Raw genomic sequence first — 72,089 nt, 5'->3', positions numbered from 1 at the left:
GAAATTGATTCACAATACCAAATATGAGTAAATATCCGCAATTAACACAATCTTTGTCAGGGATAGAAGGGGAAATTACTAATAAAATTAATAACAAAATATACCCTATCAATTCCCCCCACACCTGAATCATGCTTGCCCTCAAGCATAAGAAAAGTGGGCAGACCCCAAAAAAATTGACAGTGGTCATCACTCTAATCTACCACATTGCCGAGAGATTCAAAAGAAAATCATATATCGGGCACTAGTAGTTAAAATCCGAGAAACATCCCCCCAGTTAGCCTCTATCGCAAAACTCCTTCAATTTCCAAATTAACTAGTCTAAGGAAAAGGAATGACACACAGCATTTATCAGCTGATGGTCCAAAAATTCACACAAGTCCCCGTATTGAGTCCACAAACCAGCAAGCTTCCCTATTATGTATTCTATCTTTTTTTTTTTTAATAATAAACATAATAGCCGCCGGAGCCTTTTGACGCGAACTCCGACATTTTTAGATGAAGGAGCCCGGTTACTCGGCTCCTACCGCTGTACAACCACGTACTCATATAAAGTGCCACCTTTTGACGCGAGAATCGACACTTTTAGGTGCAAATTCCCGGTTACTCGGTAGTAGCCAATAGAGGAGTACAGTCAAGCTTATTCACAGCTAATCAAAGCAGAAACGGAAAATAACAGCGCTAACAACTAAACAAAGGGCAGCTCGCCTCATTATTGCCAAACATGGAGAACTGGAGTCAATATTGGACCAGTTCACATTAAAATGCCAGCAGTCATTCCCAATGCCTAGAAAAGTTAACACAGAAATCAAAAGAACCAAGCAGGCCGATATTCACCAAGGAGACATCTCGAATCCAACCACACTTAACCCGATACATTATATTTAAGAAGAACTTGGCAAAAGTAGAACTAGAGTCAATTAAAAAAAAAATTTTTTTGTTTTTTTTTTTTTGTAATAGTCACATAAGATTAAAACCACGAATTAAAACTAGAATTAATAGTCACAAAGAAAGAAAAATAAACAACTAGAAGTAAAACTAAAAACTAATAAAACTAGAAACTATTAAAAACTAAAAACTACTAAAAACTAAGAACTAAAAACTACTAAAAACGGAAAACACACTAGCACCACTGTAAAACACACTAGCACCACTGTAGACCCATTCCCCCCACACCTATAGGACACATTGTCCTCAATGGGACAAATAAAAACAAAAGTGAGAGGGAAATTGACCAAACTTCCCTGAAACCGGGTCATAGCAGAGGGCGAGGTGGGAATGGAGGTGCAAAGCCTGTATGCATCAGGAACTGTGCCAAATTCTGTGCTATGCCGGCGACATTGGCGTCGACGTTGGTCATCCAGGCCTGCAAATCCTGAACCTGCTCTCGGAGTTGCTGCCATTCAGAAGTCCCATGCGGTGGAGGTGGCGCAGAAGAAGATGGCCCAGCTGTGTCCTCAGCTGATCCAGGAAAGGAGGAGGGACCTGCCCGGGACGAATGATGCGCACCCGGAGCTCTAGGTGGTCCAGGAGGGATGAACTGGTAGGAACCATCAGGCAGGCGCTCGATGACTCCCATCCTCTCCAAGCAGTCTGCGTCCAAGAGCTCCATCTCGCACGCCAAATGTAGGTCGTGGTCCTCCAGGTCAAGAACCCCCAACTGTATCGCCAAGTGAGTGATGTATGACCCAAGGATGAGGGGTTTGTTCTTCTTGACCAAGACGGTCTTGAACTGTGCGGCCAACCAACACCCCAAGTTCACCTTGACATTGTTCTTCATACTCCAGAGGAAGAAGAATTCAGGGCGAGAGAGTATGCCAGAGCTGTCCTTGCGCCCCGAGTAGCTGTAGGCTAAGAACCGCTGAACATAGCGGGCACTAGGGTCCTTAAGAAAGGAGCTCCTAGATCGGGAAGGATCGTAACGCTGCTGGTCGACGGACATTTCTTCCCACACGTCATGGTAGTGGGAGAGGAACGGCTCTATATAGTCACAGGCACTCTCGGCAAACTCCCTACTCCCAGCATACTCTCTAGTGGCAAACCCAAATGCCCGATTGAATTGGGTAATGGAAAAATTGAACTCTCGACCCATGAGCCGGAAATGAATGACCTGTGGTGTGTCAACGGTGTATCTCGTAGGTAACTCGAACTCAAAGGTGGAGTAAAACTCCCGAGTCAGCTCGACAAAGGCGGGGCATAAGACATCTAGATATGAGCGCCACCCGATGGCTGTAAACATTTGCTCGACTTCCTCTCGTATGCCTAGACCAATGACGGTTAATTTTTCCCAAGTCTTACTTGGTGTAATACGCCGCTCGCAGACCTTAGCATACCTCTGCTGATCGGCGGGTCTAGTGAAGGTTAGGTGCCCCCCAAAGTGAGTAGGGGTATCTACCTGAGCACCCCGACCCCTACCCAAACGGGTTCGCACATTAGAAGAAGAGGGGAGGTTGGTAGGTAAGTTGACTGGAATAGAGGCCTGTGGAAGGGGCTGAGAACGAGAAGGCCTAGACCTAGAGGATGATTTTGGTCTCACCATGTCCCCCAACAGTGAACTCAGACCAACAAGAAGCTTTAACAGGTATAGAAACCAGCAAATGTAACTAGCAAAGGAGATTCAGCAAAACAAAGCAAGAATGCCCAGTAGTAACCCAATCAAAAAAAGAAGTTTTTCAGCAATTAAAGATGCCCAGTCAAGGCCTTCCCACTTCAAAAGTTGAAGCAATCAGTCAGAGGTCCCCCCCCCAACAATGAAATTGTGCAAGACGAACCCCACAACGTAAGTCAACTGGCACAGGATCTGAGCTCAATATGCAATAGCAAAATTAACGCAAGCAAAGCCCCCGTAAAACCCCACTAATCCCTCCAGCATACAAGCAAACTAGACCTCAACACATTGACTCACGACAGCAATATGTCAGCTCACCCCAACCAATTGCACAAGTTCACCCAATTCCAAAATTAAAATAGCAATGCCAAGCAAGAATAATCCAACCAGTACCACTGGCGGAAATCAACAATTGAGAAAATAAACTCCAACCGTCACCAATACCAATTGTGGAAAATCCGAAACAGCACCAATCAATATTAGAAATTGGGGAATAAAGCCCAAATACCTCCACCTTGGACGATAACCAAACGACATGAGGCAGCAGCAGGCGGCGTGTGGCGACTGTGGAGACGAGCTGGAGCCGAAAGTGAACTGAGCAGAGAGGCGGCGCGCGGTCTGGTCGAGGCAAAAGGTGGCGCGCGGTGGAGTTGGAGATGGCAGTGGGTACGGGCAGCGTTCGCGTCGGCGTGCGCAGCGGCAACGGCGCGCGAGGATGGGCTTCTTCCTGTGGAGGCTGCGTGCGGGCTTGGGAGGAAGACGCGGCGCGCGCTAGGGAGATGGGCTGGCGGATGTGGCTCGCGGCGCTGGAGCGGTTGAACGATGGACTACAGCAGCGGCGGCGGCGAGCAGCGGCAGTTTGGGCGGCGGAGTGCGAAGGAGAGCCACGGTCTGGCGTGCGGCGATGGGGTCTCGCGCGACGTGAGCAGATCTGGTGGTGGGGTCGGCAAGCTCGATGCGGGCGGCAAGTGAGTACGGGCGGCGGACAGAGCAAAACAGAGGAGAAGAAAGAAAGAAAAGAAAAAGGAAAGAAAGAAAGAAAGAAGAAAGAAAGAAAGAAAGAAAAGAAAGAAAAAGAAAAGGATTTTTTTTTCCTTCTCTTTTTTTTTTTTTTTTTTGGAAAAGAAATTGCTACGGTTTTAGGGGAAAGATTTTTCTTCTTCTTGTTTTTTTTTATTTTATTGTATTTATTATTATTTTTTTTAATTTTTAATTTTTATTTTTTTTTATTATTCGAATAAATGAAATGATAACAATTTTTCTACATTTTTTTTTTCATTTTATTTCTTTCTCTTTATTTGAATCCTTATCTTTCCCGCGAACGTGACGCGGGCACGTCATGATGCCAAGAGAGCTCCCAGAAGTTTCAGAATTTCTGATCGTGAGCGTCCTGCACATCACCACGCGGGCACGTCATGAAGGCAGGTTGCCTACAAATCAGCAAGAACGAAAATTAACACCCAAAATCAGTCAAATTCAAGAAAAACAGATTTAAACAATGACACGAAACCAATCAAACAATTAAAAGAAACAATTGGGTTGCCTCCCAATGAGCGCCTTTCTTTAATGTCTTTGGTTAGACACTGTCCAAAAATTTGCTTAAACTAAGCAAGTAGGATCCTCCAAGTGCATCACCTCCACCCGTTCAGTTGGAACCCCTTCATAATACGGTTTGAGACGATGACCATTCACTACAAATTTCTTCTCAGCTTTCAAACTTTGGATCTCGACTGCACCATAATGGAAGACATTAGTCACAACAAAAGGGCCAATCCAACGAGAACGTAGTTTACCTGGAAATAACTGCAATTTGGAGTGGTACAACAGAACTTTTTGCCCACACTCGAATGTCTTCCTTGAGATCTGTTGGTCATGAAAAATTTTATTTTTCTCCTTATAAATTACCACATTCTCATAAGCTTCATTGCGGATCTCCTCCAACTCCTGTAATTGTAACTTCCTTTGGATTCCGCCCTCCTCCATATCCATATTGCATTGCTTAACCGCCCAAAATGCTTTATGCTCGAACTCTACTGGAAGATGACACGGCTTACCAAATACTAACCTATAAGGAGACATCCCTATAGGTGTCTTGTATGCCGTCCGATAGGCCCATAGTGCATCTTCCAACCGTTGACTCCAATCTTTTCTATCGGGGCGCACCATTTTCTCCAAGATGGACTTTATCTCCCGATTCGACACCTCCGCTTGACCATTGGTCTGGGGGTGATACGACGTCGAGACTCTGTGGAGTACACCATACTTGCGAAATAACGCAGCTATGGTTTTGTTGCAAAAGTGCGTTCCCCTGTCACTGACAATAGCTCTTGGCATTCCAAATCGCACAAAAATATTAGACCTGATAAAATCTGCAACCACTTTCGAGTCATTAGTTCGAGTGGCCTTAGCCTCCACCCATTTAGACACATAATCAACTGCCAGCAAAATATACAGAAAACCAAATGAAGTAGGAAAAGGCCCCATGAAATCTATACCCCAGACATCAAAAATTTCTACAAAAATCATCGGGACTTGGGGCATATGATCTTTACGGGCTATATTACCTACCCTTTGACAGCGATCACATGACTTACAAAACACATAGGCATCCTTAAACAATGAAGGCCAATAAAATCCACTTTCTAAAACCTTATGAGCAGTTTTCTTGGGTCCAAAATGACCTCCACAGGCAAAAGTATGACAAAAAGTTAAAACCGATTGAAATTCCATTTCACTTACACATCTCCTCATCACCTGATCTGCACATCTCTTCCATAAGTACGGGTCATCCCAGATAAAATACTTGGCGTCGCTCTTCAATTTATCCCTCTTCGATTTTTGCCAACCTGCAGGAAAATTACCAGTTACCAAATAATTGACTAAATCAGCATACCAAGGCAACTGAGAATTTAAAGAAAATAAGTGCTCTTTAGGGAATGCATCCCTCAACGGTTCATTATCCTCTCCAACGGGTATACGACTCAGATGGTCAGCTACTAAATTCTCTGAGCCTCTTTTATCCCTTATTTCCAGGTCAAATTCCTGTAGTAGCAATATCCACCTGATGAGCCTCGGTTTTGCATCTTTCTTGGTCATTAGGTACCTTAATGCTGCATGATCATAAAATACAATTACTTTAGCACCTAACAAATATGACCTGAATTTTTCTAAAGCAAAAATAACCGCCAGAAGCTCCTTCTCAGTGGTGGAGTAATTCAACTGGGCTCCATTCAAGGCCCAGGATGCGTAATAGATGACATGAGCCGCCTTTCCTACTCTTTGCCCCAGTACAGCCCCAACAGCATGATCACTGGCATCGCACATGATCTCAAATGGCAAATTCCAATCGGGGGGTTGGATGATTGGGGGTGAAGTCAACAATTCCTTCAGCTTGTCAAAGGCTCCCTCACACTTGTCATCAAACTCGAAGGCTACATCCTTTTGCAAGAGTTGGAACAACGGGGCCCCAACTTTTGAGAAGTCCCTGATGAACCTTCGGTAAAAACCTGCATGCCCAAGAAAAGAGCGCACCTCCCGCACACTCGCGGGGTAAGGTAATGCAGAAATAATGTCTATTTTAGCCTTGTCAACTTCTATGCCCTTAGACGATACAATATGACCCAGAACTATCCCGTGCTCAACCATAAAATGACATTTTTCCCAATTAAGCACAAGATTAGTCTCTATACACCTTATCAGGATTAATTTTAGGTTATCTAAACACGTATCAAAACTATCACCATACACATTGAAATCATCCATGAAAACTTCGATTATTTTCTCAACATACTCAGAAAAGATGCTCACCATACATCTTTGGAAAGTCGCGGGTGCATTGCACAACCCAAATGGCATTCGTCTGTAGGCAAAGGTCCCGAACGGGCACGTGAAGGTTGTCTTCTCTTGATCCTCCGGGGCAATCGCTATCTGAAAGTATCCTGAAAATCCATCCAAAAAGCAATAATAAGCCCTACCAGCTAAACGTTCAACCATTTGGTCAATGAAAGGGAGAGGGAAATGATCCTTTTTAGTGACGGCGTTCAGCCTACGGTAGTCTATACACTGCCTCCATCCCGTGGGTTTGCGCACTGGCACGAGCTCACCCGTTTGGTTGGCTTCTACCGTTACTCCTGCCTTCTTCGGGACTACCTGGACCGGACTCACCCAAGAGCTATCAGATATTGCAAAGATGATCCCCACATCTAGCAATTTTAGAATCTCTTTCTTTACAACTTCCATCATGAGGGGATTGAGCCTTCTTTGAGCCTGCCTAACAGGTTTGGCATCGTCTTCTAGTCTAATCCGGTGCATACAGATGGTCGGGCTGATCCCCTTAATGTCTGCGATTGTCCAACCTATCGCCTCTTTATGCTCCCGAAGGACCCGGATCAATTTCTCTTCCTGAATTTTTGATAGTGCCGATGAGATAATCACCGGAAGTGTCTCGTTTTCACCCAGATATGCATATTTCAGGTGCTCTGGTAGAGGTTTCAACTCCAGTACGGGTGCCTGCACCACAGATGGCAATACCCTCTGGTGAGGCTCGGGAGTAAAAATAGGTAAGACTTCATACCTTTTCGTGGTGGTCTGCAATGAGTGTAATGCACCTATTGTGCATTTTAAATACTCACTCCACTCCACCTGAGGAGTTGTCTCCAACTCGAGGTGCTTGGTTAAAGCCACCTCCAGCTCATCCCTGCCATCAGTTTCAAACACTTCCTGCACTACAGGGTCAATAGCACTCACAGAAAAAACTGAGTTAAAGTTGGAGTTCGAGGGGTACTTCATAGTATCAAAAATATTGAAATGCACAATTTCCCCATCAAACTCCATGGACAGAGTACCCTTATTAACATCAATTTTCGTCTGTGCTGTGCTCATAAAAGGTCTACCCAATAACAGAGGTGAGGGATCGGGGGATTGATCATCATCCATATCAAGTACATAAAAATCAGCTGGAAACACCAAATCATTAACTTTTACCAACACATCTTCAACCAACCCGTCAGGATATGCATTAGTTCGGTCAGCTAATTGAATGATTATTCCAGTTTCTTTTAATGGACCTAATTTTAGAGAAGCATAGATAGACTTAGGCATGACATTTATTGATGCTCCCAGATCCAACATGGCCCTTCTGATCACAGTATTACCTATCTTACAGGGAATAGTAAATATACCTGGGTCCCCGCACTTTGGTGGGAGCTTCCTCTGCAGGACCGCAGACACATTTTCCCCAACTATGACCCGTTCATCTCCCCTCAATCGCCTTCGGTTGACACACAAGTCCCTTAGGAACTTGGCATATTTTGGTACTTGTTTGATGGCGTCTAAGAGAGGGATATTTATCTCAATCTTGCGAAAAACCTCCAAGATCTCCTTCTCCTTATCCTGTTTCTTTGATTTTTCCAACCTGCTAGGAAAAGGAGGCGGGTTAGTTTTAACTATAATTATTGGGTCAGGAAGTACCTTTGGATCTGCACCATTGCTGTCCTCCCTTTCGAGCTCATTTTCGATCTTCTCTTCATCCTTGTCCTTGGGAATCACAGGTTCAGGCCCCTGAATTTCTTTCCCACTCCTTAGGATCATTGCGCTCACGTTCTTCGGATTCAACTCCGGTTGAGATGGCAGCTTCCCTTGGTTCTGGGCCTCCAAATGGTTCATTCTGGTGGCCAATTGACCTATCTGATTCCTTATGTCCTGCATTTCGGAGTCCGTCTTTTGCTGATTTTGCATAATAGCTGCCTCCGTCCTTTGCTGATTCTGCGCCATGGTTGTCATCATTTGTTTCAGCATCTCATCCGTAGATGAACCAGATTGAGGGGGCGGAGGTGGTCGGGGTTGGTATTGCTGCTGGTACCCCGGTGGCTTATTCGGCACAAAGTTAGACTGCCTGTTCGGCGTGAAGTTGGATTGCCTATTCCCTCCATAACTGAGGTTGGGATGATCTCTCCACCCGGGGTTGTAGGTGCTTGAGTAAGGGTCGTACTGCTTCCTTGGCGCGGGCGCGTGGTCAGCCATGTTCACCTGTTCCGCAGTTTCTTCCTGAATCATTGGGCACATGTCTGCAGAGTGACCTATACCAGTGCAAATCCCGCATACCCTGGCTTGTGATGCATTTCTCACAGCCTGTTGCCTAACAAACGCAGTCAACTCATTTAGCTGCTGCTGCACAGAGGGTGTCTCTATCTCATTCACCCTACGTATTGGGGCATCCTCTCTTATACTGAATTGCTGTGAATTCTCTGCCATCCCCTCTATTAGCTCCCGTGCTTCCTGAGGGGTTTTGTTCACCAGTGCCCCTCCACTTGCAGCATCAATGATGCTCCTGTCTCTAAAAATGAGCCCCTCATAGAAATATTGTATGATCAACTGCTCACTTATTTGGTGATGGGGGCACCTGCGCAACAAGCTCTTATACCGTTCCCAATACTCGTAAAGTGACTCCCCGGGATGCTGCTTGATCCCACAAATTTCCTTCCTTAGACTTGCAGCCCTGGACGCAGGAAAATATTTATCCAGAAATTTTTTCTTCAATTGGCCCCACGTGGTGATGCTACCTGGTGACAGGTAGTAAAGCCAATCCTTCGCAGAATCTTTCAAGGAGAAGGGGAATGCCCTCATTTTTATCTGCTCCTCTGTGATTCCCGGGGGTTTCATACTATTGCACACGACATCAAACTCCTGCAGATGCTTATACGGCTCTTCACCTGGTAAACCATGAAAAGAGGGTAAAAGCTGAATCAGACCAGATTTTAGTTCAAATGGAATGTTGTCATTTAAAGCGGGGAAAGTAATGCATAAAGGCTGCTGAGTTAAATCAGGAGCAGCCAACTCCCTTAATGTTTGTGCATTAGCCATGGTGCCTTCCTCCTGGTCAGAGTCACTTGAAGTGTCAGCAAACGAATCTGTTGGATCAACTCCTGGCTCGGGTCTTTGAGATGTAGCCCTGGAGTGCTCTTCTCTGAGCTGTCTGGTTTCCTTTCTCGTTCTACGCGCGGTCTTCTCTATCTCGTGGTCAAAAATCAAATCACCTGTACGAGAAGATCGAGGCATACACTAGAAGAAAACTAGCAAATTAGGACACAAAATGAATTTAAAAAGAAACAAATAATAACGCCAGTCCCCGGCAACGGCGCCAAAAATTGACAGGTCATCAGCCTGTGCAATAATAGTAATAAATATAGAACCTAACTACCACTAAAAGCAGTCAATAATTAATCCTAGGTACTGGAGCAGGGACTCTAGGTGTGCAATGGGTTACTTGATTCACCCTGTTCCCGAAGAGTTTGCTTAATCCGATATACCAATATTAATTAATTGACAAAAATTACTGAATAGTAGACAATGGCAAGTAGGGTCGTCTCCTCAGGGACTGGAGATATTTGTCTCTTTTTAAAGTCCAATTGATAAGGGGGGATTTTACCGGAATGAAACTAAAAATAATTAGACAATTTAATTAAAAATGAATAAATCACTAGCACAAATATAGCAGGAATTTAGTCAGGAATAAATAAATTCTAGCCAAGGATGCAACTACTCAGGCACAGTCCATTTATCCGATCATTGATGCAGGAGAGGTTCACTTAATTTATTAATAGGCTAGTTATAGTCTGATGACCAATTTTTCCTTAAATTATTGATAACCAAGGTACGACCGTTGATTACCCCTAATCAGCAAATACTCCTAGGTACGACCATAGGAATTAATTTCCCAATTGCATTAATATTAGAAAAACCTAGCCCTAACCAATAACACGCTACGAGGGTTATTTAAATTAGATTGCACGTTCCCCTAATGTGTAAACACACCAGTTGCCACTAATATTAATCAATCAAACAATTACGGATTTAATTGACTAAATTGGCACGAGATTAATAAATCACATTGAACATCGGGCCCTTGACATCCAATTAATAAAATAATCCCATGAAAATACAAGCAGGTAACGTGCAAATATGAATAAATTAAGGAACGCGTGAAAACTAATTAGATCTCACAGACTTTCGGGACTGCGCCGTCGAGTTGACCCTTGACTAGATGGAAGATTTAGCCACGCCGCATAATTAAATCACCACACGAATTAATAAATTGCGAAGGTATTGTTTTTGACTAAAAAGTAAGGAATAAAGGATGTTTTCCCCGTTGGGGAATATTGTCGAACACCTGGCGTGTGTCACAGGCCAGTCAGGAGGGAAGGAGAGCTAAAACTAAAACTAAAAAACTGAAACTAGAGATGTCTCCGAGATAAAACTGAAGCCCCCTCCTTCTGTACGTTGTTGCCCCTTTTAAAAGTCAAAAGAAAGTGACACCAATCTGCGGTCCCCACCCTTTGGCACAAGCCTGCCGAAATTCTACTTGTTTTGGGCCTCTGCGCGGTCCCCACAAATTAGCCACAAGCCTGCTGAATTACTTCTCGTTCCTAAGGCTTTGTACGTTGCCTTTACTAGCTCTTGTAGCTCTTGTGGTCCCCGCCAATTAAGGCTTTCTGCTGGAGTCTCCCAAATTTGCATCCAAAAGTCCCTCTTTTTGTAGTTAACTGCTCCACTCCTGAAATTGATTCACAATACCAAATATGAGTAAATATCCGCAATTAACACAATCTTTGTCAGGGATAGAAGGGGAAATTACTAATAAAATTAATAACAAAATATACCCTATCAAAACGTCAAGGCTAAATTTTCATAGGAAAAAGCAAAAGGAAATTAAGTCTGAGATACTTAAAGGAGTCATTGATGGTATGTGTCGCGCCCCATTTTTTGATAAATAAATAAAATGGTTTAAAAAAAATATATTTTTTATTGGAATTTGTGATTGAAAAATGAATTGTGATTTAAAAGAAAAATGGGTCTAAATGGGGGTTTGAGAATGCGACGATTTGACCCAAAATTATAGTTTAAAAAGGGTTTTTGAAATAAAAAAACGGAGTCGCCACTTGGTAATGAGTTAAGGTGTACCAAGTCACCTAAAAATGAATTTTTTAAAGAAAAAATGGAAAAGAGTAGTAAGAAACCCCTTTTAAACGACTCCTAGTCCACGTAAACCAACGAAAAGGGTTCGGGAGTCACATTTGACGAAGGGGAAGGCAAGGATAAAAATCCAAGGCACCCCTTCGACCTAGCCAAGGCTAGTTGCGTGATTTAATCAAAGTTTTTCTTATTTTAACCAAAGAATTTATTACATTTGGATGCACTACATAAATGCAAAAGAAAGGAAAAATGCAAACCTAAATTCTAAAATGTCTCTTGTAAGGTTTTTGGTCCCAACCACATGAATTGTGGCGGCCAATAAAGGAAAACCTTATAGAGGTCGATTAATGCAAATGATGGCTAAAGTGCAAGTGTGCAAGTGTATAAAAAGGTGCACGTGTGAAATTGTATGAAAAAATCCAAGTGTTTGTGTGCAAGTGTATGAAAAGGTGCATGTGTGAAATTGTATGAAAAATCCAAGTATTTGTGTGCCAGTGTATGAAAAGGTGCATGTGTGCAAGTGAGACAAAAGTGTTCGTGTGTAAGTGAAGGGATAAAAAGGTGCATGTGTGAAAATGAGAGGAAAAATGAAAGGGTAATGAGGGTATAAAATGATAGAGTGGATTTAAAATGCATGCGCCTAGGGAATGTATGCATATTGGGCACGGGGAGACCTAAATCGTGACTCAATTTACCCTTTTATAGACGGAATACAAGCGTGCTAAGGCTTAGAAAAAGCCACACTCGTCTATATCCCATATTTAAGGGGACTCTCAAGCAAATGAACCCTAATCCCCACAGTAACTTCAAAAGCCGGCAACTTTTGAAGTCCTGTGAGGGACTTATCTACCCAAACCCTTTCCCTCCCAATACCGATGTGGGATAGAAAACCCCAATAATTGCAAGGTACTGTATTGAAAGATATGCTTTTTCCATGGGACCATGATCCTGAGAACTAAAAACAATAACTCTTTAATTTTCTTTTTGTGTCGATGCACTTCACCCATTTAAAATGATAAGAGATCAAATTAATTTTTCATGAAAGTATTTTTCCATACTACTCATTCGCAGCATCTACGTATAATGGGTTTGCTTCATCTTTTTTCTTGTTGATTTAATCCCCATTAAAAAGCATACACCATTGATTCAATCCCCATTAAAAAGTCTTCCAAATTAATAAGTTATTAATTTGGTCTCAAAGCATACATTATTGATTCAATCCCCATTAAAAGGCTTCTTTTCCTTTTTTTTTTGTTTCCCTCAATAGCAAAGTATACCAGTAAAACTGATAAGGAGAACAGATTTGCACAGAAAGCAAAAAAGTAGGAAAGAATAGATGAAAAATTGGGACATATGAGAAAAACACATAAAGAGGCTTCAAGGGGCGGGGGAAATGGGGCCGAGGATGGGAACCGCTGTAATTCTGGACAGAAGAGTACCCTTTGTTGGATATAAAATGCTGAACACACTACTTACCTCCTAACGTGAAATTGATTGACCAAAGAATCCTTTCATACCCATTTAAAAATAACACTTTAATTGATGATCTGTTGAAGAAGTAAAATTGATCAAACGCTGCAGATGAAGCCTTGCACAACCCTACTACCACTTAGCAGCCGCCGCACCGCACCGTTAGAAATTTGAACATGAAATTCAACCAATGTCATAAGACAAAAAAGCCAAGCTAACCATTCCTGACTAATCACTCACTGAAGGGCAAAATTGGCATTGAAGGACATAATGGCCAAAACAGAAGCCAATGACAAATTCCAGTTAGAGATGTCAATCACAATCCAATTATGTTGATCCGTTCAAGTTCGCCCACCAATAACCCATCGAAACCGCTCATTAATTTTGAATGAGTCTAAAATGTACCTAATTAAACCAATTTAATTGGTTGATAGTGAATTGACTCGACACATCCATTTATACCCATTTAAAAATAATTATATATTTAAACTCAGCTTTTAGTGAGTGTTAAGCAAATAAATTTGAATTTCTTACTAATCTAATAACAATTAATACTGTTATTTCTTGTCAAACAGCATGTAAAAAAAATAGAAAAAAAATAAATAGAATTTTAAGTGACTCATAAATTGGTAATTGGATATACTCATACCCATTTATTAAATGGATATAACCCATTTCTACGCATTTATTTAAATATGTATAAGTGGGTTAACTCATCTATACCTGTTACTTAATTATGATCCACCCAAAATTGTTTGAATCACCCATTTTAATATCTCTAATTTCAGCCATACTCCAACGGCACCAATCAAACAATTGAAAATCGCTGACAGATTACGAGAAAACCCACGCACTAAAGGTGCCAACGAGGGACCGCGATTCAGTGTTACTAAGCCCACTCGTACATTTAAATTGCCAGGGTAGGATTTGGCGCAACTGCTAGTGATCATAAAACTAACGGCATGTCTGGTTGCAGCCACTCCAGGGCCTTGCCCAATTCTCAAGCAGTCCAAACGTCATGTCATGTTGCAGCCCAATATATTTAAGGGGTCGAGACAAGGCCCAGTGTCTAGATTCCCAAACCAACAGGATCCATCAGTTTTGCCTTGGGTAGTTCTTGTTAAGCGATCTGGTTTTTGTCTTCCTCACAGAAAAGTTTCACACAATGACAAAATTACAAAATCTTCTCAATGAGAAAGACAAGAAGGAAAGTGGTCAAGTCCTTTTTCGTAGAATGAACTTCATGCAACTTCCTCTCACAATTATCAGAACATCTTATGCTGAATTCTCTGTTAAAAAAAAAAGGAAATCGATCTCTAGAGAGAAATTCAACCTCAATCTTTATGTTTGCACTTTATTGGACAGGGCGTGTTAGAATAAGCACAGATGATATGATTAATTGCTGATTCATATCCTTTTCTTTCGGAAATGACAAGCTTCTAAAGTGCGACGATGCCTTCACACCAGTGTTCCAGATCAAGTCTGCCGAAAGCCGATGGTCACTTCTTGGAGTGAGAGTTTCTGAAGTAATCAGATTCCCAGTTAACCATGCACTTTGTTTGCAACCTTTTTTTTCATTTGGATTCCTTTGCGCCTGAGATATTTTGCATTTGTTCCATTTCCGGTATCAAAACTACCGGTTAAGGAAGACCTTTCAAAGTTCTCTGCGCCGTCAGATTCAAGATTTGAATTTTGGACCTAATAGTTGAGGATAAGAAAGATATGAAAGGGGTGGAAGCGGAAAATATATATATATACTAGGAGGAAAAGCCCACGCGACGCGTGGGAGTTTAGTGCTTATAATTAAAGATGGTTAATAATTATTATTTGGTATTTTATAGTATAAGAATTGAAGTATGACAATTTTAATATATGATATTAAATAGAAAAATCATAAGTTATATATTGAGTTAAAAAATATACTAATATGCAATGAAACAAAATTATAAGATACGATCAACTATTTTGCATCTAACCTAATAAAATAAAAGACCTATTTATATCTGCTCATGCGCTTTATGGATATTAAAATCTATTGTTTAGTTTGAATTTGATCTTAATATAAGAGCAATCCACCACATTATCTTGTCATATAAGTGAGATTTGAACAATTAGCATATTTGAAGAAAATCATTGCTAGTGGAATTTCGGTTCTTGCAAGCCAAATTCTTGAATTTATGTTGATTCCAAGGACATATCATTATGAAATATCCACATTCATGAATCCATCAATTATGATTTATTGTATGATTTAGAACATATAGTAAAGCATCTCCTTCTGGATAGGGATTACAATCACTAAACATCCGTTTTTGATCTAGTTGCAAAGATATACAATGATTAAAATGCTAATTTAGAGAGATAACCACGTCAAATAAAGTACTAAAACATCTTAGACCACTCAATTCAAAAAAACAATTAAAAATAATGAAGTACATACTTTAGATTTGCAGCCAAATAGTTTTAAGTAGATAGTTAAACCTATTGGCAAATCAAATGAAGTGAAAATTTTGCCTAAATGGAATCATCAATAAAATAACAAACAATTTGCAAATTATCATAACTAATAGTTAAAACAGCAAAAGTAGATGCAATCTGCATATGGGAAAATTTATAATGATAAACTTACTTTAAACCATAAATAATAATTAACAAATGTGATCTCCTCCCTATCATGCCTATCTAATATGGACAATTGAATTAAAATACTAAAAAATTATCACACATACAACCTTCAAGATTACAGATTTCTTACAACCAAAAAGTAGATTGGTTAAAGAAAACATACCTATTGAGATTTCTTACAACCAAAAAGTAGATTGGCTAAAGAAAATATACTTATTGAGAAAGGTGTTGCAAAATGGGGAAGAGGAGTAGCTAATATAGCAATATCCAAATTTAATAGGTTACATGATCGTGGTGGAAGAAAGTTGTAAGTAAATGAAATGAATATGAACAGATAGGGGTAACAGCCAAGAAAGCAAACTTCTCTACTAATTGGCATTAATTGTGTCTTAATATCTATATATCATAAGTTTGCAGATAACTGATGAGAAATGCTTTAGGAAATTAAGAGACTTGGATGTTAATACAATTAAATGATTAGAAGGGCTTTTATATTATTTTACTAAAACACAAGTTGAATTTAGTTATATCCAATGTTCAATCGGATATCTGTCACCCCTAGCTTTAAATGTCTAAAAGAACATCTAAGTAATTACAACAAAACTAAGTTAGCTATAATGACTTATATTCAATACTCCAATTGCACTTCAAACTCTTATATTCTCAAAATAGCCCTACTCTTACGGTTGAAATCTAAAGAACATCCTTACCCTAAACTCATTCTTATATAGTATAAGGATATATCCTTATACTATATAAGAACGAGTTTAGGACTAGATTTCAACTGCAAGGGTGAGCCTATTTTGGGAATGTGAGAGTGTTTGAAGAGTATTTGGAACATTGAGTACAAGTCATTATAGTTTTAATTTCACTATAATTACTTATATAACCTTTCAGACATTTAAGGTTAGGGGCAGGTTTGGTATGTTACAATGTTTGGTGCCAAATTGAGTATCAAGTACAACTGAATAAAGCTTGTGTTTTCATAGAATTACATAAAAGTCCTTTTAATCATTTATTATACTAACATCCAAGCCTTCCAATTTCCTGAAACCTTTCTCATTCGTTAAGAAATTAATTGGATGTTTACATAATTGGATTTTAATTACAATTAATTAACTTAATTATTATCTAAACAATCATTATCATATTTATGTCCCCATGTTTAGCCGATACCCTTTCTTCTTTTTCGGTTTCACCTCTTTGATTTTATTATGGCTATTAAATTTTTGGTGGAATGCATAGATTTTCCTTTAAATTGAGGTGAGTTCTTTGGGTTTGTCTTCTTCGATTGTAATTTTTTTTTTCTGATGATTGGTTTATTCAAGAACTCCATATAGTTTGCCTTTTAATATTTCTAATTCCAAAAACTGATGAATTGTATTGTTTTCCTTAGTAGATCTCAGAGATTCTGTCTGTGAGAACTCGAACATTTTCTTATTTTCTAGGCATTTATTTTAGTCTTTTGTGCCTAAATTCCATATTTTCTTGAATATTTTGGGAATTGTTATGAGAACATATAATTTTTAAATTATTTTTCCCATATAAGTTATTTTCTGTGTTAAGGGTGGTGTAAAGTGGATGTGGGACCCGCTAGTGCGATAAGTGCGGTAACTATGGTTAATTGGGAGAAATTGTATACAAGGATTATATTACATGGTATTGTGAGCTAATTAGAGGTTAGCTAGTTAATTAAGTATTGCAAGACAAAGAGTTGAAATAAGCTTAAAAAGGCCACATGTTGCATTTTCATTGGATGGTGGACTTTTGACTAGTCTTCTTCACCTTTAGTAAAATAATTTTTGACCAAAAATCATCTTTATTTCCTCCCTCTTAGCCGTGCACCTTGGAGACAAGAAGAGAGAAAAGCTTCTTCAATTTTCCTTCCTTTCTGGCTTGAATCTTGCAAACCTACCGTTTAAATTTCAAATTCCTCCACAAAAGTGAGTTGATAAGTTAGTTTAAGGCCTTTGGTGGAGTCATTTGTGAAGAACAAGCTCTAGCTATCTTGTTTCTTGGAGTTGCAAAGGTAAGTTGTCAAGAAAATTCTCTTTTGTCCTTACTAATGTGGAATTAGAGGCTTATAGAGGTTGAATATGTTAGTTTGTGGATTATTTCATGACTTATGGTTGAGTTGTGCAAATTTTTCTATTTATTGAGGAATTTTCTGTTTTATATAGTATCTTGTGGTTGGCTATGGATTGATAGTCTTATATGAAGTAATTTGGAGCCTCTATGTGATTATTGTGGTTTATTGTGAAAATTTCCAGATTTTAGAGGGATTTTCGGTTTTAGGGTTTCCACTGACCCTGTTCTGCCCGGTTCATTTTAGCCATGATGGAGGAATTAGCTTTAGGTTAAAACATGAAAGTTATAGGAAATGATGTTTTATAGTTTCCTATAAAATTTCAGTTCAATCCAAGCTCTGTAGCCTATAAAAAGACCGAAATACCCCTGACTGCCATAGGTAGAGTTCGGTGGACAGGGTTGGCATTTCACTTCATCTGACCGTGTTTGTTCGCCCTGATGCGTACTGATTTAGCCTTTGTTCAAAACATGGAAGTTGTAGTGTTATGTCTTAGCTTTCCAACGGCCCTGAAAACGCCTCAATTGGACTTCGGTAGCCTGAGTTGTTTTCATTTAACCATCACATGGTTAACTAATCTGATTGTGAGGCTTTGGTTTGGTAATTTGAAATTTTGACCTGGATACATTAGGAACTGGGTTAAGAGGTCTTCATCAAAGTTGTAGCGCCCTGTCTTAGCTTCGAAACGGTATAAGTTTCACCCCCAATCCGGTAACTATAGCTTCAGTTGTATCTGATACGCTAAATGATGTCAAAACTGTCTTTTGGTTTTAGGGCATAAACTTCATTTCCGGACTCTTCCTAGCTTGATTATGCACTTATACGTTCTATTGGGCCTTATTTTTGGTAGTGTGTGGATTTGATTTGACTCGTGTTTGAGTCTTAATTGTGATATTCTTGTTGTATAGGTCGTGTCGGTGATCCGACGCCTACGCCTGAAGGTAACTTGTGAATTTGCTTACTTACCTTGGTAAGTGTACCATTATATGGTCTAATGCTTAGATGGTTATGTATACTTGTTATGTGAACTTGAATGGCTTGAATGAGACGAGAATGTACTTTATCGCTCTCGGTCTCTTATCTGTATTACTGTTACTGTCAAAGGTGAAATTGTATACATGTGTGATTTGACATGGCTTGGGGCTTTGCCCGACAACTTAACTGTGCTATCTGAACTCATACCCCATTGGTCTTTAATCGAGTCAAGCCGGCAAAGGCTTGGGCGAATCGATAACGGACCTTGGGTTCACTGCAGTCAAGCGGAGTGTTAACTCCTCAATCTTATGGTATACTCAAGTACTACCCTCTCTGTTACTGTGAGGTGTTCGGACCCAGTAAGGGGGTGACCGATGGAAGGGATATGGAGTAAAGTGGGGATCTACAGGATGTTTGTCTCTTTAAAGGTTGACGGAGTGTCAACGGGTTGGAGATCAAGTGCGGCAAGTGGAAAGTGGCTCTTGAGAGCCAATTGTATCCTTTTTATTGACTTGTTTTGTTTATGAGTTTTGGGATCCTTATGTGATAAAAGGTGTTTACTGGTGTGTCTTGTTGGTACCTCACGAGCATAAACTCACCCTCGTTACTTTGTTTTCCTTACAGGGATCGTTTTGGAACCGTATTAAAGAAATGGGTTGAGCTAGTTAGGCATTTTGTTCTTTTGCATAGCTCCTCGTTTTTGGAGAAATCTTAACTGTAACCAATCATACATTCTCTTTTGATTTGTACTTGTAATCCTATACCTTTGAGAAGGTGTTTTGTTATGTTATATAATGTATAGTTTACATGATATGTTCCTACACTTTGAGTGATGATAAGCTCTGTGTATGTTGGTTGGACTTTCGTACAAATACGAAGTTGCAAAAGAGGAAAACACTTGGCCCAGTGCTGTTCATCCGTGCGAATTTTGTTTCTTCGTTTCCATGTCCAGTTCCACGTTCGAAGGCTGTAGTCTCCTTCATGATGATATCCCTAGTGTGTGAATGATTTATTAAGCTTCAATAATTCGTTTTCTTGGATTTCTCTTGCGAGTTAAATTACTAGTGCATGTTTCGTCTCCGTAGTCCTGGTGAGAGTTGGGCAGGCGGTCCGCCGAACCCTTTGGTTCGCCTTAGGGTAAGGTGGGGCCGTCACACTATCTCTAGTCAAAATACAATTTGAGATAATGTTATTACTTTCTAAAATAATCAGAAAGCAATTTTATCATCTTCTCCTCCTCGGCCAAGGTATTATCTCTTTATTTAAGTCAAATAACCTTATTTCTCATGAACTTTCTCCTATTGTTCTTGACTCCAGGGATCTGTTGACTACATTCTAGCAGTTATGGTTCAAGTAGTTATTTTTTCATGTAATATGATTTGGAATCCAACTTGTGTTTATTTTAATTGGAAATTTTATGATTGTAAAATTTATTAACTTAGAATTTTGTACTTCATTGAAACTAAAAAAAAAAATTAATCATGCTACATAGTACTAAGACGTCATTTGCACTCTATTTGCTTTCCATGTTATGATCTCGTTCTTGTATTATACTGTTTATATATTTTCAAATACAAAAAATTTGCTTTTTTATGCTACCTAAAAGAATTTGTAGTGAATCTTGATGAGTTTAAATGCTTTAACTACAGCACCATTTTGATTGTGTATTAATTCATTTACTCATAATTGTATGTTGTACAATGATAAATAATGTTTCTTGATTTGATTGAAGCAACTATTATCCATAGTTCAAACGAGTCAATTAAGTAGAGATGTTATATTGGATACTTATACAAGTAAACATTGAAAAATATCATTAAGCAGTTTCTACCTATAGTTTGCAATTCGAATTCATATGAGGAATTTCTTCTGATTTTAGTTACCATTTTCTACAATTTCAAATTTAGAAAATATTATTTGCACCAATTTTTTATAATCAAGATAGTTTCAATTCAGATCTTTAACAATTATGCAGATTTGAACTTATTTACGAGATTATAAAGAAATGTCCCTAGCAAAAAACACCAAATTTGAATAGTTTCTACAAAATTTTGAAAAAGGCCACTTAAATTTCTTATCTATCTATCATTTTTTGGCATTATTATCTTTGTAAGAAACATATGATTAAGTCGTATTATGCCCACCAGATTATATAAATAGTTAGTCAAAAATAAAATTATTTTAGATTAGATTGGATGCAAAGTGATTGATGGATAAACTTGACTTGATAATTCAGGTTGAGCTTAAGTCGAGGGATAAATCAGAAGCATTGCTTGAGGGATCTTTCACGAACATATATAGATTCGAGAGATGAAGGGTCCAATTGATACTTTAAAATGTTTTATCATCTTGGATAAGTTTTAGAAGAGACCTTTGGATACTTTTCAATTGCACTTCAAACATTTTTACATTTTCAAACTATCCTTATCTTTGCAGTTGAAATTCAAATATAACCTTTGATCACAACGGATTCTTATATAGTATAACGATAAGGATGTCTCATTGCACATTATTTTTATTGACTCACTATGTAACTTCTTATGATTTTTCTATTAAAATCACATGATAAAATCATCATACTTCAGTTCTTATACTACAAAATATTAAACAATAATTATTAATTATCTTGAATCACAAGCACCAAATTCCCGCGCATCGCGCGGGTTGTCCCTCCCTAGTGTGTGTGTGTGTATATATATATATATATATATCGAAGAGAAGTCGTTTGTGACTAAGGGTCCGTTTGGCAGGGAGTAAAATATTTTCTTCGGAAAAAGTCTTCCACTTAAAATCTTTGATAGGAAAATAGTTTCTTTTCTCTATTATTTTCTAGTGTTTGGATACTTATTTACAAAAACACCCAAGCCCGTCGTAATGATTGAGCCCATGTTACTGTGATTAACTTATTCCTCTTTTAGCATCCTTGTCAGCTTTTCTTCTATCATCATCGTCATCTATTTTCCCACATTTACATATGTTGAAGAAACCAAAATCACGCATAGACATACTGATTATCATCACCAGCCTTCACCCAAATATAGACAACTTGAACAGTCCTTTGGATCTAGATTAGTTAATCTCCAGAGATTTGAGTTTGTCAAAATTTTTTGCCTTAGCATATATCTGTGTGTGCCAGAGACAAATAGAGGACAACGAAGAAGGTGCATGCGCAGGAGGAGGAGGAGGAAGCGTGGCGACGTGATCACTTGACGTCGCTGTTTCCATTTCTTTAAGATAGGGAAAATAACTTCAGTCTCTTTTTTGCGGAAGTTATTTTATGCCATCGAGCGTAAAATCTTTTCCAAAAGATAATATTTTCCTATGTTATAATTAAACCAAACACTTGAAAATTAGGAAACATTTTCCAGAAAATGTTTTCAGTCCTAACAAACAAACCCTAAATTAATAAGAAATTACATAAGTAAATTGATTTAAAACCAATTAAATGGTTATGATTGACCACCCGCAGGACATATAAAATCTCTAATTAAGGGGAAGGGTTGTTGTAATTTTGTTTCATGCTTTCTCAATAGGAGGTAGAATTTGTTCCTTGGGATAATTGTCACGTAAGAATTTGGCATGGGAATAAATAAGACATCTTGATGGCTGCAAATAGTGAGTGTATGGCAGCGGACAATTCTTGTTAGAACTGTGCTTAAATAGGAGAAAGATAACAAGCACAAAAGCAAAGAAGAAAACAAGAAAGGGCTTCGAATCTTCTGTCCCTAAATTAGTCTCTATCCCGTCTGTCTTTTCTTTGTACAGCTGTCACGTGTCTCTAATTTTTTGATAACTCAAATTCAAACAAACTGATAATAATCAATTAACAAGTTTACTCAAATCCAATTAAACCAATTCTTCTTTGTGTAGTAGTATTTTTTTTATTAGGGTATTATATTTTGTCCTGCCCAAATGCTTAACCAGAATAATCATATAATCATAGGAAATCATACATATGATGATAGGAAATCAAATTTTGGAATGAACTTGAAAATAACTAGATATAGTCTTCATATTTTGCTGTTTGTTTTCTGTTGTAAAAGTGTGAAATTTCAGGTTGTTTCTTGATATAATGCAAATTTGATGTCCTTTCTGTGGTTTTGAAATTTCTAAGGAGTAGGTTATTCAAATCACTTAGAACTTTACCAATAAGTTTAGAATAGATAGCTAGACATTATCTTAGGCCTTACAAAAAAATAAAAATAAATACAAAGGACTTACTTGGAGAAAGACATCTTTTATTTAGCAGGACTCTGGCATCAATGGTGTTTTAGGAAACTAGAGAAATAAAAAAGAAAAAAAAAGGAACCTCAATTATAAGTGAGAATATATTAGGAAAAAAGAGATACACGATTTTATTATATAGTAACATATGTATATCTATATGTATTTTAAACAATTTGTGTACTTTTTGTATTATGATCTACACAGTTAGAAGCTAGAGTAGAATATGATGCTATTTCTGTAACCTGCACCATAGATCACCAGCAAAAACAACTAGCAGCAAGAATGACGTGATTATTGATTTTCATAATCATTTCTTCATGGAAAATCTTTTAAATAGCATCAAACTAGAGTCCATACATTAAAATTCAAAGTGAAGAGAAAATGGGAACTCCTGGGAGAGAATATCCAGCATCCACAATGAAATGATTGCCCGATACATAGCTTGAGGAGTCATGAATTAAGAACCGAACAAGTGATGTCAAAGCTGGGTCTGATGTGCCAAAGGTTCTTAATGGAACTGTTCTCTCTGCCACATTATTAATCCAGGGCTTTTTTACAAGCCCTTCGGTCAATTCAGAACTGAAAAGTCCCGGGCTTATTGAGTTCACCCTGATTTTGTACTCTCCCAATTCCAAGGCCATTATCTGTAATTTCGTTGTATCACCATTAAATATATAAGTGATATGAAGCGGGGAAAAAAATGGCGACTTGAAGAATGAAGAGATAGAAAATGGACATGATATTGGTATATAACCTCAAATTTATTAGTGGTAAATCCTTACAATCTTTTAATCATATGAAAGATAGATATACCCCTATATTTCGTTCCAATCAAATTATAGGAGTATTTAGGACGGTTGGAAGTGTATTTATGTATTTTCACATGATTAAAAATACCAAGGGGAATTCCATCAACAGATAGGGGATTCCAATAATAACTAAAACAAACTGGCCCTGAAAGAAAAATAAAAACTTTTAAATAAAGAAAGCCATTCTTTTGGCAACGGATCTTCTGTCCTATATTCTACACTACTCTCTGTTTCACTTTTTATTATATTAATATTTCTCTTTTATAAAAAATCATATTTTAGTTTTTTTTTTTGTTTCCTTAAGTTCTAATAACTATTAATTGAGTAAAAAATAAATACAAAAATTTCAAAAGAGTGATATATAATAGAAAATTAAAAAAATACAGTAGAAAATTCATAAAAAATCTCATTTTTTATTCATTTGATTTTTTGAGTTTGTTTAATTTTGTGTATTACCTAGTTAATAGTTACTGAATTTAAGGAAATAAAAAAGAATTAAAACATAATGTTTATAAAGGAGAAATAACAATAGAATAAAAAATATGACAGAGAGTGATATAAAAAGTAGGACAGAAGATCAGTTGCGCATTCTTTTAGTCGAAAGAGTTCGAATTATGACAAAGTGAAATGATAGACTTAAAGCTGCAAACCCCAACTATATTGGGGGTGCAGACATCCGAAAGCCATATTGGAGCTGAACAAAAAAGTGGTTGTTAGCTACAAATGCAAAATGATACGTGTTCAACACAAATTTAAGAGTTAGCATCAACTTGAAAATACTTGTAGTTCTTGAAATCTTACCTCTACTCAGTGACAATAATACAATCACATGTACTGATAATGATATAAGTGTCATATAGTACCTAAGTCGTAAACTATTAAAACAAAAAAAAAAAAAAGAACGACTAGATTATGATTAGAAAACAAGAGTGAATTGATGCCCTATATACCCAAAAATAAGCATGTACACATCTTTTTTATCTTTATCAAACATTTAAAAAAAAATTAAAGAACCTATTGGAACATATTGCAAAGATGATGATAGTATAGAACAACTACAATTATACATAAAGCAAAACCTCTTCAATCTGCACGTCTTAATAAGACAAAAGTTTTTGGCAACAAAATCAGTTTTTCATGCTTAACTCATTGATGCAATTAATTAAATCATATTAATCATACCCTTGTCATGGAGTCCATGCCGGCTTTTGAAGAACTATAGGCAACAGCACCGCGCAATTGCGCTCGGTTCAGCCCAGAAACTGATGAAACATTAACAATACAGCCACATCTGCATGCCTCACGCATATGCCTACCAACATACTTGGACACTAGCCAAGCTCCAGTCAGGTTTGTTCTCACAGTAGAATTCCATTCATTTTCAGTAAGATCCAGAGATGAACTTATGGAACCTGTTATAGACAAGGAAGCATCAAAATTAGAAAGATTACCAGTCTATATGAGGATTTAGAGAGCCAGCTACTTAATTAAAACCTGTCTGTTTCTTATTCAACTTAGGTAGAAGAAGATGTGTTCTGCAATTCTGTTAAACTAGTTTTTTGTTTTTTTCTAATAAATAAAAATGCAGTCATTTGATTGATTTAAAAATCTACACTAATAACAGCAGATACATGCATTAGATGTTCCAAATTGAATGGATCTCTTTCCAATGCATCAGTTACAGCAAATGGAATGGACCTCTTTCTAGACTGAAAAAATTTAAAAAGTAGAACTCTTGAAAGAATAAAGGTCTTAGATTCTAAACCACTTTTTCCTCTCTGTTTATTAAATTTCACCCCTTTCCTGCTAGAAAATTTTTTTTTTTTTTAAAAAAAGTTGATAACTAGCATAGTTATTAAAACCAACCCATACATCAATCCAGCAGGAGGACTGGGTTGGCAGGTTAGTGACTTGACCGGTGGGTCACTGGTTGAACCTTTGAGTCACACTATATAATAAAAAATACATATTATAATTAAATAAATATATAAATTATAATATAAGTTTAAAAATTTTTAAATGTTAACAACTCATAACCTATTCAGATTTCATAGTTCATACACACAAGCCATGCCTATATGTGTTTCTTAGTTCATGAATAATATTAATATTATACACAAATATAAATGATAAATGTAAGTGTCAAAGAAAGAAAGAAACTCTAATTTCCAAATCCTTTTTCAATCTTTCTCATCTAATTGTCGAGAAGATGACAATGCCCATAGTGGTATGACCGGTCAAACTAAAAAATTGGGTTAAAAGGTAATTTTTTAAAAAAATTCCAAAATCCGTTGAATTCATCAAAAACCGCCGAGTTTAGCAAGTCACCGATTCGACCGTTCAATTCAAACGGTAATCATCTACAATTTCGATCCAATTGCTAAACCGGTTCGGTTCCATTACAAGTCCACCAATTTAACCAATTCAACTATTGGATTGGGTCGGGTTTAATAACTATGATAACTTGGATAAATTTGACTTAATATTCGTGTGTCCTTTTTTAGTGATTTTGGAATTTTCTGTTGCATTATAGATGGCATCACCTTTACCTAGTGACTGTCGTGCATGGCATGGCCATAATTCAAATAGTATATAACATAACTTGCATACCTCTTACACCAGCATTGTTAACCAAAGCATCAATATGTCCAAATGCATTCCAAGCCCTTTGTACCGAAGTTTCAATGGTGGAGGCATCAGCTGTGACATCAAGTTCAACCGCCACAGCTCGAGTAGAATTAGGATCCAACTCAACCGGAGATGACCTGCTTGGAGAGGGAAATAGCTGGTTGATTTCGTCACAGAGAGACTTAAGCCGCTCAAGTCTACGGGCAGCCGCCACTACCTTGCAACCGGCCTTGGCGAGGTCTAGGCAAAATTCTTTGCCAAGCCCAGAAGATGCACCTGTGACAAAAACAATTTTGCCATCCAAGTGACTCCATGGTTCAAACTGGACGCGGTCTCCCATTGTTGCTTGATGCTTGTCTTGTTAAATTCCTGGTGGTCCATTATATAGAATGTGTGAACGTAGTTTCTTGGTACTAGCAAGACTTCGACACGTTTCTCATACTTGCAGCACATGCATCATATGTTTGGGTTTTTTTCGTTTCTGAGTCACATTAGAAATAAGTGTCTGGATTGGGTAAAGATCAGGAATTCAATCACTACTTGACTTGGTATCTTTAGTTAGACATCAATGACAATAGATGCACTCACCACAAGTTTGAAACCACACCTGTGAGAGTAGAAGCGATGGATTGGATGGCACAAGTAGTGTAGGTGAGAAATCCATATTCAAAACTTTTCACTTACGCTTGAAAAAAAAAAATCACCTGTGACTTTGGAGCTGTTGCTGGATAACTATAAGGGATAATTTCAGAAACCTCCCCTGAGGTTTCTGACAGTCTCACTCACCTCACCAGAATTTTGCAAAATATCAGATACCTCCCCTGAACTTATAGTTGGAGTAACAAGATCAGCCCATGTCAGAAAAATGAGCATTAAAAAAAATATTTTGAGGAGATGATATTTGTGTTCCACATATGCCCTTTTTGCTTATCCACAACTTGAGCTAAAGCAAAAGCAAAAAAAAAAAAAAAAAAAAAAAAAAAAAGTACTAAGTTGAACCAAATAGAGACAAATGCAGATGGCTTCTTCAAGCAATGTTACAATGCTATTTATATTTTTTTTTGTTTTAGCTATAAGACATTAATTTAGCTAATATGATCATTCAATTAATTGAAACATACTTCTGGTGATATAAAAAAAAGTATAGTTTTATAATTTGAGTGATTAAAAGTATGAATTTTTATTATTTAAGTCATAAAAAAATATTATTTGAGTGATTAAAAGTATAAATTTTTAGTGATTAAAAGTATAAATTTTTATTATTTAAGTCATAAAAAATATTATTTGAGTGATTAAAAGTATAAATTTTTACTAGTTAAGTCACAAAAAAATTTTCACTATTTGGTTAATTGAGTGAATGGCAATTGCAGTTAAATAAATAGTGTAACAATCAAATAACCAAATTCTCAATAGTTTAATAACTCTTTTTGCGATTTTCTCTATGGAAAATGAAATGAAGTAGCAAGATACTTCATTTCATTTAGTGCTAGATAATTTAGTTGAGATTTTTTTTTTAAAAAAATAATTCACACTGTAATTAGTTGAATTTATTCAACAAGCTTCATTTGAATACCAGAATTTGGGTAGATCTGATTTTCAAAAAATTCAATAACCCAAATTGTGTCGCATCACTTTTATGAGATGATGTAATATATAATTTACGTCATTGAATTTTTGAAAACCAAATTTACCCAAATATAAGTAATGAGTTACACTACATAATTGTCTTACAAAAAAAAAAAAAAAACATGATCCCCATGACTTCAGAGAAAGGTAACACTAGTGCTAAACTCTTCATTGATGATTGTACTACGAATAAAAAGTATAAAGTGGAATAGAAGGTATATCATAAGTTATATCAAAAGTTATATCTCTATTACTCATTTAACTAATTCTGTCAAAATAGCTTCAAAATATATCATAAGTGATGAGGGTATATCTGTCAATTCATCATCAATGATATCACAAATAGGGCCCAATAATCTGACAAGGGAGGTATCTGATATTTTGCAAAATTCAGGGGAAGTGAGTGAGACTATCAGAAACCTCCAGGGGAGGTTTCTGAAATTATCCCTAACTATAAAGGAGAAATAGCTCTATCAAAAATAGTTGTTGCAAGCAATGAAGATGATCGAATAATTGAGACATTTTTCCTTATTTCATTTCAATTTCAATAAAAAAAATCATGCTTCTTTTCTTTTATTTAATATGTTTAGGAACATTCAACAATGTGACTTTCTTTCATAAAATTTGTATAGCTTTTTGTTTTCCTTGTTGATAATAATAAAATAAAAATCTTATTTTCTATATTTATTTTATTTTTTTCGTTATTCTAAATCCATTGCCATATCACTTTAGCATAAATTTTTTAACTATATAACTAAAAGGAAAACAGAACCGGAATCATAAAGATTCTTAACCTTAACCAGGAGGAGCCAAAACCAAACACGGAAAGGTAAGACGAGAAATTTACACATAGTACTAGTACGAGAAATTTAGTGGAATTTATGGAACGCTGGTCAATTAGTCACTATATTTGAGAGGCTGATATGGACCAAGGGCTTGATAGCTACTGATAACGTACTCAAAAAGGCAAGACGACACCGTTTGATCATGAAGGTGGACCTAGACCTAAAGGTTGGGAGTTGGGACTTGGATTTTTGCTCCACAGACATTCGCATGTGATGATAATCAACTTACCAAAAGTAGACAGCCTATCACCGCAGATCTAAATAGTGCTTTTACATTGGAGTTTTTGGGAGAAAAAGTTTTCAAAAGCTGCAATGCAATTCAAACAGGTTCTTGCAATTTTTTAGAATTTTTATATTAAAATATACCATAGTGATGTGTTGTATGTAAAATAAGAAATATAATTAAAAAATATTTAAAAGAAATATCTTCAAAATTTTTTTGCCTAACAAGTGGCAATCTAGATGCGAATTTGTGATGTGATGTATATGTGATAAAAAAAGTAATTAAAATGTGTCAAAAGAATATTTAAAAATATTTTGTAAAATATTTGCTATCCAAATGGGATGTAACATGTAACAAATAGATATAATAAGACAATAACATACGAAAAATATTATAAAAATAATCAGACTTAATACATACTATCAACTGTATGATAAATTGACAAAGAATCCCAATTAGCCCAAATATACTATCTGTTTCTAATTATTGAGACAATCAAGTGATAAAATTATCATACTTCTTCTCATCCTCATGACTATCTCGCCATGTATCATTATTTCTAAAACTCCACATGTAATGAAAAACTCGCAACCATCAGAGTCTTCTGGAAGTAGATTCCTTTGTTTCTTTGGAACACATACCACACTACCTAAAAAACATAATTTGAATCTAACAACCATTTGGGATGAAATATCAACCGTTGGAGTTGTGAGAATATCTCCATTGGTTCATGTCTAAAATTGACATTGGGCTCTACCATTTTCATGACCCTTGAATCATTTGTCTAGATTCACCGTCAAGTATCTCTATACTTTTTAGTTTCTCATATTCTACCTTTAATGCTTCTTGTCAAGGAAAAGTCTGAAGTAACGAGCGTTATGGTAACGAAACTGTTTTTACCTGATATAACAGGTAAAAATATTTTTAGCGACCATTTGATTACCTGTTGTACTGGTCATCTAAATAAAATAGTACCTAAAAATATGGTTAGTAAGTTTTACATTAAAAATAGTAAGTTTACTCAAGAAATTAGTAACTTTTATGTCTCAAAAAGTAAATTTGAATAAACATGGAACTTACTTTTTTTTTTGAAATAAATAACTACTCTATATCTGAAACTTACTTTTCGGAGAGTAAGTTTAGTTCAAATAATAGTAAGTTTTTATAGATTAATAGTAAATCTTGTTGATAGAATAGTAAATATGGTTAATCATCAAAACTTACTAGTTTGTGGCATAAATTTACTATATTACTTAAAGAAACTTATATGAAACAAGTATTAGGAAGTTTATTTGAAATAATGCTAAGATTTTTTATTAATAATTGAAGCTTAGTATTATAGTTAGTAATTACTCGTAATGTAAATGTATGATACACAATTGTACGTATCATTTATAAATATTATATGTTTTAAGCATTTTAAATATACTATGAAAACTTGTTTTTTTGCATATGACCTTATAAAATATGTAAGAATAATTTGTCATATTATAAATTTTGAATTATTTTTGAATTTGTGAAAGGTTAGAAAATTTGGATGACAGTAACAACAAATCTTTCGAGTTATATATAGAATTGCACTTATCTATACATCACAATTTCCATATATGGACACCTATGAATATAATAAAATGGTACGCAATTTTCATATATTAATGCCTATGAATTTAATAAAATGGTAAAATCTTAATAAATTTATTTTCTGGGTCACAAGTATAAAAATTAAAGTTGTATTAACGTAGCATAATCTTTGAAAATTATAGTAAAATTACCCATATGTTAAGTTATGTGACTTTCAAACATACGTTGTATCATTTACATTATGGATTTGTATCCATATGTTTTCTATCAAACTCTTTTTTTATTGGCAAATGGTAAGTAAATTATTATAAAAGGTCATTTTATAATAATCATAAGTTTTTATAGATGAATTTTATGTAAACTGTTAAAATTATGAATTCACAAATGACTAAATCTGACTACTTTATGGCATATATTTGTCTAAATGACTAAAAAATTACTGTAATCATGTGCACGTTGATTGTTGAGTTGAAATTTCCTTTATTACTAGTACAAGTTCTTCTAATTAAAGCAAAATAAAATCAAATATCTTTTCCTTTTGTATGCAGTAGTTATGCTTAATAGAAAATTATTAAACCAATTTTACAATACATAATTTCTCCTAAAATTAGTAACATTTTCCATGACCTCTAACCTTGTCAATAATACTAACCACCGACATGTAGATAATCTTAAAAGCAAAAGCCATCAATATGACAAAAAAAAGAACGTTTTCATGCTGAACGAAAAAAATTGCAATTCTATATAGAATCGAAGAAATTCATCATGAATGAAAATGAATTGCAAAGTTATCACATTTCTAATTTCATATGCATCCAGAATTAGTTTAGAAGAACTTTCCTTTTTCACACTAAAGAACCAATCACAGTCTCTACGTCTCTTTTATTTTTTGTTTAACCATTAAATGGGGGGGTCAAAGTTGTTAGTAGTAAAATACTAAATAAATTTAATTCCATTTCAAACTCTAGTTAATTCTATACTAATATTTTACACCACAATCAATTGAACACCAATTTCCTTTTTTTTAAGTAGCTATTATTTATTTTATTACTTAGGTTAAATATTTAGATATAAAATAATAGCAATAAAATGCCCATCCTCGGATCAATGGAACCGCAATGATTGCTAATAAAACTAATATTGCATTGATAAAAATTAGTCTACAGAATGAAAAGTCAATGGCAACAATTGCTAAAATATAGCAATTTTTAATTATGGGAAAATAAACAACTAAGTTCCCAAAATATTTCACTTTTATTGTTTAAAAAATCTAAACTTGTTGACTAAATTCAAAATAGTTCTATTGTCAAAAATATTTTTTCTCAAATTAACTTTCATGATTAGATGTGAGATACAAATATGGTAAAATATCCCTCATACATATGTCATGGATATTTCAGACTTTTAGTAAAAAAAAAAATTGTTGTTAAAATAACATTGTATCATAGTGTACTAATTATTTTAGGACCATTTTATACATGAACTAAATTTAATTTAAATTATACAATAGATTATATATGCATGTGATTTTCATTTATAATTATTGGATCCTATTCTTATGAACAATTTCCCAAGGAAAAAAATCCAGATCATACCGATTTTCTTATATTAAATGTTATACTAATTTTATCATTTTTATTATTATATTATTTCTCATTTCGTTTAGGCTTTTACTCTTATTATTTCTTGTGACTCAGACGTAAATTTATTACAACTTTATCATCTTATTATATTCATAGGTGTTCATTTATAAAAATTTTGATATATAAACAAGTAATATTCTATATATAACTAGGAAGATTTGTTGTTATTGTTATCCAAACTTTCAAACTTTTCAAAAATTGAAAATGATTAAAAACTTAATACGACAAAATTTTATTACATATTTTACGAGATTATGTGAAAAGTCAAACTATTTTTCATAGTATTTTAAAATATGTAAACAAATTGTTTTTAAATGATAACTATAATCATGTATTATACAGGTATATTATGAGTACTTACTAACTAAGGTACTAAGAATTAATCATTAATAAAACATTTTATCATTATTTCAAATAAATTCCCTAATACTAGTTTGAAATATGTTTTAAGTAATATAGTGCATGTGTCTCATAAATCAGTAAGTTTTGATTATTAATCAATTTTACCATGTTATCAGTAAGAATTACTATTTATGTATAAAAACTTACTATTACTTGAATTAAACTTACACTCTAAAAAGTAAGTTTGTGATATAAAGTAGTAATTTATTTATTTAAAAAGTAAGTTTAATATTTATTCCAATTTACATTTTGAAGTATAAAATTTACTAATTTATTACTGTTAACTTACTATTTTAGATGGGAAACTTACTTTCTTATCTTTAAGTGTTATCCTATTTAGGTGGATAGGCCTATCAAATAGTCAAATGGCCGCTAAAAGTAAATCGAAAATGGTCATATAAGTGTTATCCTATTTATGTCTCAAAAAGTAAATCGAAATAAAAATGAAAGCTACTTTTTTTTAACAATAAATTATTACTCTATATTCGAAACTTAGTTTTTAGAGAGTAAGTTTAGTTCAAATAATAGTAAGTTTTTATAGATTAATAGTAAATCTTGTTGATAGAATAGTAAATTTGGTTAATCATCAAAACTTACTAGTTTGTGGGATAAATTTACTATTTTACTTAAAGAAACTTATATGAAACAAGAATTAGGAAGTTTATTTAAACTAGTACTACGATTTTTTTATTAATGATTGAAACTTAATATTATAGTTAGTAGTTGTTGATAACGTAAATGTATAATACATGATTGTATGTTTCATTCATAAATGTTTTGTGTTTTAAGCATTCTAATAAATGTATGTATCATTTATAAATATTATGTGTTTTAATAAATTTGTTTTCTAGGTCACAAGTATAAAAGGTAAAGTTGTACTAATGTCACGTAATCTTTTAAAATTATAGTAAATTTACCCATATATTAAGTTTCATGAGTTTCAAATATATTTTGTATCATCCACAATATGGATTTATATGCACATTTTTTTATCAAACTTACTTTTAATTGGCAAATAGTATGTAAATTATTATAAAATGTCATTTTATAATAATCATAATTTTTATAGGTTAATGGTATATAAACTGCTAAAATTGCCAATTTATAAATGATCAAATCTTACTACTTTATGGCATATATTAGTCTAATCAACTAAAAAAATTACCGTAATTAAGTGTACATTGGTTGTTGATTTGAAATTTGCACCACTTTCACTATTTCGTTATTACTACCACAAGTTTTTCTAATCAAAGTAAAACAAAGTCAAATATCTTTTTCTTTTGTGTGGAGTATTTATGTTTAGTAAAAAATTAGTAAACCGTGATTACATTTCATAATTTGTAATGAAATTAGTAACGTTTTCCAAATACATTGGAATAATTTGTAAAATATATTATTTTTTTTACCAATATAATTGGGGGTGGCAATCGGGTCCAAATCGGATTGGTGGGTCGGGTTGAGACCGGGTATAATAGAAAACTCGCTGACCTACCAACCCGAAATGGGTTACCTAACCTACCAACCCGAAATGGGTTAGGATATCTGACTCGAATAAAAAAAATTTTTGGGTTGACGGGCCGACCCGAATGACCCGAAACTTAATTTTAATTTATTAATTTACCACTGTAATTTCTAATAAAACCAATTTTGCACAAGACTAATTACATAATCAAGTAATAAAAATTTAAATAAATAATTCCAAACCGAATCTAAAATAAATTAAAACACTGTAAAAGTATTTTATCTCAAAATAAATATAAAATAAATTAAAACAGTATAAAAGTAAAAAATAATATAATACATTATTTGTCCAAATATAATAATTTCAATTTCACACAAGTTAAATAAATTCATTTAGGATTAAATGATTAATGCCTTTGGAAAAAAAGAATAACTTAGGAAAGTTAGATAACATAATTTTTAATTTGTAAACAGGTTATCGAGTCTTATCAAATCACCCACGGATTGACCCGACTTCAACCCGTTTTGTTTTCGGGTTAATCGGATTCAGCTTGATTCTGACCCGAACCCGCGAAACCTCAATCTGAACCCATTAATTTCATGTTAAGTTTGTGTTGTATTTTTAGGTCCTGTCGGAAATTGCCACCCCTAAATGTAATCAGAAGAAATTTGCAGTATTACAAAGCAAATGGGAAGAAAGGATGATGGCAAAACTATAAATGTGAGCAACTATATACATATAACAACATGAGTTTAGGTTTGATTTGTTCAAAACATCGGTAATTTATTCGTTAGTAGATATAAAATGCATATTATTTTTCTACAAATGGAAAATACAATTTCATATATACTAACCATTAACAGAATATGTAGATTGAAGACAAGGTATATAATATGGTTGTTTCATTTCAAATGATACATTTAACATATTACATCTTTATGATACTTGTTTGAAATAATTTTTACGTTTCATATGGTTTATTAAACAGCTTGCAGGGCAAGAAAGAATATTAGATGAAGAGTATATATTGCAGCAGTTTTCCAGTGATAAAGCGAGAATCCTGGACTACATATTTAACGAAAAATATAATCAGCAGTAATATATTGAAGGACAATAGTGGATTTTTCATAACAACTATTTTAGCATTATCATTGTTATTAATTGTAGACTCAATTAACAATTATTTGCAGCGAACCAATTGTGCACATTGGACAGGAGTTTGCCTCAAGGAGTGATCTGGCATGCTTGAAACCGAGATCCTGGCTTACTGAAAGTGTGAGTTTTCTAATGCTTAAAAACTTGATTTTTTAAGGTAGATATACTATCCAACATATGTTGATTGTAAGGGATAGAGGTGAATTGTAATGTGCTTGCAGCCAATCAATCTTGTTGCAAACATGCTTCGGTTAGACTCTGAGCAGGACCATCAAGATCAAACATATAACATATGGTACATGCCAACTTTCTTCACGGTATGTTGACATATCATTAAAGGATTATGGTTGTCATTAATGCATATGTTTTTGAAAATTTTATAATTTCGGTAAAATTGTGCAGTGCAAATTACAAAATGCCAAACCTGACCTTACAACTACTTCAATATATTTTGATCCTGATAGATATGGAGGAAACATTGAGATGTGTGAGAAGATTCGTTAAATAATGTTTAAAATTTATGCATTTTTCTTGGGTTTTAAACTAATTTTAGTTAAGTAATTATCTTCCTAAACTATACATGTTCTTGCAGATATTTGTGCCAACAAATGAAAATAACCAACATTGGTATTGCACACTAGTTGACTTTGTTAAAAAGAAAGTTTACATACTGGATTCGTTGCCTAATTCAACAAAGCAACGAGGTGTTGTGGTTAGGAAGTTAGTAAGTATCCTTTTAAGTTGTGTAGCAAATAATGATATGGGCATTTTGTGTTACAATCGGGATTTTATTTTTGGATAATAGGTGCAAGATCTTGATACTATACTACAACACAAATTTGGGGATAAGTACAAGTTTCAGGCATCGTCATTTGAATTTGACAAATCTCCTAACATTCCTAAACAGCCGAATGGGTAACTTTCATTAATGATGTTATTGTGCAGTGCATTGGAATCTCTTTTTTCATTTATTGTGATGATTGGTTTACATGCAGCAATGATTGTGGTGTATATGTTATTAATTTCATGAAGTCAGCTAAAGTGGAACAAATGAGTTCAATCATGGTATAGTTTTATAATTTAATATGAGTTTTTTGTGGTGAATAATTTTAAATGTCAATAAACTGTTATCTTTACTTGCATGGTTAACTCTCTAATTCTATTATGGTGTCATGAATTTTCAGTTTCAATCCGAGACTGAACGTTTTAACATTGCAATGGAATTGGTCCTACACCCTAAGAATGCATGGGGATTTCTTCTACAAGATCATTTGCAGAGAAGATGAACAATGAAAGTATTCATAGTTGGGAAAAATTCTAATTTATCTTTGCTATTTCTAGCTGAATAAGGCAGAAGAACGTATTTAATAAGGAGTATCGTATTTAGTAAGTATGTGCTCATAATTGTGTTATGAGCACTTTCATAACTGTTATTCTTAATAATTTAAAATGTGCTTAAAAGCCATAGAGAATCAGCAGAACGGTTGCCTCGGTAATGTGTTTGGAGTTTATCAAATTTTTTTTACTATTCAGTATTTTTTTTCCATGTTGTAACTGTACGTCTCTTATTGAGCTTTTTGTTTGAATTCATCCTTATTCATAAGAAAAGTAATTAGCTTCAAGCTGGAAATCAGAAGATAGAATATTCTCCTATCTTACTAAATGTGCTTTATATTTGAAGAGAGAAGCAGTGTTCTCTCGAGTGCATATGACAACCACTAATTTGAGCAGCTTGGTTCTTCTGTGTCCAGGGATGTAGGAATTAACTTAATATGAGGCAGGTACCTAGCTAAAAGTTTGTCCCATTATTCCTAATGCCAGATTGTCATTAAATAGAAAGGTGGATTAGTTGTTTATTCGTAGAGGAAGTTGGAAGATACTATTTGTTTGGACTTCTAGTAAGGGCTTACTGAGGAAATCGCGGCACTTAAATTCACAAAGGCCAATGCTCTCTCGTAAAACTGCCGTCAGCCTATATAGGCATTGCAACACACTTTTTTTTTTGGGTCGAAACTATACACTCGTTTAGGAGTAAAAACTTCTAATGCTCGCAGAAATAAAAAAAGAGTACGTGCTCCTACAACAGAATGGATGTTACACCGCCATTAATATGGTAAGGGCATCCTCCTGAACTTAAATCATAAATAGCAACAAACCATATGCTTGGTTTCAAACTCAAAAACTCATTTCGCAAGCTCCAGAGTTTCGAAATTCCTACTTTATGGACATAAGCAAAGCACATAAATGCCCAGGTACTTGGTTAACACAGCAAAAAACTCCAAGGGAAAGTTCATGTCGTGCTTATTTCGTAGAAGGAAATTGCAGACTATTAAGATAGCATAGCAGTCGCACCACTTCCACAACACATCTTCAAGTTTTCCGGGATCTATCCAGTTTAAAGCCAGTCCAATTTGAAGTAAACAACAAAATCCACATGCACAAGACATTTGATATGAAATTGGTATTCCAAAATAGGAGAAAACGGCTCATTTTGAGCATCAGAATGAATCTACTCACCTATTTATTTAGTACTTGGAGTGAACAAAGGTCCATCTAATTCAAATTGGCCAACAAGTCACTAGAAAATAGAATTTCACCTCCTTACATTGAAATGCAATGCTGGATTTAAAGTTTCCATGCAACGTCTTCTTCCACCTCAGGCCTTAAATATCGGAATTCTAGCCTAATTATAATGAACCGCACTTACAGCAACTAGATTAATCTGAAAGAAGCAATAGCCTGCAGAGAATCAGAGCATATCATCATAAGGAAAATCAATCATTTGATGCTTATATCGGCTTATGTCTCTATTGCCTGTCCAGGTTCATGCATGTAGTTTGAATGTTTACCACTAACAAAATAGCAACCTAAGATTTAATATCATTTACTAACTTTTAATAACTGATACTTACGCATCAAAATTAAGCTGGCACGACACTAGATATATCTATCTAGGCATGACAAGCTTACATGGCCAAGACCTGAATTTAGAGCACAAAGACTTTGGGTTCAGAAAACTGAAACAATCAAAAGGCTAGTAACTTGCTTTGAGAATTTGATCACCAGCATTAAGGGCTCTGATATCACTATCAAAAGCTTCAGTTTGAATTGAAATTTCTGGTTTACAAACCTAAGAGCACTTGGATGCTAACAATATCTGAAATTTGATCACCAAACTTTTTTCCAAGCAAGCTGAAATTATTCACATTAAAACAAGTAAACACCAGAAATTGCAAACTAAGGAGATTATGCTCAAATTTACAATCAAAACACATTAAACTACCTTCGAAGAAACTTAAATCATCCTAAAAGCTTTGAGCAAAGACAAACAAAAACATTTGTACTCTCTCAAGAATAAAATTCCTTAATGGTCTTGCCTGAAATCTGGTTCATTCACTACAAAACCATCACAAGATTTGTATTAAAAAAAAGGCCACAACAACACATAATCATAGCAAATAAGTAACATAAAACTTAGGCGTGAAGAAGGAAAAATGTACCTGAATACTTTTCGTCTCCTAACAAGTTAGTGTTTTGTACATGACTTTGGATTAATGAAGGATTGCATGCCCACATTAATGCCTATACAAATGCAAATAGAGCACCATTATATTTCATGTATTCACACAAAAATAAATAAAAGCAAGCTATACATTACCTGACCAGGAGGAATGATCTAAAACCAATTACTATCCATTAATTCCTTACTGCATCCATGCTGTGAATCTGATTGCAATAGGCCATAGGATGATCCTATCAGGTTCGAATTTACATTCTCAACATAATTGGGTGCCCCAACATGATCATAATTGTGAGTTTCATATGCATCTGTGCACACTTTAGTACATTTTCGTCTATCATGTCCAAGTGACCTGCGGGAAAAAAAATTGCCAAGCACAATCCATAAACAAAAAGTTTGAATTTATAAAGGAGTATATGAAGTGTACATATATAACTAACATTTTTGGCCTTCTAACATCAAGCCAATGAGTGGATGAAATTTAGCATTGATCATTCATATCTGGTTTTGCAAAGCTATTCTAACTGTAGAATAAGTCAATTTTAAGAGTAGATGATTACATGCAATTTTTGCATCGTCTTCGCTTTCGCTTGTGAGTAGACTGTTTTGCCTTTTGTCCCTTTGTAGCAACAATAATTGGATCACGAACATCAAAAGCACTCATCTTCATGGACTCACCCATCATATTATCCTTTTGTTTACCTTTATGCACTAGATGAGCATCATTCACCCAAAGATTTTTGAAACGAGATGTTAAATTTATAATGCAGTCTCTAGCTTCATCATATCCTTGCTATGTCTTAACTGCATAAAAACACATTTGATTATTTAATGCACATAACGCACCAAATCGAGCTGCTTGAATTGCTTTCTCGAGCTGAATAGACGTTTTGGTTTCCTCTTTATTTGGGGTTCCTTGCCAATTTTGTTCTAGTCCCCATGGTATTGAGAATATTTGCATGCGGTACACATATAGATGGCTTAGGTTAACAGCAATTTGTACAATTTTCTTCACATAAAACCTTTTCTGATTAGTTAGTTAATACATCCTATATGATTCCCCGAGCTTGACTGAGATTCACCAGATAAGCCATTGGCTCTCCGGCTTCTGAATCCAACACTTCTTTTATTTTTTCCTTCTTTTAGAGGAATTCAAGAAGACAAAATTGAATAAATTAATTAGCAACTTTCTAATTGCAGTCACATGCAAGGCATATGCTGCTATTTTTTTTTTTTGGGCTAAATTCCGGCATGTATACCTTGATTCAAACAACTAAAGAATTCCACTTGACTTGGTGGCTCTTGAGAGTTGAGCCCATGAGATTCTGAAATAGTATTGCAAATTATTCATTTCAAAGCAGCCGGAGAAAGCAAATTATTGGCATTTTTTCCAACCTTTTTCCATGTAATGATACGTGCATGGATGTTCTTATGGCCTTTTATGTCCTCATTATTGCTCTTTTATGAATGTTCTTACAGATATCGAATCATTTGACTGCTTCTGAAAGTTGACCCTAAAAGACTATAAATTATGATTATGTATATATGCCAAGAACGTGCTTACGAAATTATTAGAGACAAAGTCAATGGTAGTTATCAAAAAGCTTATTATAATCAAAAATATTAAAATGTTTAAGAATCAATTGTATTTTGTCCCCCAAACTGAAAATTAAAACCCAGTTTTTAAAGTTTTCTACAAAATATCGGTGTTGTAGAAAACCTAGTCTTGTAAATGTTAGGACTATTTACAAGAATAGTTTGTTTGTTCCTTTTTTATAATTTAATTTAGTTTGTCCTTTTCTATAGTGTGATATCAACAACACTACAAGATTAAGGGAAGGAGTTGTCATTTACTCCACACAATGCTTAGGGGTAAAAAAGAAAAAAAAAGAGAAAAATTTATATCTCAAAATGTCTTTGTAGTTGCAACATGAAGTGTAATCCTAAATTTAAATATCCATGTACAAACCATGCTGTCCAATTAAAGAAATAATTTATATCAAGTTAGTCGACATTTGAGTGAGAAGAAATTATTCGATATTAAATAAAGAATATATCGAGCATGATTGATAATACCTTATCAAACTACGACCTTTTTGCACATCCACGATGTTAAACTTCATATAAAACCAATGAGTTTGCCACACAATTCTATGATTGAAATGCTCATAACTTTGTTATAACTTCTTCGAGATTTATATTTTGCCCATTTGGCGTAGATATATATAAACTCAATGTATGAAATGAATATGTCATTATTCCTTGCACTACAAATTTTCTTGAGCCTATATATATTATGCAATTGGTGTGTAGTGAGTTAGATCTGTTAAAGCTAAGTTCTCATAATTGATGAAGTGTAAGATGTCATTCTCTCTTCGGTGAAGATTCCTAGGACCAAGTAAAACTGGGAATTGAGTAACTATAGTAACAGTTCATTTGGCAATTATAACTTTTAACTTTCACACCCGCACAGAGTAGCAATCATAACATACAAATTTCTCTTTGACATTTCACCAAACATCTTATATGCATTCCCAAATTAATCACATTTAACTTAAACGCCTAGTCTCAAGTCCTTTCCTAGATGTTTCATATGGCTATTAAGCATATTTTACCCGTAGACAATCAAAACTACAACCATTTCCTAGATGTTTCAACGGACATTTTCAGCCCCAAAATTGCAATAAACTCTTCAAATTCTCAGCCCTGATTTCGCAAGAAAATCTTGACAAACAAAACAAATGAAATATAAATAAATTATAGCAATATAATCAAACGATTTCAAGAGAACATGATGGTCTAACCTCGTCACTGCTATTTTTCATATGCTCTTTGGTTGGCTACCACCGTTGCTAACCCTTTTGTTGTGTCTGATAGGGGGGAAACCCTTTCTCCTGAACATGTGCTATCTGTAAAGCATATTTAGCTTTTCCTCCGCGCCTAGGCAGGCCAATTGATTGACCGAAATGAGAATCAATGCTTAGTAAAAGGTAGAAAAAGAGACTGAGGCATGAAACCTACCAGAAGAGTTCAGCCTGAAGATATGATAGAATTGCTTAGCCCGCTTGATCAATTTTCTAAATTTTAACTAAAGCTAATCCCGTTCCATAAGATGATGATCATACTCCTTCCTTTTCCAGGAAAAAATTTCTACAATCTTCCGTGAGGTGAGAAGAAAATATAAAGAAGGGAAGCAAACTTTAGAGAGATGTGGAAACCCAAAACCGTTTTCAGAAACCGATTATTTTTTTACTTTAATATGTAAATTTTTTACTTTTAGTATTAGTAAGTTTAAATTAAACAAAAGTAACATTTGTCAAATAATAAGTAAATTAAATTACTGAAAGGGTAAATTTCTATTTTTGACTAAAACTTATCTTTCAGGCATATACTTACTAGTTTTAATTAAAAACTTACTAAAGTTAATATTAATTATTTTAATATAATATTTAAAAAGTCGCTAAAAATTTTGATTTGTCACTAAAGGTAATAGAAACCTGTAATAGTAGGTTTCCTTAACATCGTTACCATAACTATAGGTACTGTAGCATTGTCCTCTTGTCAAACTCTTGAAACAAGAATATCATTCATTAAATTATTTAATTGGTAACAACCACCAACTCATTTAATCTCAATAGTCAAGCAAGATTCAACTATGAAACCCGCTCTGATACCAATTGTTGAGATCCAAGCGCGGAACAAATGACTATTGAGATATTAAGTACACAATAATTTAATGACAAACAAGTCACAAATATGATAGATAAAATGACATATAAGATTTAACATAATTCCACTCTACCATTGAGTTTATGTCCATAGAGAGAAACATGTTCTTTATTTTGAGAGGAAAATCATATACAATAATATAATTTGAAACCAATGTCAACCCTTGTATATGCTATCTCTCATCAGTCAAGCACCCTCTCTTACTCTATGTATAAGGTTACATATCACCTTTTTATGCCATTTTATAGTATGCCAACCTCTACAAACTCTATTTCTTAGTTAACACCCAAATAATAACAGCAAATAACTGCTAATTCTTAATCTTATATAGAATAGACAATAATTCATAATTCCTAAATTCATACAAATAGGAAATTCATTGACTACTACTTCAAGTAACTAAAAAAAAAAAAAACTAGTTACCTTCATACAAAACAAAAAACCTGCTTGAAAGAAATTAAGTCAATTTCCTAACATATTCCTATAAGAATCAATTTTTACCTGTTGTTTCCTTCCAAATGGTAGTTCCTACTTGGTTTAACGAAATTATTTTTCTTTTGCTACTACTTTTTGCATTAATTTGCATAGTGTATTATCTAGTAGTTGATCGATTTCTTCTCAAATTTATGTTCTTAGGGTTGACCCTTACTGTTGTGCGGAGTTGCTAATACCAAGTCACATATTAGTTCATATAGTGAGTATTAAATATTGAGCATCCAATATTGAGTGATTATATGATTTGGATTTGATATTACTTGCTTAGTTGTTTTCTCCTAAACTCAATATTAATTTTTTGGCAAATTGTTTGCTACTGGTGTTATTGTTGTTCTTTCTCAAATGAACTCCTGCTACTTATATATGTTGGATGGAATAACTATCTAATTAATATGAGTTGGTTATTTATATGGTGATAAGATTAGTCTTACTAGCACTAAGTTTTAGTCATGCAATTAGTTATTTATTTTGTTAGGTTCAATCCTAAGAAATCGACCGATGAGAATAATATGGTTCTTGACAATCGAATAATGATAATAACAAATCAAATAAACCAAATAGAGAAACACAGATTTTAGGTGGTTGAATCGAACTGACATATATCCATAGACGAAAGGGTAGCAAATTTATTATAACAGAAAAAGAGTATAAAAGAGAGACTACAAAATCTAGGAAATAATTTCAAAATTCAAAAGGCACCTAAAACTAAAAACATAAAAGAGTCTAAATAGCATAAATTGCTTAACGGCCCAAAGTCCTATAACTTGCTCTTTTGGTTTTATGCCTAATTAAAAGTTCTCTCAAACTGGAACGTAGGCCTCTCGTGGGTTGGTGCATACGATATTTGGATTGGTGTATTTAACACATTTAAACACACTTGAGTTTACTATATTTATAACTACCATGAGCAGAGTTTTTTTTTATATAAAATATCGATATGGGATACAAAGATACATTCAATAAATCCCTACCTTGGTGTGTATCCAATATTGATACAAGGTAAACAAAGAGCAAACAACATTCACTTTCTCCATAAAAGTCCCAACGGATCTCAACGAACCACCAAAGTCCCAGAACCATCAATGAACCAGGATGCAAAAGGTTCAACGGATCTCAACGGGCCAGAACTCACAAAAAGTTCAACAGATTCTAACGGGTTAAATGAGTTCCAACGGACCAAATAACTCTTCTTCAAAATCCAAGTAAACTTTAGCAGAAATTTTTTTCTTCACTCTCTGTAGCGGCCAAAATTGATATTGATAGGTTGTTATTATCATTAAAAATTCAAAATCTGACCCAAACCTTGAAGTTCTGATACTAATTTGTTAGGTCCGGTTCCAAAAAATTGACCAACGAGAATAATATAATTATTGACAACTCAATCAAGAAAATAACATATTAAATAAATCAAACAGAGAAACATAGATTTTATGTAATTCGGTCGAACTGACCTATATTCACAGGCGAAGAGGTAGCAAATTTACTATAATAGAAAGAGACTACAAAAACTAGGAAATAATTTCAAGGTCCAAAAGGCACCTAAAACTAAAAATACGAAAGAGACTAAATAGCACAAATTGTTTAACAATCCAAAAGCCTATAACTTGCTCTTTTGGTTTGATCCCTAACCAAAACCTCTCTCCAACTGGGGCGTGGGTTTCTAAAAACTCTCTTGAATTTGTGCAGATGGCACTTGGACTGGTGCTTTTAGTACATTTAAACTCACTTAAATTCACTATATTTATAACCATCATGAGGAGAAATTTCTTTGTAAAATTTCGATGTGGGATACAAAGACACACTCAACATATTTATTGATAAAATATGTCAAAGTATATATTACCAAGTTAATGGTAAGGGCATATATGGAGTATTAAGTATTCAGTATTCAGCACTAAAAATATTCACATTTGATTTATTTAATTAATTCTTTCTTCACAAACTTAATATTAATTTTTATAAAAATTATTTCATGATGATTTTGCTTTTGATGGCCTACTTAGAATACTTTGTGATTGCCATATATAAATAATGTTTGTGCATGAATGTTAAATATGTGCAACTTTATAATCTATCTAACTACAATTATTAGAAAACCACTCAAAACTCAATTCAACAACAAAATCCGAGGCGTGAAAATCAACTAGTATATAAGTAAATGTGAAATAACCTTTCTAAAACAAACACAAAACAAGAACAACACAAACACATGTAATAAAACTATGATAAAAACATACATGAGGTAAACAAAAAAAATCGCACATGACTCTTTGTACGTATGATTAATCCATTTGCACTTAATGCCTATCACTTTGAATTCTAAGTGCCTCTAGATGAGTTGGCCTCACTAATAAATTTTGTTCATTTTTCCCACTCCCTATTTGTAAGAATCGAAAACAACCTAAGAGGGGGGTGAATTAGGTTTTCTAAAATCAGATGCGATATAGGCCACTTTTTTTGGCCTGCCCTCCTTTTCTCGAAGACCACTCAATGGATCAGATTACAAGATAGCTCAGTTGTTCGTGAGATGAAGAGATGAACAGTTTATAGAGTAAAGCTGTAAACAGAAGTACAGAGACAAACCAGGTTTCAAACTCCACTTGAGTTTGAAATACACTTTATATAACAAGCTACTTCAGGTTGAACAGACTTGCAACCAATATCTTGTGTACAAGGGAAGGATCACTTCCTTCTTGCCCCAAACCACACTTGGTCAAGCATGAAAATTTTACAAACACTCAGATAATCCTCACAATGCTACACTATTGAAGAAGCTATATCACATCTGAAAAGTTACAAGAAAATTGCACAAGCTGAGAATACAAGAGTTCCTTTTGAGTATTCTAACACTAGAATCACTCACGATTTGATGTAGACTTGATGTCTAAAACTACTCTGAGGTGGTTGACTATTTTCCTTTTATAGGAGACAAAGAAATTCTTCAATTAATGCTGTCAACGAATAGAAGCCAACTGAAGAGTCAACTAGCCGTTGGTGCTGTCGGACGTCCGATATTCAATTTTTATGCGTCCGAACGAGATCAATGAGTTCTGGAAGTTTTCTTGAATCTCTTAGGACGTCCGATCCCCTATCACCATGCATCCGAGGGTAAGATGCACACTTGAAATTTCTTTTTCAATTCCTTCGGACAGCCGATGCATCCAATGTGTTGCGTTTGAAGTGCAGCAACGCTTGTCGGACGTCCGATACTCAGGTGTTGAGCGTCCGATCGTGATCAGTAATCGTAGAAACCCTGGCTTGTCTTCTTCGGACGTCCGAGTCTGAGTTCTTCACATGTCCGAAGTTACTCAAAGGATGTCGGACGTCCGATACTCTCCTTTTGTGCGTCCGGCATCTTCCTCAGCACTTTTCACCCTTTTTTATTTACTTTTTGCTTTAAGTCCACAGACCTGTTTAGTGTCATTTCTGAAAAGAGTCTCTACAAAAAGTATTAGTAACATCCATTTATTTTGTAATCATCAAAAGATATGAATTGAGATAAATAATCTCCCCCTTTTTGATGATGACAAAATATTTGGATAGAGCAAAAATATACGAACTGGGACATAACAACTCCCCCTAACGAAGTGCATGAGAATACAGGAAGAAACGCAACTCCCCCTGAAACTGACTCCCCCTAACTAGTTACTCTACACCATCAGTGCTAATCCAATTCTCCCCCTTTTTGTCATCACAAAAGTGGGTATCCGTTTTGATACCAGCAGCATCAGATAACATCAGTACGATCCATCAGAAACATTAACGATAACACGCAATTTGATAACACATATTTTTCAATCAGATAATATCAGCAAAATTCATTCATGTTCAACACAATCTGGAATCAACAGAAACATTCATAACAACCACATTCATCCAGCAGATTCCATAATAAACAACCATTCATAACAAACACTTAGTCATAACATCCATAAACAGTAGAAAATATCCAGTTGTACAAACCAGGACTACAATACTTAGTACATAGCATACGAGAAGTTTTGCAATGCAAAAGATGAACTATAGTCCTTGATTAAGGTCCAGTGACCTAGTAGTGCCTAGATGGTGATTTTAGATGATCCAGGCCTCCTCCTGGCCAGACGAAACTGTTCAGGGTCCTCTTCTTCCTCAATTTCTTCATCATCATCTTCATATGCTTTCTCAGTTGCTGGAGTCTTGCCTTTATCCTTGGGCTGAGAACTGGAAGCTGGTGTGGTCTCAGTACCAGTAGTTGGCCCTGTGGACTCAGGTCTTGGCTCTTTCCCATGAACATTTGCATTGTTTTCAGGTATTGGAGGGACAAGAAGGTTTCTTTTTTCAATGAAGGAGGATTGTTGGGCAGGGGTCATGGTCATCATGAGACCATCTTCAATAAACAAGACATGTTGTTTGAAGTCTTCAAACAAGGAGATGACTTCAGAATTGGAAGATAAGGACTTGCTGGCAGACTTTTTAGGATGAATGGTGAAAGGGGAAACATAGTCTGACTGATCACGAGAAGTCCTAAGAGTGACAAGGGTTTCATGAAAATTTTTTCTTCTACACTCAGCCACAGTCTCCTTATAGCACCAATGGCCATCAAAAAATCTTAAGTTCTTTCTTTCAAAATAAGCTTTTGAAAAAATTGTTGAAGCACTGTCTTTGGGTGATTTTTCAGAAAAAGGTATTTCAAAATGGGCAAAGATAGGAGTCAGAAATTTACCATAAGAGAGCTTTCTACGACTATCAGTGCTGATTTTGAGCAGAAACATGCACATCACAAAACCAAAGTCAATGCGAATTTTTTCAACAAAACAGTAGAAAAGATAGAGTTTCATTTTGTTTGCATCTGTTCTGTGGCCATCAGTTGGCACCAACATATTTGAAATGATGGTGAAGATGATCAGATTCTGAGGACTGAGATCATCTAATTTTGCCTCAGCGGGAGTGTTGAATTTTGTTTGAAAATATGTCATGAGTTTAGCATTGTAAAAATGATGATAGGCAGAAGGAAATTGCTCATACGAAAAGAAGTTTGCAATTTTTCCTTTGTAACCATTTTCAATCTTTGTTTTCAAAATGGAGTTTACTATGTCAGGTATTAATGTGATGTTCACAGAGTTGACCCTAGAGATGAGTTCTGTGTGTGAGTTACCCTTTCTAAGATTAGCAAAGAACTGATAAAGCATGTCAGAGCAAAAGGTATTAGAAATGGTCAGAAGATGAACCCACTTTTGGAATTCAAACAGTTTAATAACAAGTTCAAGATCAACCTTACGAAATTCGTAGGGAATGATGAGTCTTTGGATGATGAACCCTTTTTGAGAGACTAACTCAAATCTGTCTCTGGCTTCATCATCAATGAATTTTAGAAGAGGAGTTGGTTTTGTTACGGGCTGAGATACTGGATTCTTTCTAGAGCGTTTCCCTTTCGAGGTTTGTGTGGCAGATGCCTCCACATTTTGAGTTTCAGGCCTTGTCCTTGGAGACTTCCTGGTGGAGGGTTCAGGTGTTTGCTGATTCTCAGCAGTATTTCCCTCATTCTGCTGATCAACAGAGGGATCAGCAGATGGCTTTTTCTTGGATTGGGAAGTGCTCTTCCTTTTTGCAGATCTATTTCCTTGTGACAGTTTCATCAACCTGGATAGCCTGCTCTGTTTCCTCATTTTCACCAACAATGTTCCCTTCAGAGTTCTGCCCTTCCATCTGCTCATCAGATGATTTAGCAGTTGGAGTAACCAGTTTTCTTTGGGCAGTTTGCTTCACTTTACCACCACGGCTCACAATATTCTTTTTAGGTGCCTCAGTAGATGGTTCCACAATTTCAATGTCCTCATATCTAAGCCTAAAGGACCGTCCGGCACTAGTAGATCCTCCTCTGATTCTAATCATGATGCAATGTGGATATGATTTTTTATGCAGAATGTGGTGTATGGAGGAAGAATGTAGTATGAGCCAACTAGAATGTACTAAAATGCCGCAAGGAGAGAGTTATGTGAAATTAGGGTTGTATGTAAATTGGGAGTTTTGGGGTAGTTGGGGGTTAGGAGTGATTTTTATGAGTGGTTAATGAGCAATAGAGGTGTAATAGAGTTGGTTGAGTCAATTTCTTGGAACTTGATTTGATGAGAGAGGAATTTGAATTTCAAATATGGGAGGAAACTGAAAGGTTGCGTCCGAGACTATGAAAGATAATGAACTGGGAAGAATTGGTAACTGCCTTATAGGGCTCAATTTTTGAGTGTCGGACGTCCGAACGAAGTGAAGCGTCCGACACAACCGTCCGAACCAGGGTTTTTCTGAAACTGAACGAAGAACACTGTCGGACGTCCGTTCCAATTCATCGGACGTCCGATAAAGATTGACCAGAGACGAAACTTAGAATATTTTTTCTGAAATGTCTAGTTTTGTTCTCAAGAACACAAATTGATCCAGTGGAAGAGCTTTTGTGAGGATATCAGCGATTTGCTCTTTAGAACAGACAAACTGGACACGGATTACCCCCTTTAAGACAAGATCGCGAATGAAATGATGCTTTATATCAATGTGGTTAGTCCTAGAGTGCTGAATGAGATTTTTTGTCAGATTAATTGCACTAGTGTTGTCACAGTACATAGGTATACATTCATACATTAAACCAAAATCATTCAATGTATTTTTCATCCATAACAATTGAGCACAACAAGCACCAGCAGCAACATATTCAGCTTCAGTAGTGGACAATGAGATAGCATTTTGCTTTTTACTAAATCAAGATATCAAACCATTTCCAAAAAAGTTGCATATACCAGTAGTACTTTTCCTATCTATTTTACAACCACCGAAATCAGCGTCAAAGAATCCACATAAAGGAAGTTCATGATATTTTGGATACCACAAGCCAAAGTTTAAGGTTCGTTTAAGATATCTAAAAATTCTTTTTACCGCATTCAAGTGTGATTCCTTTGGACAGGATTGAAATCGAGCACATAAGCATACAACAAACATAATGTCAAGCCTACTGGCAGTTAAATAAAGTAAACTTCCAATCATACCTCTGTACTTCTTTTCCTCAACTTTTGTACTTTCCTCATCTTTGTCAAGTTTGGTAGAGGTGCACATAGGTGTTCCAACAGGCTTTGAATCCTCCATTCCAAATCTTTTCAGCAGCTCCTTGGTGTATTTTGTTTGCTTTATAAATGTTCTATCCTGGGTTTGAACCAATTGGAGTCCAAGGAAGACGTTTAACTCTCCCATCATGCTCATCTCAAATTCTTTTTACATGATGATGGAAAAATCCTTGCACAAACTCTCATTAGTAGCACCAAATATGATATCATCCACATATATTTGCACAATTAAAAGATCTCGTGAACTTTGTCTTGTGAAAAGTGTAGTATATACAATGCCCCTTTTAAAACCATTTTCAATCAAAAAATCACTCAACCGTTTATACCATGCTCTAGGAGCTTGTTTTAATCCGTATAAGGCTTTTGAGAGTTTAAAAATATGATCTGGATAAGATTTATTTTCGAAACCAGGAGGTTGGTCAACATAGACTTCTTGATCTATAAAGCCATTTAAGAAGGCACTTTTAACATCCATCTGAAATAATTTAAAATTCTTGAAACATGCAAATGCTAGAAACATTCTAATGGACTCCAGCCTAACTACGGGTGCAAAGGATTCATCAAAATCTATTCCCTCTTCTTGGGTGTATCTCTTAACCACCAGCCTGGCCTTATTTCTTACAACCTCCCCTTTTTCATTCATTTTGTTTCTAAAAATCCACTTTGTGCCAATAATAGGATGCTTTTGTGGTCTAACAACCAGGGTCCAAACTTTGTTTCTTTCAAATTGGGTTAACTCTTTTTCCATAGCTAAAATCCAGTGCTCATCATTCAATGCATCAACAACATTTTTAGGTTCAAAATGTGATACTAAAGCAAGATTATCTACCAGATGTCTAGAAGAACGAGTTCTGACCTTTTCAGATGGATCACCAATTATAAGCTCCCTGGGATAGTTCTGGACAAATTTTCAGGTTCTTGGAAAATCATTAGGAGTAGTGGTATCTCTGTTATTTGCTTCTTCAGTTGGACTGTCCTGAGTATCAGCATCCTTTAAATCAGTTTCTGATGAAACAGAGCCATGATCATTGATTGCTAATTTCTTTAATTCTTCTTGAACACCTGTATCACCATCTTCACCACAACTCATGGAAATGTCACCGTTAGATTTATCAAAAGTAATGTGTATTGCCTCCTCTATAACCAGTGTTCTACGATTATAAATTCTAAAACCTCTTTTGTTTTCACAATATCCCAAAAAAATTCTCTCATCAGATTTCTTGTCAAACTTTTCAAGATGTTCCTTGATGTTCAAAATAAAACATTTACAACCAAAAACTTTAAAGTAACCAACAACAGGCTTTTTTTTCAAACATGAGCTCATAGGAAGTTTTGTTCAAGATTAGTCTTAAGAGAACTCTGTTCATGGTATAACAGGCTGTGTTTATGATTTCAACCCAAAAATACTTTGGTAAATTGCATTCACTAAGCATGGTTCTAGCAGCCTCTTGGAGAGTTCTATTTTTTCTTTCCACAACACCATTTTGTTGGGGGATTCTAACAATAGAGAATTCATGTGTGATGTCATTGTTATCACAAAAATCTGGAAAGCCACAAAAACGAAATTCAGTACCATTATCACTTCTAATTTTGATAATTTTCAAACCAATCAAACTCTGAACTTTAGCAAACAGTGATACAAAGTTCTTGAAAGTATCATCTTTATGTGTAAGAAACATTACCCATGTATATCTGAAATAATCATCAACAACAACAAAACAGAATCTCTTACCACTAAGACTTGTGGTTTGTGTAGGACCAAACAGATCAAGGTGTAAAAGTTCTAGTGGCTTTGAAATAGAAACACACTTTTTGGGTTAAAAGATACCTTGACTTGTTTTCCAAATTGGCAGGCATCACATATCCGTTCCTTTTCAAATCTGATTTTTGGGAGACCTCTAACAAGATCATTTTTAGAAATTTCTTTTAGCAAATCCATATTGAAGTGACAAAACCTTCTATGCCACAACCATGGGTCCTCATTTGCAACTTTGAGACATTTGAGATAGGAGAAATCAATTTTTTCAAGGACAACTACATAGATATCATTAACTCTTTTTCCTTTGAAAATAATGTTGAACTTTGAGTAAAAAATGAGACATTCAAGCTTCTTGAACAGTACCAGCAGATTCCTATCACACAGTTGGCTAACACTTAATAAATTGTAGCTCAAATTATCAACAAGAAGAACATTGTGGATAAAGGTTTGACCATTCTTACCAACATCACCAATACCAACAGTTTTGACTTGGTTATCATCTCCAAACGTTACCTTTTCACTTGCTTTTTGCTTGAATTTAATGAATTGAGATGCATCACCAGTCATATGTCTTAAACATCCACTATCAGTGAACCAATTTGATTCTTTAGTAGTATCCAGGTTCACCTACACACAACATCAAAAGATAATACTTGATACCCTTTACATGTTGGGTCCTTGAGAGTTAGCATTATGTCTAACCATCCACATTCATGTTTTTCTTAACATAGCAGTTGCTATTTATGTGACCAAATTGGCAACAGAAATTACATACTGACATTGGATCAATCAAACGAACTGGTTTAATGAATCTGACTTGCCTTCTCCTATGGATAGCAAACTCATTTGCGTTTTGATTCAGTCTTATTTGATGAGTGTTAAGATGAGGTTTAATATCATTCTTTTGAAGACAGTTCTGTTTCATATGATATAACAATTTACATAAATCATCCATCCTTTTTCTTAGACAACATTGTTCACTTCTGAGTGTGTCACAGAAATTTTTCTTTTTGTTGAGTTCAGCAAGCACATCAGTTTCAGTTCTTTTCAGGTTTTCATTTTCATGCTTAAGACACTTATTTTGTCGAAAAAGATTTGCATTGTCTTGAATCAGAAAATTAATTTTCTGTTTTAGTTCTTTGTTTTTAATATAAGATTCTTTCAAATTGTTGTGCATTTTTTCCAAAAATGAATTAACATCATCATCAGATTCATTTTCACTATCAGTTTGGGAAGTACAAGCAGTTACCTCACCATCACCAATGGCCATGAAAGCCACTTGAGCAGATTCCTCTTCTTTCTCAACTTCACTTTCTGAGTTGCAATCATTCCAGGTGATCTGGAAATTATTAAACTTTGGTTTTCGTTCAACCTTGTTCTCCTTCTTTTTCTTCATTGGATACTCATTTGCATAGTATCCTGATTGACCACATTCGAAACACTTATCAGTCTGCTTCTTGTTGAACTCTAATTTTCCTTTGTTTCCGAAGTCATTAGACTGATTTGGGAAGGAATTGCTGGATTCACCTTTCCTGAATCTTCTCTTGTTAAGTATTCTTTTGAAGCCTCGTGTGATGAGAGCAATATCACTGTCATCACCTTCCAAATCATTTCCATCCTGTGAAGTTGTTTCATCTTCGTCTTGTGATGCTTTCAGAGCAATACTCTTTCTTGTCTTGGTGTCTTCTTCATCCTGCATCTTAGAATTAAGTTTTAATTCGTAAGAGGTTAGAGAGTTAATCAGAGATTCAATGGATAAAGTATTCAGATTCTTGGCTTCCTCAATGGCGGTCACTTTGCTCTCCCAGTCCATTGATAGAGCATTCAGAATTTTTCTGTTCTTTTCACCTAGAGAATACTCCTTCTCAAGCACCTCTAAATTTTTGATCAGATCATTAAATCTGTAATATATTTTGTCAATGTTTTCATGAGACTCCATCTTGAAAGACTCATACTTGGTAACCAGAATGGATTTCTTTTACTCTCTCACATTCTCGCTTCCCTCATGGATTTCTCTAAACTTATCCCAAATTTCTTTTACAGATCTGCAGCCTTTGACTCTAATGGATTCATTTGAGTCTAATGCACTGTATAGAACATTCATAGCCTTAGCATTTAGAGGTGAGATGAGTTATATCTTCAGCAGTCAACTCACTTCTGGTTTTTTGTCTCGGCCTATGGGTAATTTCATCAACAACAGTCGCATCATATGGACCTTCACTAACAATGAACCACAATTCAATATCAATGGATTGTAGAAATATAATCATCCTTTCCTTCCAAGTCACATAGTTTGACCCATTGAACATTGGAGGTCTAGTGACAGATTGTCCCTCAAAGAACATGGCATTGTTGGTTGTCATTTTTACTCCCAAGCCGATTGAGCTTAATCTCAAGAAGACCAAATTCTGATACTAATTGTAAGGATCGAAAACAACCTAAGAGGGGGGTGAATTAGGTTTTCTAAAACCAGATGAGATATAGGCCACTTTTTTTGGTCTGCCCTCCATTTCTCGAAGACCACTCAATGGATCAGATTACAAGATAGCTCAGTTGTTCGTGAGATGAAGAGATGAACAGTTTATAGAGTAAAGCTGTAAACAGAAGTAGAGAGACAAACCAGGTTTCAAACTCTACTTGACTTTGAAGTACACTTTATATAACAAGCTACTTCAGGTTGAACAGACTTGCAACCAATATCTTGTGTACAAGGGAATGATCACTTCCTTCTTGCCCCAAATCACACTTGGTCAAGCAAGAAAGTTTTACAAACACTCAGATAACCCTCACAATGCTACACTATTGAAGAAACTATATCACACCTGAAAAGTTACAAGAAAATTGCACAAGCTGAGAATACAAGAGTTCCTTTTGAGTATTCTAACACTAGAATCACTCACGATTTGATGTAGACTTGATGTCTAAAACTACTCTGAGGTGGTTGATTATTTTCCTTTTATAGGAGACAAAGAAATTCCTCAATTAATGCTGTCAACGGATAGAAGCCAACTGAAGAGTCAACTAGCCGTTGGTGCTGTCGGACGTCCGATATTCAGTCTTTATGCGTCCGAACGAGATCAATGAGTTCTGGAAGTTTTCTTGAATCTCTTAGCACGTCCGATCCCCTATCACCATGCGTCCGAGGGTAAGATGCACACTTGAAATTTCTTCTTCAATTCTTTCGAACGGCCGATGCGTCCGAAGTGCAGCAACGCTTGTCGGACGTCCGATACTCAGGTGTTGAGCGTCCGATCGTGATCAGTAATCGTAGAAGCCCTGGCTTGTCTTTTTCGGACATCCGAGTCTGAGTTCTTCACACGTCCAAAGTTACTCAAAGGATGTCGGACGTCCGATACTCTCCTTTTGTGCTTCCGACATCTTCCTCAGCACTTTTCATCCTTTTTGATCTACTTTTTGCTTTAAGTCCACAGACCTGTTTAGTGTCATTTCTGAAAAGGGTCTCTACAAAAAGTATTGGTAACATCCATTTATTTTGTAATCATCAAAAGATATGAATTGAGATAAACACTATTCTTCTCTTCTTCTTTTATTTTTCCTTTTGGTTCTTTATTCGTTAAAATCACCACTTTCTCGTCTTCGCCTTCTTCTTTGCATAATTCACATAAATATTTGATTTCTTTTGGTTCATTCCTTTTGCATATTTCACATAAGTAATTGAGGATTGTCTATCCATTACATTTCCTTGTATTGTTGATAGCTAATTGATCATAAACTCTGCTATCTATACAATCATTTGGTCAGATCGATCGAATCGTTCTAAAAAATTCGCTGACATCAATATGATGTCATAATTATTTTATATTTTTATAAATTTTAGAGTCATTGAAATTAAGTTCTTCGTTATATTCATCCAATCAAACAAAATATTACAAAAATAATAGGCTTGCAATAAATTATACCCAATTTGAGATCTTTTTGTTAGAAATATGACTTTATAATGTAAGTTGGAATAACTAATGATAAATTGACAAGATGATGGAGATGAAAGCTTTTTGATTTAGATATCATTTAGGAAAGCGAGTGATTTTGATGTTTATACTAAGTGGGTGGCGTTTTCTTATTTTTATTAATAAATGAAAGTTTTCCAATTTAGGTAACTCAAATTATATTTCAGGAAAATAAGAAAGAAAAGTTTGATAACTGGGTTAAATAGTTGAACTGGGTCACTGGTTTTACTGATTTTTTGTGGTTTTGACTAGTTTTTGATTAAAATGGTTTGGTGGTACGAATTAACTAGGGAAGAGGGCCAGTTCATGGTTGTAGATTAGCTAGTCCGATTTGGATTTAACAACACTGTGTTCTTATACCACAAATATGGTGATCCATACAATAGATGAACCCTTTTTTAGGGTAGATGAACCCTATTTTTAAATCTACTACGTACTTATTTGTGAAGGGACTAAGAATTGTTATATCACATATGTGGTCCATTTAAGCCCAGTGACAGAGTCAGGATTTTTTATAGAAGGGACAAGATTTTTCCTAATAAAATCAAAATAATTTCCATCTATTTAAATATATGATATTTAAAAATATCAAGTATTAACTTCAATTATAAAGGTATGTCTATCTCATAAATATGCAGCATAATCACAAAGAAAATTAAGAAAAGAAATAACTTGTGATCAAATATCTTAAAATATCACAAACCACTCAAGTTGCGCATTATGAGAATATGCTCTAATATGTAACTTGTGCAAAATATAAATATAAAATAAATATATTTATAACTATGCAATATAAATATAACTATTTTCAATTAAAAAAGATAAAAGTTATATTAACTTACCTTAAAATTTCAATCACTTTTCTTAAAAGTGAATTGAGGTTTATGTTTTTTTTATAGAATTAAATTCATTTATGATTGAAGCAATGCTAATTTTTCAGCAATTTCATTTTTTATGTACATAGTTAGATAATCATTTAAGAAATTATACTCCATCTTGTTTCAAAACTTTGTCTTGATTATCTTCATAATTGAAAATACCCGTTCTGTAGTTGCAGTTGATACAGAAAGAGTAAGAATAAATCTAATCAGTTGTATAATTGAATATGGGCCAATAAAGTAATTATTTTTGTTTAACTCATTGATAATGATGAATTTGGCCTTTTTATTATAATATATCAAACTGTGTCAATTTACTATGGATCATCCAATTATATGTTTATTTTTTGAAAGCTAAATAATGAGCCCAATAAAATATAAATTACTTTTTTTTGAAGAAAAAATTAATTCAAAGGCTTAACTTCGTGATTACCATCTTTCTTTATTTATGATGTTGTTAGTGTAGATCTACAAGTTTAGATCTGTCGGATGAGACTGGTTAACTTCGTGATTACCTTCTAATGTATTCAAACTTATTCTAGTTCTGATAGTATTGATTTTATGACTTTGGATCTGTCCGAGGGCATGGAGCCTGTAATTGCTAGCATCCGGTCCAGGTAAGACCATGGGATTTGGCACTGTAGGGATGTTAAGGTTCCTGAGGGTGTATGCTCCAGGACGGTGATTTCATGGGTTTTTATTATCAATATTATAATTTTGTTTGAAAATATGGTCGTCATGCATAGTTAATCTTTCTCAAAGGATTTAGATTTATTCTTGTAACTTTATTACTATCTTCATTATGATGGAAATATGGTCGTTATGTATGGTTAATCTTTTTCAAAAGGTTAGATCTTTTTTTGTAGTTTTCTTACTATCCTTTATAATCTGTTTAGAAAAATAGTTATCTTCCATGGATCTCGAAGGATTCTGTTCCAAAGGGATGAGGAATATAAAGTTCATTTATTTATTTAAGCTTAATTATTTGCTTTTTCTTACTCATGGCCTCCTTTTTTAGAACTAATTCTACTTTTTCCAATTCCTCTTCAAACACCAAACTAAAAGAAGAAATCAATATACAAGACATTAATCAAAACATAGACAATTGAGAAATTCCTAAATATACTCAAACTGATATATATGAAAGAGAAAGAAAGTGGATTTTTTCCACTTCAGATTATACAATTAAAATAGTAGAACAAACTATAGCCTTAAATGCTGATCATGAAGAAATCAAACTATTATCCAAAAGAATAATAGAAAAAAAATGCAATGATATTCATTTTGGTTTAGTACAAATCGCAGCCAAACCTTTGACAAGAGAAGGATTAGACACATCCATATTTCTTTGTCTTAGAGACAGCAGATTCTTAAAATTCAATGATTCCCTCCTAGGAATGGCAGAAACTAGCCTTTGTGGAGAACCAGTATATTTTGATTGTTTTTCAAACTTTACAGCCTTTTTAAAAAACAAAAACATTTTAGATGCTTTAACTTTAAACATAAAAATTGCTAAATATAGGGTCAAAAACAGGGACTCTTCCTGTAGTTATTATTTATAGAATTCAATACAAAGTTATGAATTCAGCATTCAGGACAGGAGCCCTAAAAATATTACAAAAGGGAGAGACAGTCCTATTCCAAACAGATCTGGCTAGATCTCATATTACGGTTCCAAGATCTATCACCTGGAACCAGATCTCACTGTGAGAAAGCTGGGTTCTTCCTGAAGTAGCTTCAGCAGACCCAATACAAAATACAACAGCTTGGAGCATCCAACAATTTGCTTCTGGAGCTATCCAAATCAAATTTGAAAGATCTATAAGTTTTAGGGCATTATCTTCATCAACAACTGGTATGGATATGCCTAGATACTCAACAGGAAGAAGACCAGTTTCAGACAAGCCACTGACTTCTTCTATCTCTACCAAACTACAAGATCTATATCTTTCTTCCAAAATTTCACAGGCAAGGTATGTAGCCAGCAGACCTACCCCTTCAGAGGTCCAAGATGAATCCTCTGATGATGTGGAGTAGGAAGGACTTCCTAGATCTCCTATATATTCTTCCATAATAGACAATCGTCCTCAACTTGATGAGTTAAGGGTGATTTCTATGAATTATCAAATTGACAAATAGAATCTCAAAACAAAATTTTATGCAGAACATAATCACTCAAAAAGATTATGGTTCTTTGAGAAATACAAGGGTTATTCTCGACAAAAAATACAAGAAGAATTCTATGGGTTTCTGACAAGAACCAAACAATATGTTCAATTTTTTGACTGATTTGAAGTGTATTCCCAAAAAAAGGAAATTGATTTTCCCTTCTCCCAGACAGCAAATGTAATAAAAAGGTGGCAGACAACTAAAGGAGAAATTCAAGCAGAACTTCCACCATCAAAGTCAATCACTTTCTCATACAAATCAACGGAGATTAATGCCAAACTATTCAAGCTCAAAAATGCCCAAGATGAAGGAGCAATCAATAGCAAGGACATCCAGGGAATCTATGAGCAAAACAACTATATCAGCAAGTACCTCCAAACACTTGAAAAATATCTCTTAACCCGAACTATTCCAAAAACTCCTTCCATAACCACCTCTTCATCAAACCCAATTTTCAAATCTCATGAAATACCAACCAAATTTAATAAAGAATTTAAAAACAAACCCTTTGCCCAATTAGAAAAATGAATAGCCAAAATAGAACAATCTTTCTCTATCCCAATATCCAAACAAGGGTCAAATAACCAAGGTTCTGCAAGTTTTAGTCAAACAGCTTGCACAATAACCAAAGAAGAACCCCAAGAACCTTTAACCTTAAACAAAATACATCAACCCTCTTCTTCGCAAACCCAAATTACCAATTGAAAAAATCCACAGAAACTATACTATTCCAGAGCCACATATCCAGACATCTTTCTCGAAGAAAAATTCAATATCTTGCAGAATTCATATAATGCTAACAGCACATATGAATGGAGCATAGATGGAATTTTCGAATACAACATTCTCACAATCCTTTAACAAATGATAATGGTGGCAACAGCCTATCGGATATCACATGACTGTACTGACCAATTAGCTGCTCATATCCTAATAATTGGATTTATTGGGCAACTGAAAGGATAGTGGGATGAACACCTCACCTCAGAAGACAAAGATAACATTCTCAATGCTATCAAAGTGGATACTAATGGTGAACCAATTCTTCGAGATGGAGATGCTATCTCAGATGCGGTGGCAACCTTAATATTCACTATTGCAAAGATGTTTGTTGGTGATCCAGGAATATTCAGAGAAAAATCATCAGAATTATTAAACAATCTCAAGTGCAAGAGTCTCTCAGACTTCCGATAGTACGAAGATACATTCTTAGCCAGAATATACTCAAGATCAGACGGCAACAAGGCCTATTGGAAGCAAAAATTCCTTGATGGTGTTCCGAATCACTACGAGACTTCGTTCGAGAAAAATTAAGGACACAATACAATGAGACTGTACCATGGGAAGCAATAACTTATGGACAGTTAACTAACCAGATTTAACAAGTTACACTCAAAGTATGTCGACAAGACAAAATGTTCAGATAACTTGAAAAGGATCGAGCCCAAATGAGAAAAAATCTTGGATCCTTCTGTGAACAGTTTAGGCTGCCAAACCGTTACAAAAAACCGCCATAAAAGACCGAAATCCACAAAACACCTTGAAAAACCCTCATATTATAAAAGAAGATACCAACCCAATAAACAAATACCCCCACACAACCACCTCAAATCATCGGGCCTCCATTACCAATTATCTATCACAAATATCATAAACTCGATCATATAGCCCGATACTGTAAATTCAATCAAAGGATTAGTACCTTGGGGCTGGAAGACCAAATTAAAGCCCAAATATCAAATCTTTTCCTCAAATCAGAGATTGATGACTCTGAAAGAGAAGAAGATTATATCAATCAACTAGAAGATGATATTTCTACCTCTTCTTCCTCCCAAACCACTAGTGATAAAGAAGAAGGAGGTCCTACGATCAATATTTTGACAAAGGATCAAAACCTTCTTCTTGATATCATTGAAGACACTCCTAAAACAGAAAAAAGACAACTCTATTTAAACAAATTCAAAGAGCCCTTAAACCAAGCCACAAATTCTTCAAATCCTTTAGCCAAAGACCCTAGAATTCTCAAAACCTATAATCTTACTGATATTCTTGATGGATTTCCCTCCAAACCCATTAAATCTTTGACTCTTCAACACCTCCAAACAAAAATTGATCTTCTTAAAGAAGAAATTAGGACAATTAAAGCCAAACAAGACCTTAATAGCCTTGTTCTTCAAAACTTAACACTAATTGAGGAACCTATCAACCAGCAGGATACTGAGTTCCTAAACTAATTATCCAAAAAACTCATGAAAGACAAGGATCATTTGGTCCAGATTCGATTACTAATTAGCAATAATTATGTAATCGAAACTGAAGCCCTATTTGATACTGGGGCAGATCAAAGTTGTATTCTTGAAGACATTGTCCCATCTCAATTCTTTTAACAAAACAAGGAAGGATTGAGAGGAGCCAATGGATCTAAACTTGAAGTCAGTTTCAAACTGACAAATGTTCAAATCCAATTCTCCTCCTTATCTATTCCAGATATCTTTTTTCTAGCCAAGAAACTAACTAATAATGTTATTCTTGAAATATCTTTTATCTACAAATTTGTTCCTTACTTAACAACAAACAAGGGCATAATACCTCAACTTCTTGATCCTAATGCCCTCCTTCCCTTCTCTAAACCCTTAAAACTAACAGATTCTATTTTGCAGGAAAATGACAAGCTCAACATCCAGACCAGTCAACAATTGGATACCTAGCAACCTTGTTAATAATCCTATAGCAAAAGATTATTATTCTTACAAATAATAATGCAGAGAGGATAGGATCCGATATTTCGATATTGTATTTTACAACACCGAAATTGGACAGCGCATCCCTCCACATCTTCGGCACCAACATGACAACATTGCTTCAAAACTAACAAACTATATAGTTCGGAGCCTGGAGGATCAAAGCTTTATTAGACGAAGAAAAATTCAAAGATTAACCCTTCACAAACATTGGATTAAGAACCAATAGGGAATGAAGGCACCTGAATTTGACAAAATAATTCAGGAAACAAAACAAGAATTATCAGTAACTATTTGTTGAAACAAGGAGACATTCAAGCTGGCTCAATCGGAGCAAAATTTAGAAAAAATCATTTTTACTGTAGCACGGGAAGCACTGCATCAATCCGGTAAGTTATTGTGCAAACACGGCAACGAAAGACAAACAATACACTGTAGCGGTACTGTAGTGACACTGTAGTAAAACACTGTAGTGGGTACTGTAGCACTACGAAAATTAATGTTTATCAAATTGTGTCAATTTACTATGGATCATCCAATTATATGTTTATTTTTTGAAAGTTAAATAATTAGCCCAACAAAATATAAATAACTTTTTTTAAGAAAAAATTAATTCAAAGGTTTAATTTCATGATTACCATCTTTCTTTCTTTATGATGTTGCTAGTGTAGATCTACAAGTTTAGATCTGTCGAATGAAACTGGTTAATTTCGTGATTACCATCTAATGTATTCAAATTTATTCTAGTTTTGATAGTATTGATTTTATGACTTTAGATCTGTTCGAGGGCATGGAGCCTGTAATTGCTAGCATCCGGTCCAGGTAAGACCATGGAATTTGACACTGTAGGGATGTTAAGGTTCCTGAGGGTGTCTGTTCCAGGACGGTGAAGTGCCAAAGGATCATATCTAATTTTATGGATTTTCACTATCAATATTATAATTTTGTTTGGAAATATGGTCGTCATGCATAGTTAATCTTTTTCAAAAGATTTAGATCTATTTTTGTAACTTTATTACTATCTTCATTATGATGGAAATATGGTCGTCATGTATAGTTAATCTTTTTCAAAAGATTAGATCTTTTCTTGTAGTTTCCTCACTATCCTTTATAATCTGTTTAGAAAAATGGTTATCCTCCATAGATCCCAAAGGATTCTATGCCAAAGAGAAGAGGATTATAAGTTGTTTAAATCATTTATCTGTCCAAATATTTATTTACTTGTCTCTGCTTATGATTTTCTTTGATAAAACAAACTTTAGATCTCTCATTTCTTCTTTAAACAACAAACCATTAGATGATCTTCAAACCAAAATTGCTCGAATTGAGCAATTGATTCTTATTTAAAATAAACTTTCTGAATTTCAGATTGATAAACAAAAACTTATATCTGAATTCTTTGCAAGCAACAATCATTTTAAAAGAACACAATATTTTAACAAATATCAGGGAGAAACCCGAAAAAATATACAAGAAAAATTTTATGACTTTTTGAAAAAAATAAGACAAAATATTCATTTCTTTGACTGGTATGAGTCTCAAACATCTCAGGTGTTTGTATCTGAAGTCGAAAATTCAGTCCAAAATATTTCAAAACCTGCATCCTTTGTGTCAAAAACTCCAACTCTTGTACAAGAGCCTTTAGATCTATTTCAAATAAACCATGTATCAGAATCCTCTCACAAACTCCCAATAGAATCAGTAGATCCATCAAAATTAACAAATTCAGTAAATTCACCAAAACCTTTTTCAAAATCCATATTAGGGTCTGTAAACTTACCAGATCCGCAAAAAGTTTTGGAAAACAAATATGTAGATCCTCCCGTAGATCTATCAAACTCAATAGATTTACCAAACTTAAGATCTAATATTCTAGTATTGAGTCAACCAATAAATAATTTTGGTAATACCACTAGTTTTGATGAAAGAAAAGACATAGGAAACTCCTTAGACATAGGATATTCCACAATAAATGTCTTAACTAAAACTCAACCTAGTGCCAAACCTATTACTATTAAAGATCTTCAAACAGAAATTACTACTCTCAAAAGAGAGGTTAAAACAATTGAAAAAACAGCCCGATCAACTACCAAAGAAGAAATCATTAAAAATCCTTCTCAGTCAAACATAATATCTTACAAAAAATATTTTGTTCTTATAAGACTAGTTATCAGTGACAAATATATTACAGAAATAGAAGCTTTATTCGATACAGGCGCTGATCTTAACTGTATTCAAGAAGGTTTTATTTCAACAAGGTTTTTTGAAAAAACAAAAGAAAGCCTTAGAGGAGCCAATGATTCCCAATTAAATATTCAGTTCAAATTTTCAAATGTCCAAGTTCAATTTTCTTCTGTATCCATCAAAGAAACATTCCTCTTGGCGAAAGACCTAACCAATAATGTTATTTTTGGAACAACTTTTGTTATAAAACTTATCCCTTATTTGACCACTGATGAGGGAATTATACCCCAAAAATATGGGCAAGATTTTCTCTTGCCCTTCTCCAAAAAAACAATTCAAAAGACACTAAATTATCTATCCCTCAAACACAGCCAAATCAATTTCTTAAAAGAAGAAATTGCCTACAAAAGGATAGATGAGCAATTCAAGAAACTAAAAACCCAGCAAAGAATCTAGAATCTGCAAACAAGAATCCAAGGGATGGTTTGTGCAGAAGTTCCAAATGCATTTTGGACAAGGAAACAACATACTGTCCACCTCTCTTATGAACCTGACTTTGAAGAAAAGAATATTCCAACAAAAGCCAGACCTATACAGATGAATCAGGAACTGCTCCAACATTATCAAAAGGAAATTAATGACCTCCTATCCAAAGGCATTATTAGTCCAAGTCAATCTCCATGGAACTATCTGGCATTCTATGTCAACAAACAATCAGAGATTGAAAGAGGAGTTTCAAGACTTGTAATCAATTACAAAGCCTTGAATAAAGCTCTTAGATAGATCAGATATCCTATATCAAACAAGAAAGATTTACTTCAAAGGTTTTATTCCGTCAAGATATTCTCAAATTTCGATATGAAATCAGGATTTTGACAAATTTAGATTCATATCTCAGACAGATACAAAATAACATTCACAGTACCATTTGAATATTACGAATGGAACATAATGCCATTTGGACTTAAAAATGCTCCTTCTGAATTCCAAAGGATTATGAATGAAATATTCAGTCCTTATTCCTCATTCATCATCGTTTATATTGATGATGTTTTGGTATTCTCAGATAATATTGAACAATACTTCAAACATCTAAACACTTTCCTTCATATTACCTAGAAAAAATGGTCTGGTTGTCTCCCAAAAGAAAATCAGCCTTTTCCAAAAAAAGATTCGGTTCCTTGAACATTACATCCACCAAGAAACTATTACCCCTATCAATAGGTCAATTCAATTTGCTGATAAATTTCCTGATCAAATTCTTGACAAATAACAACAACAAAGATTCTTTGGTTGTTAAAACTATGTCTCAGATTTCATTCCAAACCTTAGCAATATAGCAAAACCTTTATTTGATAGATTAAAAACTACTCCACCATTGTGGATAGATATCCATACAGAAACAATCAAAAAAATTAATACCCAAGTTAAAACCATTCCTTGCTTAACCTTTCCAGATCAAACAATTCCAAAAATTATCGAGACGGATGCCTCTGATTTAGGATACAGTGATATTCTTAAACAAACGAAAAATAATAAAGAACAAATAATTGCTTTTGCTTCAAAACATTGGAATAATTCTCAACAAAACTATTCTACTATTAAAAAAGAAATTTTAGCAAAAGTTTTATGCATTACAAAATTTCAAGCTGAATTACTAAACCAGAAGTTTTTACTTCGGGTTGATTGTAAGTCAACTAAAGATGTTTTACAAAAAGATGTTAAAAACCTTGCCTCTAAACAAATCTTTGCAAGATAGCAAGCAATTTTATCAATCTTTGATTTTGACATTGAATACATTAAAGGGTCGTCAAATTCTATTCTTGATTATCTAACTCGTGAATTCTTGCAGGGAAGATAAGATGCTTAGGAACAAGAAACAACAGGAGAAATTCCCAGACAAACCAGATCCCTCTTCTCAAACAACCAACAGGACTCTTCAAGTTCTTCCAATTTATCCCAAACGGAAAAAAAGTTATCTTCTTCAAACTTAACTCCAAACAGGTTTCAAATCTTTTCTTCTCCTCAACCCATATCTATAGCCTCCCCTAAAATATGGGCTGATATAGCCGAAGAAGAAGATGAAAAACAATTATACTTTGAACGTCTCAAACAATGGGTTGAATCATAAGGATACCAACCTGAATCACCAGGGTATCCTATTTGGGATACACCAAATCATCTCAAAATAGCCTTAACTCAAAATATCAAACCCAAATCTCTTGAGTCGAAACCCAGATCACTTACTATTCAAGAACCCAAAACCCTAGCTAACCTTGAACCAAAACTAAACAAACTTCTTGCCCCTATATCAGAATGAGGAATAAACATAAGTAAACCCAAACCTTTTACTACTTCCTTTAATCCGCCAGGATATACTTATTGGGATTATAAGGCAGCCTGGTTCTATGCCTTCACCTTCCAAAATGAATTAAACCAACATTCTTATCTTTTCTATTTTTTAAAAACAAAAAAGTATGATTTTTCAACATGGTGGAAAGCACTTGGACCTAATTTGGACATTCTTTCTCCAGATATCAAAAAAAGCTACAAACTATTTGAACAAAAATTTGAACTCCCAAACAACTATATACCAAATAGCCTACACTTCTTTTCCATATTCTCGATAGCATGGGTCTACCAATGAAAATATGAATATATACAGCAAACACAACACCCACCATTATTAGTTGGACAAGGATATTCAACATGGTGGACAACATTCAATAAAAATTTCATTCACCCAATAAACATCCAGGCATGATTTCAGAGGAATCCTTGCTCAATAAAATCCGGAGACAGATAAACAAGCCAGTTTTTGCAGCAGAAGTCTATCTCAGCAGCTAAATTGGCATCAATCACTGACAAACAAGAATATATCAAACAACTCAAAGATATACTTTTACAACTAGATCAATCAAAAGAAGTTTCAAACAAAGAAAAGGCCTCCAGTTCTGGAATGAAACTTGATGAATATGAAGGCCCAGAAAATGAATATGATTGTTATGAAATTTTCTCCCAAATTCCATAAAGATCACAAAACAAGGAACAAGATAGAAGAAAATAAGATAAAACATTTTTTCTGTAGTATCAGAAGCACTGTAGCAGTCCGGCAAGTTACTGTGCAAACACGGCAACAAAAGACAAACGTTGCACTGTAGCGCGTACTGTGGCGATATTGTAGCAATCATTGTAGCGGGTACTACTACGAAAATTTTGCTATAAATACCCCTCAAACCCAACACATTCCACACACCATTCTTGCACCAATTCTTCAAAACTACTTCTCTCTCTAGTTTGAAGAATTCTCCTCCTTCTCTCCGCAAACTAGTTCTTAGGTTTTATGTTTTAGTTTTTAGGATCAAACAAAGAAGCAAGCCTTGTACAAGTTTCATATCTTGTAAGTTCTCATATTCTTATATTCAATCAAATGGTCGGTTGAGTCGTCTATATTCATATTCATTTACTTGTTTTTACTTTATTTTGATGGTTGGTTCAACCGCCTATACTAACTAGTGACAGTCCGACTGCGACCCACTTCCTAACTCTTATGCTTTTCTCCTCTTAATTATTATTTACTTTTCTGGTTTAAGAAGCTAACCCCTCGTCCCGTCTGGTATCAGAGCCATGAATTATATATATATATATATATGAATGAATATGTGACCAACTTTATTTTATACACTATGAATTAAAATTTTCAAATCTTTGGCGGGCCATGGCCTCCTCTAACTCCATCATTGTTTAAACCGCAAAAGAATTATGACCGAAAATGGTCAACTTTATCATTGTAAAGAACATAATAAAAAGATGGTTGATTTTTCATTGCAATTGGACAATGGTTCACGAGTCTTGGCAACTTAGAAGCGTTTTTCACGCAAGAAAACATTTTCATCATTTTTTCCAATTGGGTTAACTTTTGAAAGCTTTACCATGACTAATCAATTTCTCGAGAATGGTGTAAAGTTCATGTTAAAATAACTAAGAAAAATCGTAAGCATCCTCAAATATAATTCAAGAGGCCAAAATCAAGGATCATGCCATTGAGTGTATCCAAACTTTCTAAGAAATCCATTTGGATTGCATTATTTAGAAGTATATTTAGAAAAATAAAATTGTAGTATGTTTTCAACTATTACGTATGTGAGATATATAGATGATAAAAAATATAGGAAAATAGTTGTTGTGTTTATAGAATATTTTAGAATAGATGAATGCAATGGCAAATCCAAATCAAACCAATATTATTTCATGAATCTCAAATTAAGCCATTATTACTTTATGAAATTGAGTTATAAAATTGTCCTTGAGAGATATATAGGAAGATGATTAATCTCAAAACCCCAAATATATAAGTAATAGTTGGGAAAGCATTCTGTTTAAAGAAAATATTTCAGAACAGATGAATGCAGTAGCAAATCCAAATCGAGTCGAGGGAAAGAAATGAACTAGATGGTTCAAAAGGAGGGCATATAAATGAGAGATCTCGGATTCGAGTTTTTTCAGTTATACTATAAAAAAGAATCCAAATCGAGGTGGTATAATTTCATGAAATTGAGTTATAAAGTTGTCCTTGAGAGATATGTAGGAAGATGATTAATCTCAAGACCTCAAACATATAACCAGTACTAAGATGTTAAACCACTTAGGTTTAAGATTCCCATTTCAACATAGGTTTCGTTTAGATTAGTTGGTTTTGGAGATATTTGAAATATTTTACTGTAACAATGTATGTGAAAAATTTTTACTATAGATGTTTTTAATGGTACTTTTGGGGGTGTTGTTGAAAATATATTTTGAAATATTTTTAAAATTTTAAATTTTAAAAACACCTTACAACCACCCACCGCCCCTTGCTCTCTCTCTCCTCCCTCATCCTCCCACTCTTTCTTCCTCGTCCCTCTTCCCCTTCCCTCTCTTCTCTCTTTCTTCCTCTCTCTTGGTTCTTCTCCCTCTTCTCTCTTGAGAATTAGATGTGTTGTGCTTTTACGGTAGATTTGAAAGATACTACAGGTACACAAATTCGCATTGCCACCAGTACGGCCACGCGATGAGGACAAAGCGTATCGCATATTGTTTTGATCATCGATGAGGACACTACATCTTTAAGGCCACGTGAAAGCGACATAGTTATATTTTCCCTTCATGGATGGATTGGGCCTGATCTGAGACCCAGACACATTTTAAGGCCCAATTCATCCAAGTTGAAAATGTTATCAATTTCTTGATCCACTGGGTCAATTAAAATGTGTTTGGGTCTCACACCAGACCCAATTCATTCATGTCGAAAATGTTATCAATTTCTTAATTCATTGTGCCAATTAAAATTTGTGTGGGCCTCACACTAGACCCAGTATCATAATAACACAAGACCCAACCATATTGGTTCTCGATTGTAAATATCTATAATCTTATAGGGCAGAAGAGGGAATTCCCACAATCATGCTCTACAATCCTGATCCCAACTCCTCTTACCACGATTATTTAAGTGCACCGAATTGCAATGATCTCCTCAATTGGACCAAACAGAATGCCGCATTCTATTTTCTCGAAGAACTCTTGTTCGCCCCCAGAAATCAAGATTAGGCACCACCTGTCCAAGAAAAAGAGAGGAACTAGTAGAATTAGCTTCGCCTGTGGCTGTTGCTTGTTGCACTGCAAGGGATGCAATAAGGGACACCACGTTCTCAAATTTGATGCAATAAGTAAGTTATTTTTGAGAGTTCGAGAAGGATCCTTACCATTTCACCACCTTCCACTCTACTTCAACAACTTGGTCGGTGTCAATTCGACCAAATTACAACCTCCATAGTTGGTTTCGCCTCAACAAAATATAGGCACAGATCCTGATCAGGACTCCCTGATCACTAAAGGACGTGGATCCTAATAGAATCAATAGTAGGGTCAGGGCTCTAGTTATGAACCAATTATGTAATTATGGAGTCATAAATCAGATTAACCTAGAATTAGCGTGTAATTCCTTGCCACGTGTCTGGATTAATTGCAAGGAAGCATATTTTAAATTTGTACGTATTTTATTTTAAGATGAAATGGATTGAAGTATTTTTATTTCGATACTGCGTATAGATTACACGTGGCACTGTTACATTAAATCGCTATCTACGTATAAATACGTAACAACTACACCATATCCTACATTGCATAATGTGTTTCATACATGTGTGGGATTCACTTCTTTTACTGAAGCATGTCCACGTGTCAGTAATAGGTCCAATTGCTCTCCGAAGAGTTGGGATTCTTTGCATCATCCCTGAACTCTGTCAGGATCACCCTGAATAGTCATTCCAATTCGGCGATGAATCTATGACTCCCCATACGAAGAGTAAAGTACATCCCTAGAAACACAACGTGCTCCATGCCTTAGTCTCTCACGACCTTGAAGAATCTTGTCATGTCCCTCATATTTGCCATTTCTTCTGATGCTGCACTTGCACTCCTGCACGTAGCCACTTATAGGCATTCAAAACGCAGTGTATCACGCAATCTACTAGAACACGTGCGTGTTGTGCAAGAAAGGTTGCAAGTTTCCAATTTCAATTGCATTCTCTCTCTCTTCTCATGCCAGGAACACATGTTAGCAATCAGCACCTGGGCAGGATAATTTCGAATTTGAATTTAAAATTCAACAGTAGTCTTGATACAAACATGGGGTCCATAATTCATGTTCAAGTCATGAAGATGGTTGAGTAATTGAAATCTAACGTTCCAGCCATCCCTTTCTTGAGAATTAGCGTGTTTACTTGGTTATTAAGTCCTTAGTATCATGTGTTTATGATATTTTCCCGCCAATTGTTGAGAGGCAAATTCATTAGCTTGTGAAAACTAATTTGAGCATCTTAGCGTCAATCCTTTGATGTTCCTTGATTTATCAATCAAGCAACATACTTGATTGTGGCATCCACTACCTTCGTTTCACTCTTGAGCAGTCCAAGGTTGAATTCGAATCCATCCCAAACCAAACGTCCATCTTACAGAGATCTAGGCTTCCGCGTGCTAATTCTTGGTCTTTCTTGGAGGATCAAGAAATTATATCAGGTCTCTTCTACCCGATTATTTTTTTTACCCTTTTCATCCTTGTGGGGCTACTCATAGAAAATGTGGCACAATAGTACAGCAGCCCACATGCCAACAAGTGAAATTTGAATTGAATTCAAATTTGGGTAGTGTCCTGCACATTCTCCCAAATCAAATCCGGACCGTCCATCCTTCGGATGGATGACACGTGGAATCATCTCAACAGTCCACATGGCCGGACAAGTGTTTTTATAATATTATAAGACACTCAAGGAAAAGAGGACTTATATAAGCCAATCCATTCTACCCAATACTAGGGATACTTTGCATTGGGTTGGGTGACGTCATCAGGTTGGGTTGAGTTTCAAAATGCCCAGACAACCTTCTTCCTTTCTCATCAACACAAAAAATATCTTCCTCACTTATTCTGATATATGTTCTTACTGAAGCATATGATGGAGTTGAACCATATTAAATCTTATGTGTCATTTATCTGTCATATTTATGGTTTGTTTGTCATTAAATTATTGCATATTTGATGTTTCAATGGTCATTTGTTCTACACTCGAATTCGAATAGAACAAAACCAAACAAAATAACAGGCTAATGATAGTCTAATATAAGAATAAAAAGAAGAATAAACAACATGACAACTAAACAATAACAAAAAGCTTTCTCGTCTAGCCAAAACGACTATAATTCTAGACAAAAAAAAAAAAAGAACCCTTTTGTTGGATATAAAATGCTGAACATGCTTCTTACCTCCCAATATGATTGGCCAAAGAATCATTTTATACCAATGCTATTAGTGATTGGATGAAGAGGCAAAAATGGATCAAATGAAGGAGATGAAGCAACACACAACCCCACTATTGCTTAGCAGCCACGGATTGAGCTCCTCACCAGTGGATCCTTTTTCCATTTCTCATAGTGCATATCGGGATACATGACATGTGTCATCATTTATTAGGAAGGGACATGATTATTTTAAATTTTAATAATTCTAACCATTGTTAATAAATAAGGACACATGTCATGCATCCAAATATGTACTGCGGGAAATGAAAAGAAAATCCATTATAGACGAGTCAAGTCCAACAATTAGAACTATTAATAGAGCCTGTCCAACCCAAGTTTGGCTCGTTTAGGCCAAAAAAATTCACCAAGTCTAAGTTTTAATTGGGTCAG

General features: G+C 34.8%; 1 protein-coding gene and 1 long non-coding RNA gene across 2 annotated transcripts; both read right to left on the bottom strand.

The window, feature by feature from the left end:
• Positions 1–23,044: 23,044 nt before the first annotated feature.
• Positions 23,045–26,738, bottom strand: LOC140008013 (uncharacterized). The gene is made up of 3 exons (XM_072051664.1): positions 26,381–26,738; positions 24,953–25,182; positions 23,045–23,605 (listed from the first exon to the last, which is right to left on the bottom strand). Exons 1-3 carry the CDS (start codon positions 26,736–26,738, stop codon positions 23,327–23,329), a joined length of 867 nt encoding a protein of 288 aa, XP_071907765.1. The 3' UTR covers positions 23,045–23,326.
• Positions 26,739–38,418: 11,680 nt separating this feature from the next.
• Positions 38,419–39,196, bottom strand: LOC140008169 (uncharacterized). Its single transcript, XR_011815571.1, has 3 exons — positions 38,994–39,196; positions 38,619–38,917; positions 38,419–38,527 (listed from the first exon to the last, which is right to left on the bottom strand). It is a non-coding gene; the product is annotated as an uncharacterized lncRNA (long non-coding RNA).
• Between the last annotated feature and the right edge of the window lie 32,893 nt (positions 39,197–72,089).

The sequence above is a fragment of the Coffea arabica genome, chromosome 6c (genome assembly GCF_036785885.1).
Source record: "Coffea arabica cultivar ET-39 chromosome 6c, Coffea Arabica ET-39 HiFi, whole genome shotgun sequence".
Taxonomy (NCBI): domain Eukaryota; kingdom Viridiplantae; phylum Streptophyta; class Magnoliopsida; order Gentianales; family Rubiaceae; genus Coffea; species Coffea arabica.
Note: the sequence above shows the minus strand (reverse complement) of the source record. Positions and strands in the feature narration are given on the sequence as shown.

Excerpts from the sequence above, each read along its gene's own strand:
- LOC140008013 (XM_072051664.1), bottom strand. The coding sequence starts at position 26,738 with ATGGGAGACCGCGTCCAGTTTGAACCATGGAGTCACTTGGATGGCAAA. Across the intron at positions 25,183-26,380 it reads TAACAATGCTGGTGTAAGAG|GTTCCATAAGTTCATCTCTG; the intron begins GTATGCAAGTTA and ends TGTCTATAACAG. Across the intron at positions 23,606-24,952 it reads GCATGGACTCCATGACAAGG|ATAATGGCCTTGGAATTGGG; the intron begins GTATGATTAATA and ends ACGAAATTACAG.